General features: G+C 39.4%; 2 protein-coding genes and 1 long non-coding RNA gene across 4 annotated transcripts; 1 reads left to right on the top strand and 2 right to left on the bottom strand.

Moving 5' to 3' along the window:
- The first annotated feature begins 12,162 nt into the window (after window positions 1-12,162).
- rad23b (RAD23 homolog B, nucleotide excision repair protein) lies at window positions 12,163-27,567 on the top strand. The gene is made up of 10 exons (XM_061215700.1): window positions 12,163-12,399; window positions 15,173-15,254; window positions 17,468-17,547; window positions 18,270-18,487; window positions 20,027-20,082; window positions 20,594-20,721; window positions 22,277-22,415; window positions 23,756-23,883; window positions 24,749-24,964; window positions 26,690-27,567. Exons 1-10 carry the CDS (start codon window positions 12,334-12,336, stop codon window positions 26,801-26,803), a joined length of 1,227 nt encoding a protein of 408 aa, XP_061071684.1. The 5' UTR covers window positions 12,163-12,333; the 3' UTR covers window positions 26,804-27,567.
- On the bottom strand, window positions 22,753-31,793 carry LOC133105538 (uncharacterized). The gene is made up of 3 exons (XR_009703863.1): window positions 30,629-31,793; window positions 28,466-28,769; window positions 22,753-23,201 (listed from the first exon to the last, which is right to left on the bottom strand). It is a non-coding gene; the product is annotated as an uncharacterized LOC133105538 (long non-coding RNA).
- A 2,424-nt stretch (window positions 31,794-34,217) lies between these two features.
- Window positions 34,218-38,253, bottom strand: klf4 (Kruppel like factor 4). Of its 2 annotated transcripts, none has more exons than XM_061215698.1 (5): window positions 37,928-38,253; window positions 37,705-37,816; window positions 36,109-36,898; window positions 35,852-36,016; window positions 34,218-35,227 (listed from the first exon to the last, which is right to left on the bottom strand). In XM_061215698.1, exons 2-5 carry the CDS (start codon window positions 37,792-37,794, stop codon window positions 35,052-35,054), a joined length of 1,221 nt encoding a protein of 406 aa, XP_061071682.1. In that variant the 5' UTR covers window positions 37,795-37,816; window positions 37,928-38,253; the 3' UTR covers window positions 34,218-35,051. The 2 variants fall into 2 exon arrangements, with proteins under 2 accessions (XP_061071682.1, XP_061071681.1); XM_061215697.1 differs by having other exon boundaries at window positions 37,957-38,252.
- Between the last annotated feature and the right edge of the window lie 33,836 nt (window positions 38,254-72,089).

The following is a 72,089-nucleotide window of genomic DNA, read 5'->3' on the forward strand; positions in this document are numbered from 1 at the left end:
TTCAATTTAGAAGTAATGAAATTGCTGTAAGGTGATACCATTTTGAATCATTTGACATTTAACAGGGGTGTACTCATTTCTGTTGTATACTGTATGTACATTAAAATCAACACAAGAATTGTCAAAAATTGAAAACAACATCCATGTTCTGCAATGGTCATCTTAGTCTCCAGACTTAAATCCCACCAAAAACATGTAGTCTGAACTGAAGAGGGATAAACGCAAACCCAAGGATATCAATGACCTTGAAAAGTTTTGCATGGAGCAATGGTCAACAATCCCTCCAAATGTGTTCTCTATCCTTATTGCAAATTATAGGAAAATACTTTTCACATATTGGACCTGACTGTACATACTGTGTTTGATCATTTACTTCACAGAGAATTACATTTTAGTGGCAGTCACACCACCCTGCAGATATATGAAGTATTAGAAGATGTAATGGATCATACACAAATGTAAGTTGTTGCATTGCTGCCTACCTGCCTTGTTCTAAAGACAAATTTCCCTTAATAGTCAGGTTGTTGTCTACAGCACTCTTACCTCCCTGTTGACAGTAAACCAGGCATTCCACAGGACATGCAGGTAAAGAACCTTTCAAAAGATAATGTAAGGGAGACGCATAAAACCCACTCCAGATTTTTAGAATTCTCCAAACTTCTGCTCCAATCCTGTTCTTCTCCACAGCACTTATATAAACTGAGGGAGAGCACCTAATAGTCTACTTCAGGAACGGACATGATTTTAAGCACTCTTTCCCTCTACTTTTTGCAAGTCCCTGTGAGATGTTTCCAGTGTTTGATCACTTGCACTCACAACACATTTTGTCTCCCCAGACTAGAGGGAGAAATACTGTTTGGTTCATGAAAGACTTCTTATTCTGTTAATACATAATGAATGCTTTGAGCGGGGTCTCTCTGATGTGTACAGAATGGGAAATGACTGTTGTTTAGCTGGTACCTTTGGGGAAACGGAATCTTCTGGAGAATATTCTTAGGTAATGAAAATGCAACAAGACTTCACATTTTTATCTGTGTAACGTTGGCAGGGTTACCACCACAACTGGTGGTATACTGTTGCTTAGCTATGCTCCTGTGGGGGTTTATCCTTAATGATGTCGCTCTGACATGCTTTTCTGAAATCACATTCAGATTAACTTTGCTTGTAGCCTGCACAAAGTGAAAATTCTAATGCAACAGCATATGGTGTTCTTGGCCTCAAGAAAGGAATTGCGGCTGAATTCTCAAATCTGTCCTATTTTCTAAATAATTTCACACAATGGTCTGTATTAGGTGACCATGATCTTGCTCCTCTTTGACGTTGCTTAAAAAATGCTGAGTTTACTTTTCTATAAACTAGATAGACAAAAATTATTTTCCTTTATTGATAAGCAGATATCCAACCTTGGAAGTTTATCTTGCCTTGGACTTGTTTCTGGGTAAATAATAAAGTCAGATGTACACTCAGTGACCATTTTATTGGTAGACCTGAACACCAGCAAAATGCAAATATTTAATCAGCCAATCATGTAGCAGCAATAAAATGCATAAAAGCAGGCAGACATGATCAAGAGCTTCAGCGGTTGTTCAGACCAAATGTGAGAATGGGGAGGAAATGTGATCTAAATAACTTTGACCGTGGAATTATTGTTTGTGCCAGACAGTGTGGTTTGAGTATCTCAGAAACAACTCATCTTCTGGGATTTTCACACGCAACAGGGTTGCAGAGAATGGTGCAAAAACACAAAAAGCATGCAGTGAGCAGCAGTTCTATTGGCAAAAACGTGAGACAGGTGCGTGAAGGGTTGGACCCAAAATGCACGACTCAGACAAAAGGGGTGAAATAAAGTCCCGTCAGGGCTTTATTCAGGGAATGTCCAGTGAGCGTAGTCAAAAAACAAGCAATGTTCATACACGTAAAATCCAGCTAAAACCAAAGTACAGTACCGAGGGAGAAGGCGGTCTCGTAATCGGTACACCATGCAAAAAGTCCAGTAGCCAGGAAAGCTGTCAGCGGGGCAGAAGTACAAGTCAAGACCGAAGTCTGCTCCGCGGGGCAAAAGCACAAAGACAGCAGGCAAAGTCATGGTACAGGCAGGCAATGGTCAACAAAACAGAAGTCAATAATCTTTGGTCAATAAACAGGCTTGGATCGTAATGGGTAGACAATGGCTTGACAAACCCAATAAAGAGTGCACTGACAAACATGAGGCAACAATTTTGCAAAGACTTGACATGAAACTGAGCTTATATGCAGGTGTAGACAGGTGTAGACAATTAGCTTGAGAGCAGCATGAGAATGGAAATCAGGTGTGGAGGATTGACAAGTTAACAAGATAATTAGTAATCGTTAGTAATAAACCTATCCTACCCTGGCATTAGTAAATTAGTAAATGACATGCACAAGAAACGTAAGGTAACATGAACACATGGTTAGAATGTTAGTATTACCCAATCCTGATCTAGCGTTAGTAGATTAGTAAGTAGACAAGGGAAATTAAAACAATTAGGGAAGCGTGAGTGACAGAAAGGGAGAGAGAGAAAAAGCATGAATGCAAGGTTTGCAGAAAGACACGAAAAAGTGTATGCTAAACAATGAACGGAACAACATAACATGAAACAACATAAATCGTGACATAACAAGTTTGCGAAATTATGACTATAACTATATATACACATAAAAACGTGACGAGACTAGACTAACATAATACGTGACATGACAATAACGTAACTAAGACAAAAACTAAACATAAAACATGACGTGACAAACATGAAACAAAACGTCTTGTTAATGAGAGAGGTCAAAGGAGAAAGGGCAAACTGGTCAAAGCAGACAGGAAGGTGACAGTAATGCAAATAACCACGCATTAGAACAGTGGTATGCAGAAGAGCATCTCTGAACACACAACACGTAAAACTTCTTAAGTGGATGGGCTACAGCAGCAGAAGTCTAAATACTAAGTCTAATAAATACCTAATAAAGTGCTCACTGGTTGTATTTAGAATACTGTTAATGGTTTTGATGGGGTACGTATGGAATTTTTGGAATGTAAAATCAATTGATACAGTAATTGCCTGTCAATACAATTAGTATGAGACAATGTCATCTAGCCATGTAGTAGACACGCAACTGAGCGATAAACAAGGTATCACCTCAGCCTGTTTCATTGAGGCAGGCTATTTCACATGTCTAACATCATCTTTAAAAATAGATGGAAGACTGAGGGGACAAGGGAGTGAGCTCTGAAACACACTGTACTCCATGCTTCAGATAAGCCAAGCCAAGATAAGCCGGACTCACAGCCCAGGAGACGGTGGAGCAGCCACAGAGCTATCCAGGGCATCAGTGGAGGAATGCTGGTTAAGCAGCTGCAGTTCACCACACTCCAGAGAGGCTGGAGCCAGAGACGGTGTCATCTCACTAGGTTTCAGTGTATTATCTTACATTAGGCCACCGGTCGGTATCACACTGACCATGATCAGTAATCTAGTGCACTGACCTCTACAGTATGAGCACGACATTGCAAACTCAGATTCATAGCTTTGTGAGAGCGTGACCCCGCCTAATGAAAGAATGTGGATCAATTATTATTATTAAGAGTGCATTCCTTTCCATCTGTCACTTAAAATGGTGACGTTGGTACCATTCAGTTTTTAGCCAGGTACCATTTAGACATAGGTGTGCATACACTATAACACTATAAAGACACAGGCTTGAACCTGTGTAATAGTTGTCAGCTGTCCACAGGTCCTTTCTGATATGGGTAGGGTGGGTTTACATTGACCATAATCCCATTGGATTACGATTAGTCACATTATTTCCTCCTAAAGCTCCCCATGCAGGCACAACAGTTTAAATGTTGTCGGGGCCAAATTGGCTCGGTCGGAGGGTTGCCGGTTTGATCCCCCGCCCGGGCTGTGTCGAAGTGTCCCTGAGCAAGACACCTAACCCCCAAATGCTCCTGACGAGCTGGTCGGGGCCTTGCATGGCAGCCAATCGCTGTCGGTGTGTGAGTGTGTGTATCAATGGGTGAATGGAGAAGCATCAATTGTACAGCGCTTTGGATAAAGGCGCTATATAAATGCCTGCCATTTACCATTTAAAGTGAGGGACAATGGAATCAAGATTCAGCCACTCCATTCGTGAACTGTTCAGGAGAAATAAGATAAAGTTTATTGTACCCACTCCCTGTTTTGGCAGGCTTTACAACAGGGAATGATGAGAGGCAGAACTGCCGCCAACAAAGTTTCATCGATTGACATTAAACCTCAATAAATATTGCGTAATTCATTGTGAGTTACTGGAATAACTTGACGGGTCATTTCAAGCCAGATTTTTTGTAAATGTGCAGGGTATGCAAGTATGCAAGAAAAATATGCAGGTATGTTCATCTTGTACATTTATTTCTATTTTATACCGATACAGTATGGAGCTTATAAATAAATAAAGAATCCACAATATAATGACACTTTCAAAATTATATCAAGTCATTCAAGTCAGTCTAATATCTAGTACTTGTATGGGGCGGTCCCTATTACAAGGCTTTCCTTTATGAAAGGTTAAACAAGTTCAGGTAAAAAAAATGGCCGTCCTTCACTCTGGGGTGAAATTTGGCTGGGCTGAATGTGGAGGTCAGAAGCTCACATCTCCTCTGACACTCTGAAATCCAGTGTCTCTTCCCTGGGCTTGACCTGAGTCCCTGGCCATCCACCTAATGCAGCTGGCAGAATCTACTGTACATAAAAGTAGAAGAGGACGATTCTCCCCACTAGGACTGAAACTCCTGCATCTTTTATAGAGCAGGCCACAGTGTCTATCTCTCCTAGATAATTCATTTGAGTCTGCCCCTTTTAATGTCCCAAAAGCACCAGAGGTGTTTCCAGGTTAAGTTTAAAATTAAATGATCTTTGACAGATGATGGGTCTACTGCCTCCTTGTCACATGGTCACTTTTCTCAATGCACTCAATGCTCCATAGAGGAAATACAATGGATTTAACCCAACACTTTTCATTGAGTTTGAGTTCTCTACACGTTTGCGGAGGAAATGCATGTTCAAAAGACTACTGACTGTGGTCATGTAACTTAACAATGTTTAGAGGGCACGTTTGAAAAATTTTCATTTTCACAGATAAGCGTTGACAATGTTCCCTTAAATAGACAGGTAAAGGACCTTTCACAACATCTCACCTCAAATAACCTACATTCTACATACCTAAAATTGCATTGGTAGTTCAAGTGAGTTTCATTCCTTTTAATCTATGCAGCACACCTTTGCCTAATGGTGAGTTTCACAGCATTGTAATGCAGGCTGCAATTATTATTTTTTTAAAGAAAATGTGCTGAAATATTGTACTGATACTAAGAAATATGAATATTACATGAGAGAGGTCCCATAGCACAGGGCAAAGGAGGTTAGAAAATGTATGAGGAGAGAAGGCCGAGAAGCAATGGCTCTGTTCCAGCCAGTACCCCCCATTGTTTGTGCATCTGTTGCCTTCTCCTCCGATGCGTGTATTTGCATGAGCGGGCTGAACTGTTGCTTCCACAGTGAAGAGGAAATGCCCAATGGAGCTGTCGGAGTTTAGTTTTGGGGAGGATAAGGGGGGAGCTTTATTATCTTCGTCTTCTGATCCTATGTTTAATATGTGACTTTGTGACTCTTTTCACATTGGGAAAAGCCTTCAGTCTACCAAGTTTCAGGCACCGAGATGATCCCTTTCATTTCTGCATCTTTGTAGGTTTCATTATTGCTAGTTTTCATCTTCAGCTCTGATCTAAGAGGATAAAAGCTGAGCACTAAAAAGAAAAGATAAAAACACCCTTTTGTAGGGAGAGATGGCTGACAATTTGAATGACTAAGATGTTTATTTCAGAAACATATTTTCCTCTGGAAGTCAAAGCGTTTCTCGGCCACCTTCAGTTTCCATGGCATTAGGGATACAATGTGACGTCTAGCTCACATCACATATAGCCTATTCACAGGCATTCATGTAGGTTTGAAAGGAGATGTTGACATCTTGATGAAATGATGTAATAAAAGCCCTTATATAGATTTACTTGGTTGCACTGCCTTGCTATCAATTAAATAGCATCAACTGCCATTTGTGCCTGTCCCCTTCTGATCTCCCTTTACAATAAAATACTTCAATTTCTTTTTACTGCCTGTAATATTTCAGCCACTGCTATATTTATGAAACTCAATTTGTTCTCTGCTTTTCCCTTTTTCACTTCCAGGTATTTGTCCACATTAGAGCATACCTCACAGAGATCTCTATGTGGATGTTGTACCACCAGCTTGAATAAATTTTACCAGAACAGACCTCTTCTATTTACCCTCTCGAAGACTTTGATTGACCTCATCTGCTAAACATTGCTTCAGTAAACTGGTCCTCTTGGTTTTTCTGAGCAACATAATACATACAGTGAGCTCCATATGTCTTAATATGTTTTTTGATTTGGCTATGTACTTCACAATCTTAAATTTGTGATCAAACAGTAGTGTACTGTTAAAGTGCACATTGTTCTCTTTTTATAACCCTATCCACTTTGTCCCCTTGTGGTTGAGTTATTGAAAGTCTCACATTACTGTTGCATTCATATTTATAGAGTACAAAAAACTGTGACTTAATAAAACCACAAAATGGAGATTGTTAAAAAGACTCTCCGCTAGCAAGAACAGCAGTTTAAATGCTTATCAGCTTCTTATTTGCAAAGCAGGGCAATAAAACTCCAGCCTCCCCCTTGCCGCCACAGTTTATGACCTCCACCACACCACATACAATAAAAGGCATATTTTAACAATACTTGATACAATTTCTCTACGGCAAATAATCATGTTGCAATATAACAACAAAATATACAATTCAGACGTTGTATGAATAAACACATTGGTTGTTTTTTTCTTGTTCATTTTTATTGCACATCCGGCTAACATATTTCCAGTTTTGTAGAAATATATGTTATTATTCAATACAAACATATTTATGGAAGCAAAAATATAAATAATAATAATAATGATAATAACGACACCTGGTTATGAAGCTAGGACTGTTTTCTGGCTAACGTTAAAGTTTATTTCACAATCCATTCAGCTATTTTCTTGAAAACTATCTTTTTTCTGGGAAGTGAAGGTTGTCTTGAACTACTTCTTATTGTTGCGAAAATGCATTGCTAGGTCCTTTCAGTACCAAACTAACAAACAAACTAAAACATGGTATACTTCTTGTACAGGGTTTCCTACCCTTTCCAACAAGGTATAATGTGTCATATTGACATGACGAACAGGTTAGGAATATTGCTGTGTACACATTGCAGAATGAATATACAGATGTGTGTAATTACATAATTCGGACTTGCTGTCGATAAACCTGCAATGTACTGGCTAACGAGGCTAACGGGTCTCTGGTTAACCTAATTTTGAAATAAAGTTCCACAAGAAATGTGATGCACGTTGGTTAGAAAGCATTAGGGTGAGTAATCATTTTTGGGAAACGTTTTGGACACTTTGGGTATGCTTTAAGAAAACATAGGCTCATATATGTGATTAAAATACACATGAAGATTAATAGAAAAATAATGTTCAAAACATAAACCTAAAACAGATATTTCGTATTTGGAGAGATTTGGGGACACTTCAGGACATCTCGTGCAGTTTTGGGAAAACCCATTTGGAATTTTAATGCCTTGATATCTGTACCAAACTTTGTACACAAGTTGACATCAAGTTTGTGCACAAATCTAAAGTAGTTCTGCATTGGACTTTGACTTGTAAATTTAGATATTCAGTGCTAAACTATAAAACATAAGGCATTTTGTAATTTCTTTGTATTTTAGTGTATCTATTGTGTGCACTGTATGCAAATGCTCAGATATGAATTTGTTCTGTTTCAAATATCTGAATGATACAAGCCTCTGTAATGTAAGTCTTCAACATGTGTGTGCAGTAAATAGTCTATGTATATGGGTACCAGAGAATGTCAAAGAAGCCATTATGATGCTGAGAAATAAGAAAGAAAAAAACAGTTGGAGACATAAGCCTTAGGTTGACCAAAAATGAACTGTTTGGAACATCATTCAGAAGAAAGAGAGCACTGTTGAGTTCAGTAAAGGACCTGGTAGGCCAAGGAAGACTTCTACAGTTGATGACTGCATAATGAAGAAAAACCCCAAACCACCTGTCCAACAGATCAGAAACACACTTTAGGAGCCAGGTGTGACTACACTGAGGCTACAGAAGCTACACTGCAAGACCACTAGCTATCCACAAAAACAGAATAGCCAGGTTACAGCTTGCTAAGCACCTAAGTTCTGGAAAAAGGTCTCGTGGACAGATGAGACCAAGATTCACGTATCAGAGTAATGGTAAGGGCAACGTTTAAAGGCCAAAAGAAGCTGCCCAAGATCCAAAGCATCTGTGAAACATGGTGGTGGGAGCCTTATGATTTGGGCATGTATGGCTGCTGCAGATACTGGCTCACTTGTTGATGATACAAGTTTTACTTTACAAAGGACCAAATTCCTACACTTGTCATAATTTATGAGGTAACTGCTGATAGCAGCAGAATGAATTCTGAAATGGAAAGAAGCATCTTATCCAGTCACGTTCAAGCAAATGCCTCCAAACTCATTGGATACAGCAAGACAGTATATACTACTGTATTATAACAATATATATATAATAATATCTTAATTTAGGGCAGTTGTCTGAAGTTAGGAGTTGTTTATCATTCACCCAATCTGAATTCAATTCAACACGCATTTCATATGATGAAGAGATGGCGTAAGGCAATTAGCTCCTGAAACAAGAAGGAGTAGAAGATGGCAGCAGTACAGGCCTGGCAGATCATCAGCAGCATCACCACAAGCTACTCAGCACCTGGTGATGTCAATGGATCACTGACTTCAAGCAGTCATTGCATACAAATGATACGCAACAAAGAACTAATGACTAATCTCATTAACATTAATGTGTGAAACCTGTGTAAAAGTGTGTAAAATTACCTTGTAATAAATGTTGAGAACTTTAAGCAAATGTGAATGGCTTGATTACAAATGTAAAATTGTGAAGTACAAAGCCAAATCAAAAAATCAAAAATCAAAAATCAAAAAAAGATGTCTTTGTCCCAAAACTTATGGAGCTCAATGGATATGTATAATTACTACTGTATCTTGTTTGGACAGCCTCCCCGCTTGTGCCATATCAAAACATTGTTTGTAACCTTTTAAAATATATCCATTTCTCACCTCTACATTTCTCCCTTCACTGGCTTACAATGACAATGTTCTGCTTATAATGTAGTATAATGCAAAGCACTTGCCTACTGGACAGTCTTGGGTATGACACCTTCATACCATTCAATCCATCAGCAGGCCTGAAATTCTTCTGCAGATGCACTTTGCTTGGCAACCCCTGGTCATTTGGCCATTCCTCCCCTCTGCGTATATACAAAACTCAGGTTTTTCCTCGTTGGCCCCCCAGTGGTGGAATGAGCTACCTGCAGACATCAGAGAGCAGATGCGTACATTGTGTACTGTCTACTAATAAAAACACACCTTCTCAGACTTTTTCTCTGAACCTGTAATCTTCATTCCTGTCCATTCTAATGTAGTACTGTATGTGTATGGTTACCTGATGCAAGGTTACAGTGTACATATGCATTGTTTACAACCTGACAAATAAAAAACAATAGACTCCCTGATCATCTGTATTACAGCATAATTTACATTTTCTTAAACTGGCTAGAAAGAAGGCTGCTGTGCACACCGAACAAAGTATGCAATTATGAGAACAAAAAATATGTCCACTCTGTATTTTTGCTCCAATGGGTTTATTCTTGCTATGTTTCAACCAGCAAAGTCTTTGCCAGGCAAACACCCAAATCCCTTTTTCCAACTGTTGCCTCACAGTTCAAGCCCTGCTGGGGCCTTTCTGTGTTGAGTTTGCACCTTCTCCCCGTGTCTGTGTGGGTTTCCTCTGGATACTCTGGTTTCAGTCCCAAGACATCCAGGTTAAGGACTACAGATGAAAATTAGCTCATTAGCTAACTCTGGCACATTTACATTGATGTGGAAACTGAATTGCTGATTAATGTGGACTGTAGAAAAATAAATAAAAACCTTCAGACTGTGAAGCATATACAGCTCAAATCATGCAGTGATTTATAGGCCCTCGGGAACATGGACTGAAACATGACTAAATAAATTGACGCAGTGTCATGGATTAAGTCAAATGTTCCAGGAATCATCAATAGCTAGACTAATGTACATATTGAGAGAGGAGAGACAAGAAGAAAGCCACTGATATTGGCTCATAAACTGGCAAATGCTGTTTAGTATGGTGAGAATAATAAACTCATACTTGAATAGTTCCATTATAATTCTGTGCACTCAACTGGATTGATCAGAAAGGAATTAACCAGTGCATTTGTTTTCACAAGCATTTGTAGTTTAACAAAGTGAGCAAAGTGGGCTAGGTTCTCAGGGTGGGTAATTTATTGATAAAATTCTGACAGAATAAAGGTTTTTAAGTGTTAGTCCTGTTCTCTTTTAAATAAAATATTTTGGAGGAATTTTCAGGGAAATCACATGAGAAAAATATGTGTCCATGGTGACCAAAGACACAAGTTGCCAGTGTATCATGGTAATGACAATGTGAAATCCTGCATAGTATACCTTTAATATATCTAACATATAAAATAAAAATATATGAAAACAGAGATCTGAATTTCTCACAAATATACAATTTATAATGAGTTGAAATGAAAACTGTCCTGCCACTAGAGGCACACTGAGGTGCACACAATTTAAATATTGAAATTGAATACTGACTACAATTCTAAATTTGGTTATATGACAAAAGAGACATATTTTATTTTATTGAGTGAATGAAGTGGAATAGTACTGGGTAGGAATTTAAATATATTGTCAACTTTAAGATGTTTTACATATTAAAATAATCATATGAAAAACTACTATTTATTTAATAAATCAATTATTCTATCAAAAATACATATTCACAAAATACTTTAGTAAAAAGGCTTGTCATTGTAGCTTTTTGAATTAATCCTGAAACAAATGCATCCAATGTAAAACAAAAAACCAACAACAACAACAACAACTGCATTTTAAATAGTTATATGGCATATAGACATAATCGTAATGAATATATTATGAATAAAATAATAAATATTACCTTAATATTAAGCACTTGTCTTTCTGTTGAGTTTTGTGTTCTTAGATAGCCCGTTTGATTTCTGATGTCAGTAGCAAGACTAAGCAAATGTAAATGTACATTTTAAAATATGTATAATGTCAATTTAACTAGACAGATATACTAGTGAAAGTAAATTTTTGTTCTGTCATAGTACCAAGCCTGATCCCCAAGCCTTGCAATAATTTTCTATGGACAGATTAATCAAAAGTGGAACTTTTTTAACAATAACTTTTTCTTTGAAACTCTGAAGCTGAAGCATAATTGTGTTCTGTAATAAGACAATAATCAAGAACACAAAAGCATGTCATCATCTACTTGAATAGACATGCCATGACAGAACCTGAAAAGAGCAGTTTATGCTCAAAAACCTACCAATTTGTCTTCATTAAAGCAGAAGAGTTGGTTAAATTGATATCAAATTATAGTTGTTTGTAAGTGTTTGGTTGCAATTATTTCTGCTAAAGGCAGTGAACCCAGTTATTAAATGTAAGGAGGCAATTACTTTTTCACAGGGGTGGCATGGATGTTTAATAAGTTTTTCCATTAAATCACTGAAACAATAATTAAAAGAAAATGTGTTTGTATTTACTCAGGTTCCCTTAGCCTAATATTACATTTTATCTGAAGATCTGAAACCAATTAGTGTGAAAAATGTGCAATAGGCTAATAAAGGAAATCAGGAAAGGTGCAAATATTTTAACACTGTATATATGAATACGTCTTTTATGACATTAGCCTTAAAAAATTTACCTAGTGGCTAAATGTTTTCAGTTTTTCACCTTTATGACACCCCTGTCTGTTCATGTGTCCATTTGTACAGGAGTGTATTTTATAGGCCTATCACACTTTTGTTTCGCAGTGATTCTTGGATTCTTCACCCGGAAGGTCGACGCCAGAGGCACGCTCCGTAGTTTGCGCAGTCGCACAAGCGTTTAACACTCTGCGCATGTGTATTCCCTTTCAGGGCCAGGTTTGTTTATGCCCAAAAAAATTACAGAAAAAATGGCAGCGGACAGGCTGTAATGAGCTAGCAGAAAGAGTCTGGAAATATACGCGTACATTTTAAAAGAATCCAGGGAGTCCATAGACTAGTGAGACAGAGTACTCGCACGTCGCCAAAATGCAGATCACTTTGAAAACCCTGCAGCAGCAAACGTTTAAAATCGACATAGACGGAGAGGAGACGGTGAGCGCGGGTGGTTACACCATGCATGGGTCGAAAGTGGTGTAGCCTACTCCATTGGGAAGGGTGGTAGTTGGTTAGCTATCTAGTTCGGTGGCATATTTCTCTTTGGACTGGGGGTGATATTAGTTGGCTAAGTTAGCTATTACGTCTAATATAATTTAGTTGGCAACCGCAACAGCTAGAACAACCAGCTAAGCTAACCAACTTGACACGTTTCGTGTCCCAAAAGTGTCTGCCTCAAATTGCTCGCTATTAGCAAGGTAACCGTTCAACTAGCTATAACGATAGCTAGCTTGCGAAAGTAAAAGTAGGCTAACAGTTAGCTGCTACTAGCGTTAGCTACTCGGTTAGCTAACATCAGTTAAAAGCATATGGTTTGTATAATATTTAATGTTAGCGTGTAGGTTAGCAGTTAACGAATTAAATTAGCATGAGCGCAACTGAATTTCGCAATATGTTCGCTAATTTAATACAATGAAGAGGTTAGTCTAGTTTGCTAGTTAGCTTAGCAAACAGTGGTTAGCTAATTAGCAAACAGTCGGAGAGCATCGCATATGCTAGGTTATCGAAGTCTCGAGCTACGATTATAACTAGCTAACGTTACACTTATTGAACGTTAAGTTACACATCTAATATAATATTAATGTTGCTTTGTGAGAGTAGTTGGAAAACGTCTGCAGTTAAATTCGGTTAAATCGTTGCTAAGAAATTAAAAGTAAGCCACCTGGCCCTGGTCAGCTCCCAGGTTTCGGAACGTAGCGCTAGGCTAGTTAGCTAGAGCTAACGTTTGTTCTAAGTCTCAACATTATAATTTAGCTACTCAAAGTTAGCTAGCTAGTAGCTAACGTTATGTGTGTTGGGTGGTGCCTTGGAGTCGTTCAGCGGAAGCCAACTATATAACGAGCTAACTTTACGAACGACCGGTATGCAATGTTAGTTACTTCACGTAACTTCCAGAGGGGACAAAATGGGAATTGGCCTGTAGAACCATGACTTGGCACATTATGGCGACTCTTGTAGACCGAATTTAAGTGCTTATTACAGTGTGAGATAGAAAGACTTGTGTTGAACACTTTTGCTGAACTTTGAATATACGCCTGACATGGTTGTAAGTTACTGCTTGGTGTAGCGCGGTCATCTCAACCTTCACTCTTTATATATATATATATATATATATATATATATATATATATATATATATATATATATATATATATATATATATATATACACACACACCATTAGTGATCTTCATCATAACGAGGCTAAAAAAATTAAGTCCCCGTCAGACAACCGTATGAGCAAACGTCCCTCCATTTTGTGTCCTCAGGGTAGTCGGGTACTTCGCAAACAGCCAGTCCAAATCCTAGCCCTGTGTGAGAATGCTAACGCTTGAAAGATTAACCACTCCAAAAAAAAAAAACGTGATCTTCAATTAAGATTACACTTTTGATTTAAGCTCAGTAGTGTTCATCTGAAATACAAAAAGCAGATTGAAACTGTATATGTGAGCCGAATTATTAAAGGGCATGATATTTAGTATGGTAAAGCCTGTATATAGATTTGTTTGTACTGATTTTATCATTTTGAAGTAGTTGCAAGGACTAGTTTGTGGTTGTGCCCAAATCCTTTGCCTTTTATTCCATGTTTCAATGTTGTAGAAATAGCAACACTTAGCATGCGGTATTTGGACTCCTCTGGAATCCAAACAGTTACACCAAGTGTTTCACTGTTAAAAACAAGTATAGTTCTGCAAGTTCTGTGGCTCCAGCTGTCCCATCACAGAGGCCCTTTTATAGAGCTCTGCTCTTAATTGGCTGTGTGAAACAAGCCCTTACAATAATTGGGGCCTTACACTTGTGTCCATTGCAGAATGGGGGCTCAGTTGTTTGACCCTTCACATGCCTTTGCAGGCCTGCCCTGCTACCACACAGCTGGTGATCTATCATTTTTGCATGGCTGAGCCTATGGGAGACCAGGGATGTCCCAGTAAGGATTCTGTGCAGAAATTCCCTGCTGGGCTATTTTTGTTGGTCAGTAATGCATAGTGTGTCCACAGAATCCACTCTGCTTGGGAGATTACAGTTTTGTGGGCGCAGTTGGCATTGGGGCTATCAGGATGTGGAACCAGATGTGGGTATTCGGGGCACACCTGTGCTGAAAGTGTGCAACATAATGAGCCACCCACCAGTCCAAAATTGACCATTATTTATGTAGACTATTTAAAAGAAGGCACATATGGGTAAAACAATTTAACATTTCATTTAAAAAATGAAAAATTTGAAATATCAGTGATCAATGTTCAGTGGTATTGACTGTTCTTCGGTTGGTCAACCCAGGAAAAAAAACTGCCTAAATAAACATACTTCTAGTGAGCCCCCCAAGGACATCTAAGTCTGATAAGAGCTGTTTTTTCCACCAGTGGATCTATGAACTTCTTTGCTGCTGTGGATTTGACTTGCTAAATCTGAGTAGCTACTGAAGTGCTTTATTTGAAGTTATTGTTGATTTAAACTTATTTAAACTTATTTGAACTTGCATGTGTCAGTAATGACATGATTTGATGAAGTCCAATATAACACACTGGCAGAGTAAGTTCAGGGAAAGGATTTTGTATCAGGCGTCAGGACATAGGACTGTATGGAGTGGGAGAATGGAGCGTTTCTTGTTTCTGTTGAAATTGTGTCGACGTGTAGTAAAAGTAATTCCTTAATTTTACCTGTTGTATTCTTCTGTTTAATTGTTTCTATTTGAAAAAAAATTTTTCTTAAAGGTAAAGGCACTGAAGGAAAAAATTGAGAATGAGAAGGGAAGAGATGGCTTTCCAGTCGCCGGACAGAAGTTGATATATGCCGGTATGTTCCTTTATTTCTTTATTTTCAATTGGCCTAAACAGTTCCCCATTCATTATTTAATGAAGCAGTAGCAGCATACTAATGCAAAAAGAGGTGCAAGGATGACCCTGAAATTGCATTTGGTAGCTGTAGAGCAGTTTTGCTAATGAATATTGCCCTGATTCAGTCTGAAAGATTTTAATCGGTTTCATGCAACACTTGCTTGATAATCTCAATGCCAGGTAATAGCAGGGTCGCTACCAAAAGCCCTTTAGTTACCAAGCTGCACAATACAAGAGGCCATTATAAGCAAAATATAGTGAATACATTTCTCTTGAAATGTATATTTTTCTGAAAATAAATGCAGGTGAAAAATTAGGCAGTGAACACACTAACCCAACCATTAATATTTTAAGACTTGTTTCCAAAGCTTTTGCACCATAATATTCTGAAAGTCTAGTCAACATTTTTAACAACAACCTTTTCTTTTTCTTCTCCAATTTGCAATGCCCAGTTGTAATTGTAGCGCATCCATGTCCCTTCGGGTTCTCTCCAGTAGGGAGTAAGTAAATGATTGATCGAATGCGGTCAGCAAAAATGGCACTCACATTTTACAAATTGTTTCTTTGTCTGTGAATCGGTCAATTTGGCTGATGTCATGTCAAATTTATTGTTTTCTGGTAACACGTGACAAGGTAGAATCATTTATTCACTCTAATTGAACGATTCCCCGTTTGCTGGCCATCTTGCTAGTCTTATTTTCCTCTCACATTTGAATATCTATGCTGTAGTTTTTTACTTTAGTCCATTTGTCTGCATTATTTTTCTGAAATACAGTGACAATACAGACCCCTTCACTTTTTGCACTCTTCATTGTGTTGCACATGGATAAAATAGCCATTTTTGCCTTCCAATCTACCCACTCAATATCCCATAATGACAAATGTTTTTAGAAAATGTGGAAATATCATAAAAAGAAATTCACCAGAACCGATTTATGCTTTCTATTTGTCTGAAGGCTGGAGGTTCCAGTACTTCAAAGAAACAACACACTTACATTCCTTGCATTCTGTTTAGAACCGGTTCTGCGGAATTTGACTCCACCATGAAGTTTTGACACAGCAGTACCATGTTACACTCATGAAGTCCAATTTTAATCACCCACTTGCATTTTCTTTGATAATAGTGATGCTATACTGTATCTTCATCCCTGCATCATGGCGACAGTACGAGAAATAGCTGTAGTTTCTGCTGTGCTGAAAATTCAATTTTCAATCCTTTATTTAAGCTTTGTGATTCACAATTTATCCACAACACAGGAGAAGATCGATTAGAATATCTAAATCCATCCCCCCCACACATGAATAAAAGTATGTTTCCACTTCTGTTGAGTTTTTCAGAATGTGAATTTTGGGCGCATTGCTTACCGGAAAACGAGAGGTCCATAGAGGTCCATTATATTACATTACATTACATTACGTGGCATTTAGCAGACGCTCTTATCCAGAGCGACGTACAACAAAGTATATCATGCAGAACTGCATCTAAGAAAGTTGTCAGATCTAGAAATTATATTAGATCTCAGTGAAACTATCAGGATGGATAGATAGTACTGTTGGTAAGTGGAAACATGCCTTAGTTTCATTTTTGGGTGAACTTCCTCTTTAAGATTGACAAAGATTACATGATTAAAAATGTAAATGCATGTTCCCTCACAGTTTTTAGGCCGGTTATATTTGCATGCCGGTCCCAATGCTACAGCATCCTTTCGGTGTTGCGAATCCCATGGCCTACCCACCCCATAGTTAGCCATTTGCAACATCTCCTGGAAGCCCATGTGGAACGAACGAACGAATGAACAAACAAACGTTTTTTTAGCAACAAAGTGCAGCTTGTGGACTTTTTGGCTTGCAATTCATTTATCCAAAGTGCTTTACAATTGATGCCTCTCATGCACACGCACACACACGCACACACACGCGCACACACGCGCACGCACAAACAGCTATAGACTGCCATGCAAGGTACCAATCAGCTTGTTGGGAGCAGTTGGGGGTTAGGTGTCTTGCTCAGGGACACTTCAACACACCTTTTCGACTGGCAGACAACCGCTCTTACCTTCTGAGCTAATGTCGCCCCCGAATACCCTAGTTTGCGGAGTTTCGTATGTGCTGTAAACGCTGTTGGGAGTGGTGTATTATCTGTATCTTAATTGTTTCCCCCCTCCCACTTAGGAAAAATCCTTAATGATGACACCGCACTCAAGGAGTACAAGATTGATGAGAAGAACTTTGTGGTTGTCATGGTGGCTAAGGTGAAAACATGCAAGTTTGAATAACTTATGTTAAAGATATAAGAATTGGAACTTTCGAGTACAGTGCTGTGAAAGATGATTAGCGTTCCTGATCCAATTCCAGTCGAGAACTTGATTTTGCCTGTCACATCTTATATACTACAGGACATAGACTGTCCTCCCAGTCACGTATCCAATAAGAAATGCTTTCACTGATTGCTCTTGCAGCCTCCCGATTTCCTCCAGGACGTTTTAAGAGTTGTTCTTGACAAATCATGCAATTATAATTCTTTCATTTGGGGCCATGTACCTAGTCTGGTGTAGTTATAGCAGTTTGAGACTCAGTAGAAGGTGCTAGATTATGATTATGAAAATTTAATTTAACTTGTGTCTGGGCAAATCAAAGCTAAAGAAGAAACTAAATTTAATGTTAGCACAGCAACAGGATATTAAAGTGTGTCCATTTTTCTAATTGTTAAAACGAGATGTCTATAAATTGTCAATAATTGTCAATAAATTAGCTTGTCAAAATTGGCTATATATGCTGGCCCTGTTAACCCCTTATGGGCGGATGCGACCTGCACGTTACAGCTCCGTTAACAGACAGATGCGACACCAGCATTGTATTCGAATGATCGTATGACCGTTTCTCAAGACCGCCGGAACACATTGCGAGTACAAGGGCGCCTTAGTCCGTAACGGGCTAACGGTTTCATCTGGTATTCAATGGCTCTTCCTTCCAGCCGAAAGCAGCAGCAGCAGCAGCATCATCATCAGCTGCCCAGCCCTCCCCCGCTCCCGCGGCTTCGGCTTCGGCCCCGACCCCGGCCAGCCCCGCCACGGCACCCACTCCCGCCCCTGCCGCCTCCACCACTGACGACGCCCCGCCCAAAAGCAAAGAGGAGCAGCCGGCTGAGGAGAAGCCCGCCGAGAGCCCTGCGCCTGCTTCCTCTCCCGTTAGGTACTGTCGTCGCCTCAGGTCAAACGCCGAGTGCCTTTAACGTACTGAGCAATGAGCTATCCTCAGTCACTACCGTTCTGAAACCTCATCTGCGTTTCTTTTGGAATGGTAAGGTCATTTCAGATTTTTCCCCTTGAGTCGCGACTGGAGTCGAAGGAGACATCCGCGGGGGTGGAAGCAGTATTACCGGGAAGTGTTGTTCTTGTACGCAAGGAGTTTTCAAAGAGTCGTACAGTCTGCCGTGTTAGATTGAGGCAGAGACCCTTGTTCTGCTGATGTCCGAGTTTGATGCAGTGCTTGATAATAGAATGAGCTGTAATGTGCTGAATGGCCCGTTTCAATATCATTCAGTACCATCTGTCCACTTTAGCTTTTTGATTACATTGGTGAAAGTCTAACAAAATATTACAGTGAGTGCAGTAGTTGTTGTGTGTGAAAATCCCAGGAGATCAGCAGTTTCTGAGATATTCAAACCACCCTGTCTGGCACAACACAACAGTCTCTAGAGTTTGCAGAGAATGGTGCGAAAAACAACGGAGCAGCAGTTCTGTGGGCAAAAACAGGTGGCAGGAATGCAAATAACCACACATTACAACAGTGGTATGCAGAAGAGCCTCTCTGAACACACATAGCGTGTCGAACCTCTTAAATGGATAGGCTTCGGCAGCATAAGTCTAATAAATACCTAATAAAGTGCTTACTGAGTGTATATAAATGTAATGTTCATAAGAATAATACATAAAGAATGTCTGAATACTTGCAGAACCATCCCCTGATCCCTCAAAAGGTATTCATACTCTCTTGTTTTTGGTTCATCAGGACAGAAAGGCAGGTTTATGATGATGTCACTAAACTATGTGTAATGCTTAGGTCACCATGTCACTGAGATGCACTCAAAACGGCCCATACCCATGTGGTAACGATATACTTGGCCCTGTTAGGTTTTATACACATATTAAAGCCAGTGAAGAGTGAAAGAAGGATGGCGCAGCGTTTAAAATTGATACGCGGAGGTTTTTCGTAGTTCTGTGACCGTACAGGAGCGTAAATACGTTTTCCGCGACTCGGGCGGTTTTGAGCGCTCCGTGTCTTTCGCCGCGGCTACACCCGCAGCCTCACTGAGCGGCTCTCGCTGAGGTTAATTAAGGGCTGCGAGAACATTTTTGGCAGGTCTGTTTGAGAAAAGGGTGCCAAGACATCGGGGAACAGATGGTATGAAGGTTACATTAACGGGGACTTGAAGGTATTAAGAGGTTCTGTCACTAGGGTGGAATTTGGAGTTTTCTCTTCCCTCTGTGAATAGTATGCTCCAACCCCCCCCCCCCTCCCCGAACTATTTCCAGAAAAAGCTCTCCCAGTTACAAGCTATTCACACCAGTACATGTTGGGTAATTTTTGTCAATGGCAGTGTTGATGGGGGGCTTCCAAATGTCTGAATTGACATTCATATAAATGGGATCCTGACTTCTTAATTATTTTTTTATCACTGTTTGACAGAATCGTAATGCTTTTTCACATCAGTTTCCTTTTTCCTTGCAGCTCATCAAGTCCCTTGACTAATGTGAACATTTTTGAAGAGGCCACCTCTGCTCTTGGTAAGTGTTTTGACATTTATATTCCTCTGAAATTAAGGGGTGGATTTAATTTAGATAAAAAATAATTTTGTCAAATAATGACTGGTTCGGAAATGACAGAAGGTCAGTGTTTTATACCTTAATTTATAATGGCGAGTGTTTAATAAAGTATAGATGGCTCTGTGTAAAATTGGTATTTGTACCTTGTTTGCTTCTAATTATGCAGTGGCTGCTTGTGCAGTATGTCATGTACTGTACTTCTGCTGAGCAGCCTGTAGCCTAGGTTAAGGTACATACCTGGGACCAGCAAGGTTGTTGGTTCAATCCCTGGTGTAGGCGCGATGGAATCAGCTGTTGGGTCCTTAACCCCACATTGCTCCAGGCGGATTGCCCCCCCTGCTTAGTCTAATTAACTCTTAAGAAGATTTGGATAAAAGCGTCAGTAACAGCTGTAACAGTTTCCTGTTAGGCGTGTGAGATGCTGCCATGCGGGTGCAGCCGGGCGGGTGGTTGAATTGCTGCTGCTTTGCAGTGACCGGGCAGTCGTATGAGAACATGGTGACAGAGATCATGCTGATGGGGTATGAGAGAGAGCAGGTGGTGGCGGCTCTGAGGGCCAGCTTCAACAACCCGGACCGAGCGGTGGAGTACCTGCTCACCGTGAGTATGGCCTAGTTCACTCTACACACGTTCTCTCACGGTTTGCTTGGTCTAATCAACTGTAAGTCGCTTTGGACATAAGTGTCAGCTAAATGATAAATTATTACAATTATTGTTAAGAATGAATAAAACTTCCATTCTGTCTGTGGCATAAGCTGACTCATGCCATCTACATGCTCTTATTAACCCTTTCAGTCTCAACCTTATACCTTTTCAACTGTAGGGCATTTTACATAAGTGTGCCTCTCTTTAGACCCCCAAAAGGAAACAGACTGTGTTGACCATGTTGACACAGGGTCAGCAAGGCTTGATGAAAAGACAGTGCTCGTCAATACAGGACTATTGCTCCCATCATTCTGCTTTCTCGGTACAAATCTGCCACCTCAGTGGAATGCTCCCAGAACTGATGAAATAGTACTGTATCGATCATGGGTTTTCCACATACAGTGTTTGGTGTCTTTAGATAGCTCATGTTGTGGGAAATAGTGTGGTGTCATTGGTGGTGTAGTGTATATAGAGGGAAATGTGGAATGCTTCGAGGGGACTCGCTAATATGATCTCCTGCACACTATTCACGTATAGCCATTCATATTACATCTTGTAATTCTTGTAACACATTGTAATTCTATTTCTGCAATGCACATTGTTGAATAAATTTGTATTAATTTGAACCGGCATCCTCTTGACTTGCACCACTGCGCACTTTAGCAGTTTAACGTCCTAACAGACATAGACAACCTAGGATACCTGCACCCCGTAGTCACTGGCCTATACACCAATGCCGTCACAAGATACATAAGTGTTTCATTGTAGGCTATACTGGCCACAGGCATGTCCACGTCTACATAGATAGCGATTGTATAGAGCCACACTATTGGCGGACATTTGCAGTTCCTTTTGCTGAACAGAGGAGCAGTTGAACTTATATTTTGGAGTCAATAAACGAGAACAAAATTAAATGAACCCTGTTCCAGTAGCATTGGTCAGACTAGTCACGTTTCCTTCACCTCTCATACTTCTTATTTTGGGGGTTCTTACACAACCAATCACAATGACTTGTTTTGAGCCCCTATTAAAACCCTACGAAATTTTCTCAACCAAAGCCAAAACCTTTTGCCATTTGACTGGAACCTCTTCATATTGGGCTTGGGACTGAAGGGGTTAATGTAAGATGGCCACTCTGTATTAGTAATGAGTTTGTCATTTATAGAGGTTGACCAATGCAGATCCAGGCAGATGCCAATGTTTAAAGGACATGACAGTATATTTTCCCATAGTAAAAAAAAATGTTGAAAATACCTTGTGTAAATTGTATTTACAAAATGGCACAACAAACAGAAATTACACTACACAGAAAATATTGTCGTTAAATGGCTGTGGATTCTCCAGAATGGCACCCTGTGGTCTAATGTCTTCTGCTGCATAGATTTCTCTTGAACAGAAGTTGTCCTCCAAAACGGAAGGGCACTTTAACTAGGGAAAGGGACTCTCCTGGGCATATCTCCGCTCCATCTTGCATTGAGTGACTCTGGATGTGTGCTGCTCTCTCCCCCAGGGTCTTCCAGCTGAGGAGGAGAGTCACACAGTGGCCAGCCCAGTTGTTCCCCCCTCAGGGGGGGCTCTTGCAGGCACCACAGGGACCCTGTCCTCACCCTCTAGTGGCACCCCCACATCGCCCACTAGTGCCTCTGGGGGTGAGTCTCGTACGCTCTGTGACGCTGCTGTGCTTTGGTCTGTATTACGCCCTTTTCATTGCTTCCAGCCCACCTATTCATATATAAGTGCATATTTCTATTGGTTTTTTAAATTATGTTTTTATTGCACCTGACAACTCGTCAACTCTTCCAACAAGTCTTATTTCCCTGTCGAGGAGTTATTCAGGTCATAATTTAGGCCTACGCAGACTTCAATATTGATCGAGTTTTATTACATGATCATGGTGAGGACAAAAATAAGCATTTGTAGTTCTCTGAAACTGCTACGGTTTTGCCCATCTTTATACCTGGACAGGCACAGAAAAAACCCCACACACATTATCCTGCCATTTTATTATTCTGCTGGGGAAGGGGGCTTAGGGGGTGACACTCTTCCAAACAGTAAATGGGTCCATGAGAGCAATAAACCATTATTGGTTAACCAAACCATTATTGTTTAACTAAGGAGATAGCTCCCCCAATTCACATTATTTTTCAATTTCTTCCATAGTTAGCTAAACCATTATTGTTTAACCACCATAGGAGCCCCCCAGTTCGCATAAACATAGACTCCTCTACATTCCTCATATAAATCAGTGACATTATACTGACCTTCTGCCCCTACATTTTGGAGCGAAGTTGCCCGGATGGGGCAAAATTCCCACATCTCCCTTTAATCATCATCAAAGTTCTGTTGTAAAAGGAGGTTTGCTGCCAGGTTCTCGTTCTTCTCACAGGCGAAGTAAGCCTGTATGACCATCCTTCAGGAAACCCTAGTGCTTTTAGCTGAAACAAGCAGAAGGAGCAGGCATTACATTCAGCACAATATAACTTACACGACTATCATGAGATCTCAATCAGGGGACTTCCACCAATGAATCACAAACTGCTGTCTCGCGTGGCGCCATATCTCAGAGCCCCACAGATGCCCACACGTCTGCATGCGCAAATAGAGACGGTCCTGCCAAAGCCGAGCACGGCCGGGCCGCCGCTCTGAGGGTGGGGGAGGGACTCTGCAGGGAGCATCGCTGCATACAAGCACTCCTGATTGCCCCGGAATCACAGCCTGCGACGGTGCGGGTTGAAGAAGGCGTGTCGATCTCCTTCCGGCCACCGGGGGCAGGGTTGTAGTAGTGTTTCCTCAATATACATGACCGATTTAAATACACGGTACAATTGGCAACCAAAATTGGGAAACAAAATATGAAACGAAATGTCCAGAAAAAAAAGATGACACTGACCGCTATCCCGAGATGGCACTTTAGCTCCCCTGCAAAAGTGAGACGTGTGGGCCAACCTGTTGCACAGTGGGGTGAGGCCTGTTCTCTGTGTGCCCTCAGTTAACCCTCTGGAGTTCCTGAGGAACCAGCCGCAGTTCCAGCAGATGAGGCAGATCATTCAGCAGAACCCGTCCCTGCTGCCCGCCTTGCTGCAGCAGATCGGGAGGGAGAATCCACAGCTGCTGCAGGTAACTCAGACTCATGCCTGTATTCTCCCCCCAACTGAGGAATATTTGCCTCCAAGTGTATCCCACACCTACTTTTTTCTTAAGTAAGAGTAAGGAAGGTCACAACTAGACATTGGCTCAGAGGTAAGAGGAGTCAGAGGGTTGCCGGTTCGATTCCGCCCTGGGGGTTAGTGCTCCTGACGAGCTGGTTGGTGCCTTGCCTTGCATGGCAGTCAATCACCATTGGTGTGTGTGAGAGTGTGTGTATGAATGGTGAATGAGAAGCTTCAGTTGTACAGCGCTTTGGGTAAAGGTGCTATATAAATGCAGACATTTATCATTTACCATATATGGAATGTTTAAGGTGGCGGCTGTTGACCAGTATTTATTGGCCAATTTGTGAGGGAATGCTGGGACCATAGCTGGGTTCCCATGCTCCATGGCAGAGGTATTCTGAAGTCCTAGGTTTTCATGAGAGTCCGTGTTTTATAGTTTTACCGTTAGAACGCGATCCTGGACCAGAATGCAGTCTAATCAGATGGTTTATGAAGGTTGAAAGAGTGCAACTTTCCCTTTCAAGGATATTGTGGCCATTTTAATTTCACTTTATTGATGTTCTGGAGAGTCAGCTTGCTGTTCCTTGTTTATGGGTCCTTGAGTTGGGTAGTGGGACCTTGGAAGGATTCTAGGCCCTCAACATTGTACAAATTTGTATGAGAACACTACTTTAGAAGCATGCATCAAGTGTTCTGTTTGAGGCAATTTCTTTTTTTAAGTGCCGCTGCTTATTTGGCATGCAAATGTTCTTAGTTTTTTTCCCCCACAGACCTATGAGAAAGCGTGCAGGTTTTATAGCAGAATTTCCCTCTGTCTGTCTTCCCTCCAGCAAATCAGCAGTCATCAAGAGCAGTTCATCCAGATGCTGAACGAGCCTGTGCAGGAGGCTGGCCAGGGTGGAGGCGGTGGAGGAGGAGGAGGTGGAGGTGGAGGTGGAGGAGGAGGAGGAGGAGGGGGAGGGGGGGGGGTGGCGGCCGAGGCAGGAGGCGGTGGGCACATGAACTACATCCAGGTCACTCCCCAGGAGAAGGAAGCCATTGAGAGGGTAGGCACTACGGAGAGCGCATTTCATAATTACACTCGTCACAATAAGAACACCAAACTAATAGCAGTTAACACACTAAGAGCAAAGTAGCATTTTGCAGAAGGGAAATGGAATAATTCAAATAAAATGCATGTGTAAAAAAAAATGTGACAAGTCAGTACAAATCCTTACACGGTATGTCGAAGGTATATGATACTAATACAGGTTTAATTGCTATTCTACTGTTTGGGCTGGTGAGTATTTGCTGGTATATTTTAAGATCATGGCACTGTTTTTTGAATCGCCCCCTAATCTCATTTTTTCCTTAACGTCCCTTTCAGTTGTATGTTTAATTCGAAATGAGCCCCCTCCGACTTACTGTTTTAAATTAAAACTCCCTTTGCACAGTTGTGAAACTGAAACTAGGAAGCTGCCAAATAGAGCTGCAACTGTGAGCACAAGAGGAATGGAGGAGAAGGACCCTTGTGTTTGGCAAGCTGTGTATCTTTTCACTGGGTCGCCACAGTTTTTATTCTTCAGATTGTGATCCAAGGGTGTAATGACTAAACTGGAGTAGAATCGCTCTGCTCAGTCCCGTAGGACTGAGAATGTTAAGCTGTGCACTGATTGTGACAGACAGTCGCTTGGACATGTTGCTGCAGCTTTTCTCAGCTAGGATTTTCAGTACCTTTCCCATCTGTGATTACAACATTCCGTTTAATTTCAGAACATGATGTTCAGGTCTGCGCAGAGCGTTCCAGGTTCCTCATAATTTGCCAAAATCTGTATCAATTACTCAATTCCGTGACTTATATTCCACTATCCTGTGCTGTTGGAGGGCCGTGGGAGAAATGGGAGAAAATGGTTTCATTTTATAATCCTTGACATTTAGGGCTCCATTTTCGTAGTGAAATTGCAAAGTCTAAAGCACAGCACGCAAGTCCATTTTAGGTTGTGGTCAGACACACTTTTGCTAGTTTCGAGGCGGATGGTTCAAGGGCAAAGTACGGTGCGAGGTTCAAAAGGGCACATAAGTGTCCTGGGCATAATGTGATGAAAGCGATCAGAACGTCATCTTCCATTCCCTTTAAAGCCAAGACGGAGCCCTTAACGTGAAGTATTATGAAGCTACGGCAGTATTTCACCGCTCTCGGCCTGCGTACGCAACCATTATGAATTCACTACGTTTTCAGAACCCGTCTTGCTCAAGTTTCACTCCCGAAAGTGCACCTGGGGTTTTGTATGTTGTTCCCCACCCAGATACATTTTTAGTAGTCGTTCTTATCTGTTCACATTCCATTTATACGGCCATTTTTTATGAAGCAAGTACCTTGCTTGAGTACAGGGTTAGCAGGTGTGCAGGCGTGGCAGTCTGTAGAGCCACTGACTCCACGAATAGCAGGTACCACTTATCCTCCACAATGGCACTTTCTCAGCTGTTGTCCCTTCCCCATCAGCCCTCTCTGAATAAAGCTAAATATAAGGACGCTTCCTGTCCCGTTCTACAGTGTCAAACCCGCACCTTTCAGTTACAAGCCCAGCTCCAAAACCGTCATTACTGGTTTTCCCCTACGTATCAACTGAAGAAAAAAAACGACAAAAAAAAAACATTGTGAGGAAGATGACTAAAGCTTTATTTATATAGCATTGGTGGAAGTCCCCTGATTGAGGTCTCATGAGGTCTCATGATAGTTGTGTAAGTTATATTGTGCTGAATGTAATGTCTGCTCCTTCTGCTTGTTTCAGCTAAAAGCACTAGGATTTCCTGAAGGACTTGTCATACAGGCTTACTTTGCCTGTGAGAAGAACGAGAACCTGGCAGCAAACTTCCTTTTACAACAGAACTTTGATGATGATTAAAGGGAGATGTGGGAATTTTGTTCAGATTTTTTTTTCTTTTTATGATTTATCATTGGAGGGGGTTGGGGAAGGCCTTTGATTTTTCTAGATCTTACGTCAATTTATCAGCTTGGTAACACTGGATCAACATCTGTGTGAGAGAAAGAACCCGTTTCATAACACTTAAAATTGGTTACTCAGTAAACACCCCTTGCTTCATCAGACAAAAATGGTGCAACTCTTTCTTTTCCGTATAGCTTGGATGAACATGTTTATCTTTTCTTCAGAATTAATACTGATTTAAAACTGGTTCATTGCCAATTAAATGTTTCCCAAATTGTCAGCTACACATAGGTAGTGGAATAGGTTGTTACGGTATTCATACATCAATGTTGTTTTTTTTGTTTTTCTTTTCGATTGAACGGTATAGGCTTGCCATTGCTGTTTAAAGCAGTTTTACACAGTAAAGCAAAATCAGTAAAGATTTTAAAGCAAACTTTGTTTCCTTTTTTTAAATTGCCATTATACTGTTTATTAATCTCAAAGGAATTGGCTCCAAGTGTAGTGCATGCAATACGCTCAGTTTACATGTTCCAGGGGAATTACATGTACAAAAAGGTGAACTATTGCCATATTTTCATTGAGACTGAATGCAATTCATTCTAGTGTTATCAAAAGAATTGAAGGCATGTAAATGGCTTGTAGTAGGTGTTAGTATTTACAGTTCCTATTACTACAATTTACTGTCATTTTTACAGAGAAATAAAACTTTTGAATGTATGAAATGGACATTGTTGTTTTAGCAAGAACTGAGAGGTTAGTTTTAATGTATTAAATTAAGGTGGGAAATGGATGAGTGTTTCTAGCATCTGGCAGGTGTAACATTTTGCTTGGCTACAAGATCTTGTCCCAATTATAATTTGTTGTCTTACCCTTGTGCACTTCAACAGTCAGTCACACAGGATCTGTGTTTTCCTCACCTCTTGAAGGTACTATTTATGCTTTTAAATTAGAGTGTTTTTACATCCATATTGGGTGAACCGTGTAGGAAGTGCAGGCCTTTTTATATATCGTCCCCCCAATTTTTGAGGACCAGTAGTAATTTGACGGCTCAACTGTTTCATCGTTAGTTCATGCAAAATGGCAAGCAAAAGGTATAGTTCATTCTAGGAGTGCCATCTTGCAGAGATCGCCAATAGAACACAAATCGAAAGTTCCAGGTTCATATGAAAAGCTCTAAATCTGTAAAAATGTGTGTGGGCCTTTAAGAAGCAAGAACATGCTGGTGAGCTCAGCAATGGCAAACAACCTGGTAGACCAAGCATGACCAGTGTCGTGGATGAGCGAAGAATACTTGGTGAAGATAATGGTGAAGAAAAATCCCTTTGTAACCGTTGAACAGATCAAGACCACTCCATGATGTAGGAGTAGATGTTTTAAAGATGACCATGAAGAGGAGACAATGCCAATATAAGCTCAGAAGGTTTGCAAACCACTGGCAAGTCTCAAGAATAAAATGGCCAGGGTACAGTTTGCGAAAACGTACATTAAAAAAAACATACATTAAAAAAACCTTTGTAACACTGCAACAAAGTCTTACGGACAGATGAGATGAAGATCACCCTGTAGCAAAGTAATGAAACATGGAGGAAAAAAATGGACAGCTCATGATCCAAAGCATACCTCATCTGACAAACATGGCGGAGGTAGGGTTATGGCTCGGGCATGTATGGCTGCCACTGGAACTGGCTCGCTTGTGTTCATTGATGATGTCACTGCTGATTCCAGTGGCAGGATGAATCGAACAGATTGGACAACGCTTCATCGAGCAGCAGGTCAGTGGTCCAAAACATAGAGCCAATGCAACCAAGGAGTTTCTTTGGACCAAACAGTGGAATTTTCTTGACTGGCCAAGTCAATCACCTGACCTCAATCCAAGTGAGCATGCATTTCATTTGCTGAAGACCAGATTGAAGGCGAAGAGTCCCTGAAACATAGGAGATGGAAGAGGGTTGCAGTACAGGCCTGGCAGAGCATCACCAGCGAAGATACCCAGCATCTGGTGACTTCTATGTGTCCTAGATTTCAGGCAGTCATTGATGGTAAAAGATTTGCAACAAAATACTGAATATGATGACTTTATTTCAGTGTTTTAATTTGGTCCCCTATACAAACATGTATAAAAGGGCTGTAATTACTACATGGTTCAACCAATATGGATGTAGAAACCTCAACTTAACGCTGAAGGTCTGCACTAACCACATAGTAATTTTTGCTGAACATCAAAAAATGTCTCACTGTCCAAATACAGACTGCACTATAACATCAGGTCTTGTGACCATGCAGTGTTTGCCATTATAGAAGGGGTATGCAGCAATACATCATGATGACTCTGCAATCCACTTAATACAGAACAGTTGCCAGAAAGCATGAATACAACACTGAAATGCTACTACAGTATTTTCAGAAAGTATTCAGACCCCTTCACGTTTTTGCACACTTTGTGTTGTATATTTAATTTTAAATTGATAAAATAGCCATTTTTGCCCATCTATACTCAATAACGCAAATGTTTTTATAAATATTTGCATATTCACATTCAAAATTATGAACTGAATTCTATCAGTTACATAATTATTCAGACCCTTTGCTATTGTACTCCAAATTGTGGTCAGGTGCATCCTGTTTGCTTTATCATCCTTGAGATGTGTCTAGAACGTGATTGGAGTCCACAAGTGGCAAATTCAATTGACTGGACATAGTTTAGAAAGGCACACACCTGTGTGAAGTCCTGCAATTCACACTTCATTTCTGAACAAAAAACAAGCCATGAAGTCCAAGGAACTCTGTAGACCGCTGCAATAAAATTGTGGTGAGGCATAGATCTGGGCAAGGGTATGAAACCATTCGGAAGTACTCTCCAGAGATGTGAGAACCTGCTGGAAGGACGACCATCTCAGCAGCACTCCATCAATCAGGCCTTTATGCTAGAGTGGCTAGACGTAAGCCACCCATGGGTAAAAGAGGTTGCCAAACGGCATTTAAAGGACTGAGAGACTATCTGGTCTGACAAGACAAAAATCTCTTTGGGCAGAACTGCAAGCACTATGGCGAACACCGGGCACACTGTTCATCACCTGGCTAATACCAATAGCATGTTGGTGGCAGCATCATGCTATGGGGATTCTTCTCAGTGGCAGGGACAGGGAGACTGGTCAGAATTAAGGGAAGGAAGAATGCTGCCAAATACAGAGAGGTCCTTGAAGAAAACTCCAGAGTGCACGTGACCTCAGACTGGGGTGATAGTTCGCCTTTCAGCACGGCGATGACCCGAAGCATACAGCCATGACAATGCTGGAGTGGCTTTGGGACAAGTGTCTAACTATCCTTGAGTGGCCAAGCCCAGATTTAAATCCCATAGAACATCTGTGGAGAGACCTGAAGATGGCAGTTCATGGATGCTTCCCAACCAATCTGACCATTATAATCTTGAGGATCTGCCAGGAAGAATGGGATAAACTGCCCCAATCTAGGTGTGCAAAGCTTCTAGAGACTTACCCAAGAAGACTCAAAGCTGTTAATTGCTGCCAAAGGGGCTTCTGCAAAGCACTGAATTAAGGGTCTGAATATTTAAATGAGATATTAGTTTGGATTTTTAGTGTATTCGCAAATATTTCTAAAAATGTTTTCACTTCATCATTATGGGTTACTGAGTGTAGATTGATGGGCAAAAATGTGATAAAATTAAATTACAGCACACAGTGTCCAAAAAGTGAAGGGGTCTGAATACTTTCTGAAGCCACTGTATTTCTGAATTAGGCCGTTGGTTTGAAGGCATTTTGTTACCGTTGCATCTGGCAGGCTCAGAGGTAATTGCAATATCAGATTTGTCCACATGGTGGCGAGCGAGCCATGCCACGGAGAAATGCACAGCGAATATGGGCTCAGGGGTCTGGCTTCCTGTAAGTAAAGGATACAGGATTTACAGGTGCATCTAAAAAAAATTTGAATATCGTGGAAAAGTTTTTTTTTTTTTTTTTTTCGTAATTTAATTCAAAAAGTGAAGTGAAATATTTCAAGCCTTTTTTTGTTTTAATCTTGTTTCTTTTGTTTAAGTCAGCAGTCTTCCCCATGATTGTCCGACCAAGTATTGACTACATAAATTAACATACTTTTCAGAAGGTCGACATTTCTTTATTATAAATCCTTTTTTTGATTGTTCTTATGTAATATTATTATATTTTGAGATACTGGAACAAAAGAAAGGATTGAAATATTTAACTTTATGTTTAATGAATCTAGAATATATGAAAGTTTCACTTTTTTAATTAAATTACGGGAAAAATTTACATTTCCACGATATTATACTTTTTTGAGATGCACCTGTAAGGGAGGTGATGGGGAGTAACTAGTATTTACAGTTAAAAATATTAGCAACAAAACACGCAAAAACCTTTTGTGGAAAATGAACTCCCCTGGTTGAAAATTAACGATTTAAGTTGGTTACCAGGACTATTCCACTGGAGATTGTAGATAAGACGATGGGTAAAAAAGACCTGTTAACACTCCTGACAATTACTGCAACAAAACATTTTAAACAGATCTTAAGTGCATTTGTAAACAAGTGCCATGACTCTCATAAATGCCTATCCTGAATAAAGATGAACAATTACTAAATGACCATCTACCCTCATCATTCTTCGAACCAAATTTGGTTCACGATGTTCTCCCATCTCAGTCTTTGGCACACCTGAATGATTAAAAGTGGTAAGTAGTAACTTATGTATAATTTGTTAACACTGTATGTACATTGTCTTCATACACACATGCTATTCAATAAAGCAGAATATGAATGTATAATTGTCAATCTAGGATCATTTCACTCTTAACTGACCATGTCCCTACACCTTTACAAAAATGGAATATGCTGCAATATATTGTGTGGACCCTTTGAAATATATGATGAATCTATTTCACAGAAATGTCTTTCGGATGAGACGTTAAATCACTGCAATGACACTCTCAAAGAGTTGGGCGCTCCACGATGTCCTGGCTAAATTCTCAACCTGGTGAGCATTCTTGTGTGAAATGGCTGCCAATGCATCATCCACGTGGGTGCTATAATTGGTGGTGGTCGAGGTGAGTTTCCCCCTGATCACTGTAAAACTCTGAGTTGCCGGCTGGTGAGAAAAGCGATATATAAATGCAAGGAATTATTATAAGTAGAAATGTTTGAAAAAATATATGTTGCTGAAAGCAGCAGTAATTTGTATATTTATCCACCTGTTGCATTGAAATATATGTGCTTTTAAATATATTGCTATATATTCCATTTGTTTAAGAGTAAAAATAAAGTAAAATATACATCCTGTGTGATGTGTAATTACAGTCCCTTTGAAGAATACTTGTGCCACGATCGCAGCTCCAGTACCTATACAGCTGCTGGTGAAGGACTTTCCTTTTTCTTAGGTTGTTGTAAACATTGCGCCCTATAGGGGGCAGTGTGCACCATTGTTTTCTTCACCCTTTTGACTGCCTGTCCTATATTGGCCAGGGAAATTCCTGATCAACTGGTCTGTCTGTGAAAAAGGGCACATCAGGAGAGATAGAGTAACATCTTAGAAAGTCATCATACTGTAGAAGTCCTGTGACCTGACCCACTTGTTTTGGGTGTTAAGTGGTTCGCAGTATGCAAAATGTCACTCCAGTGTATTTTGGGAAGGGAAGAGTTCAGTCTACATTGTGCTAAACATAACTTGGATCTAGAGACTGTTGTGTATCTTTCGACTTCCCTTTTCCTGATGGATTGGGTGTGCAGTGCTGTTCTCCATTTATTGGTTCATCTCGTGTTATCACACAGCACTCTGAGGGATGGCATAAGCCTGTAACATTACATGCTTACCGTTGATTTATCATTCCAGTTATTTGGATGGAATCCCACATAAATACTTTTTAAAAGCAAGCACCATTTTCTATTCATTTTAGCCGTTTGTCGTCCTTTCAGGGCAATTTTGAGAAGAAGCAAATGAGGTCATTTTAAAAGTGAGGGAAAACATTCCTTATTTCCAAAGTGATGACAAACAAATAAAATAAAAAATACATTGTACGGTCACACTTGCATAATAATTGCTAAAGTTAACATAAAGCAGAGTGTCAGTGGCTGCCAGTCTATGAGGTTATCTGGCTCTGTAGAACCAGGGGATTGTAAATATAATGGAACTGATAAATGAGGGGTTAAGATGGGATATTGTTTCACCACTGAATACTGTCCGGTGGCTTGGCTTACCTGACATTTCTTCTATATGACAAGTGAAAAGAGAACACCATGGAAACGGGACATGTTAGAAGAGTATTTGTTCAGATCTTTTTCAGCAAAACATTGTCTAATTTCTCCTCGGGCAGTTTCCCTTTTATTCATGAAAGCGATTATATGAGTCTGCTCTAAAGTTGTGGATAAACATGTTTAACAATACATCCATAACAGGACAATACGTTTGACTGTACTGTACCAGCAATATACTGAATGGAACAAACTAGAGCACCTGAATATTTGACTTTATACTGAACAGCTATGGCAAATTATGTGTGTGTGTGTGTGTGTGTGTATAATGTTCCTGCTCTATTTACTTTGCTACGCTGCAAGACCACAAACAGGACGCTTGCAAAGCACATCCATAATACATTTTGGCAAATATACAGAGTATAGAACATATGCCATGATCTTGGTTTTATATTAAAATGTGCCACGTCTGGTTAATGAATGTAGTTAGAGAGCCTATATAATAGCATTAAAATGTAAATGGCCAACAGCAGGATTCTCTTCTTAATACACCTCAATAGCTTCGCCAAACAAAGCGCATCAGACATGTCTCTTCCATTGTCTCATTGTAATGCAAAATAAATAACGTATGGCGTATAGGCAACAACATGGACTTTATTGCTGAAATATAATGTACTAGAAATGGCTGAACTCACCGTGCCTTGTAAAATGTGATGTATGCAGGTGCGTAGGCCAGCAGAAGTTCTGTTGCAGAAAGACTTGCACACTGCAGGATAAGGAAAGGCTGAAATGTTTGCACTAATGCACTTTTGGACACATACTTTGCACTGATGTGAATTAATAACATTTTCTTAATCGCACATGCGTAAGTCTGCAGTGCAACAGAATGGCTTCTGCAACAGAACAATTAATTATTATCATTCTCACCAAAGATTATAACCACCCTGTGAAAGCTTTTGAAATCGATCCAGGTAAAAAACTCAGATTCACAGCATAATATTTGTCAAATCGGCTAACATGCAAATCATATAAAAACTCAACCTATAACTATTACCAGCTAATAATTGAAACAACACTGCTTAAAGAATTTATAAAAATCACATTTAACATGAAACCAATGGTGAAGATTTTAAAAATTCCACAGTTCAAACTAGCTGTTTTTTAATTTGTTTTTATTTCAATATTTTGCAAGAATACATAATATATCAAATTTAAGAAAATGTTTTATTTACAAATGTACAAAATGAAATGGATAATATTACAGAATTAGTCTAGAAAAAAATACATTCTTTAAAGAATTAGTGTTTTTATTTATAACTAGACATTATTGCACTTTGCAATCACAGTGCATTGAAAATTGCCATCACCATTAATAAGGGACATCATGTTCACCAGAACCAAGTCAAGCACAAGGAAGACCAGTTTCAAAGAAACAAAGAAAAAACATATGGCACAAGAAAACGTTTGAATTTTTGTTTTTCCTTTTGGTACCTTTAAATACATCTAAGTCTCTGAGCACCATCCTGTTACAAACTATAAATTATTTTGTACCTGAATTCAATGGCTTGCAAAAGCATTATAAAAATATATGTATAATACAATGTTGAACAGTGTGTTCTTATGAAGACAAATGGAATGTTTCTGCTTGAAAGCCATATTTCATGGAGTCATTTTCATGCTCATCGTTCATTTAATTTTTCCCTGATAATCATGCATTTCCAGTCATACTTTGGCACCTGGTCCTCCAAGTTTTGTCATGTATAAGTTAGAATTCCAGTTTAGTCCCCAAAAAAATTTTATGCAATAGATTTCTATAAATATCCAGTCCATTGGAAGACGACGGAAACACCTGAAAAGTTCAACCTTTGTTCGAAGTTCTTTACCATGGACAACATAGCTGGTCATTTGGCACATCTGTTCGAAGGCAGTATGTGGTGTAAGGCCACAGATTTGTTCTTTTTTTGCCACTTTCCTTAATTCTGTCAGGTCTCATAAGTGGCGTTTCATATGCAGGGCGAGATGGTCTGACCTTGAGAAGGCCCGGTCACATTTCTGACACTGGAAGGGGCGATGGCCAGTGTGTTTCCTGTAGTGGCGTGTTAGTTCGTCGGAGCGGGCAAACTTCCAGCCACAACCCTCCCAGTCACAGTGATAAGGCTTTTCTCCTAAACAATGGAAGTAAAAGAAAAATAAAGAAAAAAGAATAGAATTTTGCCCACAAATGGAAATTGAGAACTTTCGTCACCAATAAAAGCTGCCCTATTCTACACTGAATGATAGGGTATATAGCATGATACCTGTCAACTGCGATTTACCACTTGTGATATAACAGCCAATCAACTGAATTTGAATGTACTTAAGATACTTAGGAAATTATTGTAATATTAGTCATCTTAACATGTACCAGCATGCATTATCGCTTTGAGAGTATAGCTATACTGTAATGGTAGCATGAGACTCTACAGGTGGAAGGACGAGAGAGAGCGGAGACTTTCTCTGACTTACTATGCTGACAGTTTGAAACTTTGGACTCTTAAATTGTAACGTTCTGTAGTTGCTTACGCAAAATTTATGTTTTGTACATTTCAGGCTATTCAAGCTATTGCCTCAGGTTAATGTAATCTAGTTTTCCAAGTCAGTCATTTGAGAACATATGTACAGCATTATATATCATACAGTCTTCGTGATAAAGCCTCAGCTCAGAATCCACAACCACAACATCTAGAAACAGCTTTTCATATTAAAAGCCGTGTTCAACAAGCCGTGTGTGTACTTATGGGAAAATGTACCTGTGTGCGTTCTGTGATGTGCTTTGAGGTGGGAGCTCTTGGTGTAGGTCTTTCCACAGCCTTCGTAGTCACATGTGTGGGTGGCTATCCTTTTCCTTGGCCAGGAGCGGCGCCCCCTTTTGGGTTTGGACTCCTCTGTCAAACAGTCTGCCGGGGACATGAGCTCTAGGGGGTGAAGAGGGGTGGGGGTGGGGGGGGGGGGTGAGCATGGCCTCAGGTAGTAAAAGTGGGAATTGAAAAACACAGATAGGACTGACCTTGGTACTGGATGGGTGGAGGTTGGGTGTAGGGGGAGTAGCCTGCGGAGGCGTGGTAGCCCTGGGAGAGAGGCAGTGGAGGGCGACTTAAAACTTGAGGCGAGGGGTGATGGTCTCCGCCCAGCAGGTCTCCTGTGGAGAGGGATGTGGCCGGCCGGCTGGCTGCCACGGGCCGCCCCGGGGGGAAACTTTGAGCGCCGAGCAGGAGGCGCTGGCTGGCCCCCGGGCGGGAGCCCACCCCGTGGTGGTGGTCCTGCGGTCGAGTGACGGTACAAGGGCCGGGGTTCTCCTGCTTTATCCGATGGCGAGCAATGGGGAAGGCCGAAGTCAAGACGGCGCTGCTCTTGCCAATGTTTATGCCCTGGTTGTAGTCTGCCATGTCCATGGTGGTTTTCACCACAAATTTCCCTTGTAGGTTGGTGGGCTGCAGGTACGCAGGGTCCAGGTCGGGCCTCATCAGCTCAGCCACAAAGCCCCCTGTGGGAGACACGTCACTTATATCGGGGATGGTGTATAGGATTTCGCAGGCATTGGCCTGCAGGGAGGGGAGCGGGTAGGAGTAGGGCCCCGGAGAATGGGGTCGGTTTCCAGAGCCGCTGGCCTCGGCATCCTGTTGCTGCTGCTGCTGCTGCTGCTGCAGCATGCTGTTCGAGAGGATAAAATCATAATCCAGTTGGTCCAGGTCCTCCGGCTCTTTCTTAGCCATCCTAGTGGTGAGTTCCTGTTCTGGACAACCACCACCTGTAGGCACACAGGATCTCCTAAGGTGGGAGAGTTCCTCTTTCCATCGCTATATATATAAAAAAAAAAAAGAATAGGAAGTTTGATAAACGTGTAAGTACGATGACCATAATGCGTTCTAATTCAACGCATAATCACCAGAATACGGTCCGTGTCATCTGAGGAAAACCCTGTTTTCATCACGAGACAAGTAGAGAGCTTTTTTTTACTTTAGTATTGTTATTTGCATGTTGCTAATTCCTGTTTAAAGGTTTATTAATGTGGTCCCAGAAACCAGTTAGACCTCATCTGAGTAATATTTCCCACATTAAGTTATTATCCCCAGACCCGATATAATATAGCCTATTAAGAATAAGAATATTCTGGGTGAAACTAGCGACTAGCCTAATGGTTTCGCTTTGATAGCTACCCTGATTCCTTAAGCGCATTGCAGACAGCGTATTAACCACCGAAACATTTTTACAAGTTATAGGACACAATTCCCATTATAACTGTATTGGGAAAATGCAATGACAAATGACAATTTGCTTAAAATCTGTTTAGAGTTCGTGAGGAGACATTAGGCGTTTTAACTCTTCAACGAGTCTCATAAAAGGTTAGACTATAACCCTCATCGTAGCGCAGTATTCGTTCAACTCCAGATGTGTTTGGTGTGCAGCAACGTAGACTAACTTGAAAATGATCGCCTACAATACGATGATCTGCGCCATGGTATTACCGTAGACAGGGCATATTAGGATACGCAGCAAGTGAGAAAGTAAAAATTGAGAAAGTAGCCAAATCATTTTAATTCGAAGCGAAGTCTTGCTACAATAGGATCTCAATATGTGTAGAAGTAAAGATTAGCCTACTTACTGAACTCATTGGTCCCGTTGATTTCATTTTGCTGGTGGTGCCACTTGCAAATGTAGATATGGATGGTAAAAGCGTTCCGCTTAATGCCATATCGAAGTCACTTGGTGGCTGCCTGTAAAAATACGACATGTACATAAATCCTTGGTGTTGATGCTTTCCAGTTTTTCCCCAAATAAATGTTACACCAAAAAGTAGTGAAATATCTAGTAAAAACAAAACGAACCCTTGTTTTGCCTGGTTGAAAAAACGCACCTCATAAATGGAAATTGTTTTATTTTCACTTGACGATCCTCAGATATTCTACTGCATGAAAAATGCACAGGCGATTTGTAAATGTTCCCGGTCTTGTCACGCCGTCTTCCCCACTGCGCTAGGACAGTGCCATGCCTGTGAACGCTGCAACTGTGATGCAAATTGATCAGTTATGAGGCGAGACCTGGGGATTCCCTCCTCTGATTTGTACTGCGGCTGCCATGGGCAGACTGGTAGTTGGTTGTCTGAATGAAACTCAAGTGGCAGACGGCGTTAAATGGGCTATCTTACGTCTTAAATCGTCACGATCTTGTTGCGTGGCAACGGGGAAAACATCTACATATAACGTCGGCCCTACCTTCGGCAGAGTTCGTCATAACACGCAACGCCCTGGCAGCTGGGCTGTAGAGCAAAAAAAAAAAGCAAAGAAAAAAAAGCCATGAAGTCTCCTGTTACTGTTTGTATCCAAACAGACCGATAGCAACAGAGGCCGCACATGCAATGACTGTTTGCGTTTTATTCATTTCTAAAGTGGAAGAACCGGATCCACGCAAAGTTCTTGAGAGATAAATAACACAGGCAGGTCTTGAACAAAAGCACAGCAAAGGGAATGCATAGCTTATGTCGAGGGACAGTGTTGTACAATTAGCATACGTTTATTTTTTACTCTTTAATGATTCCGGTCGTTTATCATTCTCCCTTTAAATAACGTTAACTTAAATTTGAGCATTATCTAGGCAAGAATGTTAACGAACCTTCTAGTTTTTTCATCTATTTATCTATGTAATATTCAATATCTTTTTACTTTTTAATATAATTTTTAATCCCATGGTAGCCTGTATATATATATATACTTTGCAATATGTGTGTGTGTGTGTGTGTGTGTGTGTGTGTGTGTATGTGCGTGCGTGCGTGCGTGTATATAGGCTACACGTTTTGCAATGACGTCTTGGCGTCTTTAACTCTCGACGTTATAGTTGAAGAATTTGAAAATACTTCGGTTTGCCCGAGAACGTAAGTATTACGTACGTATTACGTTATTGCTTCGAGTGCAGTTGCAACCACTCGCATGGGACATACTTATGAGATCTGCGATTTGGCTCCACTTTATTTGGTGTGTCCTCAGTGAATGGTAAAAGTATGCGAATAATAATCTTTCCATTACAGTATTGGGACTAATTTAGAGCAGCCAATTTAAATAGCAGTTTATTTGTTCATTTATTTAATTATTTATATTCATATATATAAATATATAGTTTACTCACCATACATTTATCCAAACCTGAAACATTCACAGCTTGCACAATGTACTCTTATATAATTATCTTATGAAACTGGTTTTACTGTACAAAATGTATTACATATTAAATGTATTACATATTAAATATGTACTGACTTTGAAGTGGGTTAAGACTTGTTTGCATGGATTTGGGCCATAAACTCTCATCCAGTAATTAGATAAAATCTTTATGAGCAAACACGTACACATACAATCCTGCTACAACAGGATCTAGTCGGTGAGTCCAGTTCCTACTTTGCCTGCTGAATACACTACATGTGGTGATTGATATTGACATTGCTACTTGCCTTCCTTCATTTCTACACACTGCCACAGGTTATGATGTGTTGATATTGGCTAACATGGGTTTGCCTATCCAAATTATTCATATTGTTTTTCTTTTTGCTATTTGTGAATGCCGTTCATTTTCTATTCCATCCTGGCATTCTTTTAAAATTTTAAAATGAATGTATTTATTGGGCATGGGTTTCTTCCGCCCCACATTTCAAAGTTCATTGGTATTCAGTTCTCTGCAGGAAGGCAGTATGTGCAGGATTCAGATATTTTCACATGGCATATGAATTATGGACATAAGGAGCCTTATAAGATGATGGCATGATACTGATGATTATTACAGTAAGTTTGGGACTAAAACATATTCTTTCTTGATTTGAATCTGTTGTTCACAATTTAAATGTCCCCATTTAAAGTGCGGATTCGCTGCTTTTATGAAAATGTTTTTTTCTTATATATAGATTTTGGTTTCACTCTATCAAAATTACAACGCTTCTTATGAATACTCCCCCTATTTCATGTCACCATAGTGTTTGAGATTACAGATATTAGTGTAATGAAAAATGAGAATTGTCATGTTTAGTACTTTGTTGCATAGCCTTTGCATGCAATGACTGCTTGATGTCTGTTATGCGTAGACCTCAGCAGAGTGTGTACTCTGGTGATGCTGTGCCAGGCCTGTACTGCAGTCGTCTCCATTTCCTGCTTATTCCTGTTTTTGGCTTTGAAAAGATGTCTTCCTATTGGATAAGATGCTTCTGTATACTTAAGAGTTATTTCTGCTGCTGCTATCAGCAGCTACATCATCACTGAAAGCAAGTGAGCCAGTAGCTGCGGCAGCCATACATGCCCAAACTGTATCACCCCCACCACCATGTTTCACAGATTTGGATCGTGGGCAGCTCCTTTTGGCCTTCACACTTGCTTGTTCCATCACTCTGATACAAATCAATCTTGAGCTCATCTGTCCGCAATAACTTTTCATGTTCTTGTAGGTACTACGTAGCTGAAAATGTAGCCTAGCCATCCTGTAGTTGTGACAAATCTGTGGCTTGCATCTTGTAGTGTAGTCTCTGTATTTCTCTTTGAGAAGTCTCAGACAGCAGTCACCGACACGTCCAAGCATGCCTTCTGAACAGCGCTTCTGACCCATAAGATGGGGTTTTTCCTTCATTATGATGAGATCTTTTCAGTCATCATCTGTAGAGGTCTTCCTTGGCCTGCCAGGCTCTTTGTAATGGCTCACCAGTGCTATCTTTCTTCTTAATGACGTTCCAAACACTTGACTTGGTGAGCCTACAGTGTTTCTGAAGTTTCATTTTACCTGCACCAAGCAATTCAACATACCTGACTAAGCAGAAATACCTGTGAATCATATTACATTGAGTACAGAGCTAAATTAAGAAAAAAAAATCTTTATCATAAACATTATAGAACATTATAGATACCCACATGTTCAAAGAAATGTATGTGGTTTGGAAAATTAGGATACTTTTTTTGCATTTGCTAAATACATTTCCCAATACAGTGTCAATATGTACTGAGCCACCTGCTATGGAATCTTCTTTCAGGTTGTCAGATTATGTATGCAAGTCAGTTAAACACCTAAATGTAAATGTAAGAAACATACCGGTTTTTCATCAATGGTTTTTCATCGTTTGCTTTGCATTTAATTGCAAAGAATGACAAATGATTCACAAATAATTCTTGGCATGGTTGTATTTTTAGTACAGCAAGCCCTGCTGTTGCCCTGGGCTGAAACATATCAATAGTTTCTGTCTCTCATAACAACTCTCTGCAGCCATTAAGTTCTGCTGCTTTGCTGCTACCCTCAGGTTTCTCATGAATTCCCCTGAATTAGAATGACAAATACAAGCCCTTGCTGTTCTATGTGAGAGTTTGCAACCCATGAAAATAAGGAGTATATCAAACAAATCGCACAAAGTCGAGGTGGGAATGGGAAAATTTGACTTGTTTGAGGATGTACACTCTGTGAGCACTTTATTAGGTATTTATTAGACTTATTTTTTAGACTTAAGTGTTCTGCTGCTGTAGCCCATCCACTTAGAGGTTGGATGTGTTGTGTGTTCGGAGATGCGCTTCTGCATACTACTGTTGTAATGCGTTGTTATTGCTTTACTGTCACCTTCCTGTCAGCTTCGACCAGTCTAGGCCTTCTCCTCTCATTAACAATGCTTTTCTGCCCACAGAACTACTGCTCACTGGATGTTTTTTGTTTTTCGCACCATTCTCTGCAAACTCTAGACAATTGTGCATCAAAATTCCAGGAGATCTGCAGTTTCTGAAATATTCAAACTACCCTGTCTGGCACCAACAATCATTCCACTGTCAAAGTCACTCCGATCACATTTCTTCCGTATTATGACATTTGGTTTGAAAAACAGCTGAACCTCCTGATCACATCTGCATGCTTTTATGCATTTTGTTGCTTACACATGATTGGCTGATTAAATAAAATGAGCTGTGTACAGCTACCTAATAAAGAGATCACTGAGTGTATGCTCTGTGTTAAATCAACTCTGGCAGTGATTCAAACTTCAAGAAACTGAGACAAATAACAAAAAGCACACAATCAGAGATGATTTTCTACTGAACATATTTCTGTGATCTCATCATAATCCAGACAGGGTTCAAACTATGTCCCCATTAAGAACCAGTTTCAAACTGTCCCTAAGAGCAAAAGCAAATAACCAGGCCTTTGTAACACATGTTTTTGTGAGAAAGATATAAAGTAGAATGGATCAATAAAGACATGCATAATTATACTTAAATTGGAATCACTATTTGACTGAAATCACAAATTTAGTAAATACTAGTAGTATTCAAACAAAAAAAGCCTTAAAAAGCCTTCTGACCATGCAAAGGCATAATACTGCAGTCTCACACTTATAATATGTACACTGTGCACACGTAGAATATGACCATTGAATTCCGGTTTGATGGCACACACAGAGGGGATTTAGACTGTGTGACCTTCTTGGTCATAATTCAGATTCTTAATAATTAACTGTTGCTTTAATTTTTCAAGATGTGTATTTGAGTGGAAGTTGTACTGGAAAAGTTTTGATTATTATTAATGTAATTTGTTCAGCTAAGCACTTGCCATGTTGTTCAGAACAACGGTTGAAATGATTTTCCTACATAATTGCGTCCCTAAAAAAAATGTCATGACCCTCAGGTTGTAGGGGTTCTCAGGCTTGCAAAGACAGAAAAAAGAAGGGACAGAAAATAGAATGTCACATATTTCGTAGATATCGGATATTGGATATCATATCGTAATCATATCATATGACTGTGTTGCTTAAACTGAAGTATGCCGGTATTATAAGGAATCAGGACATTTGAATGTTCCAGGACTCTTCCTTGGTTGTGACCTAAAATATAGCACCTTCTGAGAATATAACAAATTTTCTGTAGAACTTGAACAAAGATTTTCTTTTGCATGTCTTTGTGGTGAGCACTAATGTCAAATAAAGTGATTTTTAATGTAGACCATACATACTTTTTCACTCTTAAAAGTTTTTACATTGCTCAAAACATTGTTCAATAATTGATTATGTACAGATTACATTCTTAGTACTTGACTTTTCTTTCTGCTATCGAAGCCATATGGTCTGAAAAAGAGTTTCGTAAAAAAAATAAAAATAAAATGACACATCTGCCTATGTCTTATGTTTTAGCTCATTGATGATTCCTTTTCGAGATGATTTCACTGGATTGAACCTATTTAAAGTTTTCGGACTGTCCTGACTGAACATCCAAAGCGTGTTGCGCGCGCACAAAGATGCACGATCCCAACTCGCCAGTACGTATAGATATGGGATCAGGCGTACACAGCAGCCTGAACACTGTGCTCTGAGGCCGCAGTGCTCACAGAAGCGCAGGGGAAGCGCAGGGAGCGCCCTGCCAGTGCAGGCTCCGGTGCTTACATCACACTGGCCGGTGGAGAGGGAGGCTGAGCTGAGGGGAACTGAATCAGGGCTGCGCGCCTGCCTGTCTCTGTCTGCTGTGGGATTCCACCGCCGCTTTAAATATGGCAGTTATTTTTAACCCACGACGTAACGCAGCAGAAGGCCGGCCCACTCCGCTACAATGTTTCCCTTCAGTCAGGACGGGAAGTGTAGAGGAGCCACACTTCCTCGTCACATGGTGCAGTTCAGTCAGAATGATGGAGGAAGGGGGGGTGGGGGTGGGGGTGGGCTGGGGGGGGTTTTAGGGTGGGCCCCGGGATCTCTCCAGCCTTAACCCCTCCTTGCCAGGGCTCTCTGGGCCCCAGACAAGGCACGCTGTTTTAATCAACAGCCTGGACGTCAGGAACAAAACAAACAGAGTGCGCGGCGGAGATTGGTGCTCGCGAGTGGCGGAGGAAATGAGAGAAGGGGACGACACATGGGCTGAGGAGGGGAAGTATGATGTCACGAGCCCGCTAGAATTAGAAACCTCTATAAAGCGCAGAATGCTTACGAGCTCCATAGCAAACCATTGAGCCTGTCTCGCGCAAGGAACCTCTCAGTACCTTGCCTCCTGTGCGTTCTCCCTACTGGCCAAACTCAGAATTTTGTACTTCATCTAGACTAAATATGAATGAACATTTATTATGTTTTATCATCAAATGTGGAACCTTATTCTGTGAGGTATGACCTTTGTAGCTATGGACATTATTCCATAAACGGTTTTACTGTGAATGTGAAAGCCGTTTGATTAACTACTGTTAATACACGCTATGACCTTTATATGCCAGTGCATATAGATAACGACACGCTGGGACTTCAGGGATGTTTATTGAAAATGGGTGATTAGCTGGCTGCCATACATTTAATTCAGAATAATTTAAGATTTTCAGTAGGATGTTCATATGTGAGGTTCACAGTTGTATGGATTTCGCTGGACAATCGAAGCCTGATGTTGTGCACCACCCAGTTTTCAGCACTGTGATTAAGTTGATTACGTCATAATAGCAGATTGATTTTGAACACACCTTGTTAATGTGGTGAATGTCATCAAGATAATTTCACTGTGCTTGGATTTAGTGGGGAAAGGCTCAAAATGGATTAGGGCTGAGCAGTGAGACATGTTGTAGACGACATGGTTTTTCCACAGTCCTTCTTAGAAAGGCTAAAAAAAGCATCCCTCTTTGTCCTCAGCAAATATTACATTCAGTCCTGAGAAAATGTCAGAGAGTGGGGCATAGCTGGATTGGGGACTTGGTAAAGTCAGGAAGTATGAATCATATGGCATGATTTCTCTTTCTCCTCTCCTCTATTCTCTTCTCTCTCTCCTTTCCTCTCCTCCCATCTCCTCTTCTCTCTCTCCTCTCCTCTCATCTCCTCTCTCCTCTCCTCATCTCTCTCTCCTCTCCTCTCCTCATCTCCTCTCTCTCTTCTCTCTTTCTCTCCTCTCATCTCCTCTCTCATTACATTATACTACATTAAAGGCATTTAGCAGACACTCTTATCCAGAGCGACGTACAATGAAGTGCAAATCAAACCCAGGAACAAGTACGTTCAGGACCCTAGAGGAAAGGGTCCTTTGCTCTCCTTTCTTATCCTCTCCTCTCTCTCTCCTCTCCCTCTATCATCTCATCTCTTGTCTCAATGTTGTATGAACTAAATAAAATAATAAATAATATTTGTCTTAATTCCTAGATTACAAAATTAAATCTGTGGCACAAGACTAGTAATGAGTAAAAACAGTTGGATGATATGGCTTATTGCCATGACTTTTAAAAATAATTTCTGAATGTTAAAGCATTTGAATTCAACACCTACTGTATTTTTGTTAGAGATCTTTGATTATCAGCTGCTGGATTTTCAACTTTCAACATTATTGCTGGTGTTGTGAAATACTTTGGCTTTTCATTTGAATTACTATATATATAAAGCAGAAGAATTTGCATTCTGAGCCATTGGCAGTGGAGAAAATGTGAAGAAAGGGCATTGACAAAAAGCAACCACAACATTTTATTACATCTTTTCCCATTAAAAAAAAGAATTTCAAGTAGAAAACAAATCAATACAAATGGCGTATGTTTTATTGAGAAATACTTGGTTCATGATTTCACCTGGTTGTGGGGATTAGGCCATTTTGTCATCTGTGATAGAGGACACAATAGAAAATGGGTGATGGGGTGAGAGAGACGGTAGAAATGGATAATATGAGTGGGTGGAGGTACAGCATTTTGGGAACCTGTAGGGAAAACCTGTTGGGGAAACTGGTTCAGCAGGTTGCCAAAATTATATAAGGGGTAATCTGAAAATGTATGTACAGAAACATTTTACATTTATGTCAAAAGGTTGAACATTGCCTTTCTTCAATAGAACACTAGTTAATGGATTAATTACCAATTTTGAATCATTTTAAACTGCTAATAATTTCATTTCAGAATGAATTTGGTTAGAATTGAAAGACAACTCAGGTAGTCCAAAACACATTTAGTTACAAATATTCCAACAATAATTATTACAGTGGGCTCCCGAATGTTTGGGACAAAGACATATTTTTTCTTGATTTTTTTATCTGTTGTTTCAAGGTCTAGTTCTCTTCAGCATACACATATTCAATTGGACTCCCCTTTGTTGCTTTAGCAGTATTTGGTATCATTGTCTTTGGATTTTATTGAACTTGAGCAGGTAAGATGCTTTTGTACATTACAGAATTCATTCTCTAGTGAGCCAGGACCTGTGGCAGCCATACATGGCCAAGCCATTTGACATTTCCCTCAGCCTCTGGTCTTGACTTGGGATTCACTCTGAATCTGCTGTTGGTCAATTCTGTTTCATGCGCCTCCGAAGTTTGGCCTGGCTTGGTTGGTTTCCCATCATTTGCAATCAAGGGATTATATTTTCAGTTATATTATTATGTTCAGGTAATATAGAAAGATCATTTTATTCATTAACAAGATGATGTTATGTTCAAATACAAAGTACTGGAATCTTCATACTATAACATAGAAACTCTTTGTCTCTGTTTTTCTGAATGTTTTACCCTGTTCCTCTCATCACATGTGGCATTATGTAAATAGGCATGTAAAGTTTATGTGATTATTTGGCAAGAGGAACACCAGGAGTAGTGTGAAATGTAGCTAGACAACGTCATTATGAGCATTACTAAGAATATTTGACAGCTTTGCCTAAAAAATGCCGACATGGAGGGAATTCAGAAATCCATTCATTATCCTAACCCGCTTATCCTGAACAGGGTCGCTGAGGGGCTGGAGCCAATCCCAGCATACATTGGGCAAAAGGCAGGAATACACCCTGGACAGGTCGCCAGTCCATCGCAGGGCACACACACCATTCACTCACACACTCATACCTATGGGCAATTTAGACTCTCCAATCAGCCTAGCCTGCATTTTAAGTTTATAGTTTGCATGGTACTGTTTGTCCAGCAAATATATGCATGCACACACACACACACACACACACAAATATAAATATGAGATGTGTATAATGTCATTTGTGGTTGGTATGGTTTAGATTTTCCACTTAATCAGAGTGTGGCCCTGTTCTACTGGTTTATGTGCAAATCTTTCCTGACACAAAAATCCCTCATTTAAGATTATCTGAATAATCTATTACTGCATGAAACAAGATATGAATTTGCACATCATTCCTTTGTGTATTACTGGATTTGGATAAGGGTGCATGACCTAACATGAAGTGAAGTCTTCATCTGCAAATTACAAATCTGCAAAGTTTCTATTAACTATTAACAGCCCCTGCTCCCCCCACCTTATTATAATGTACTCATAAAAGAGATGGATTTAATGTGTCTGAAAAAAATACAAGCCTTTAAAATAAGCTAAATTAGTAGTTTCACATGGTTCTCTTTATTAGACACAGAAGGTCCTAGGACACCCTAACCATAATTGAGAACTGGCTTGCATTAGCAAAAAGCTGTTTATTTGTGCAAGGATTTGAAAAGACATCCAAGTCACAACTTCACGCTTTTAAGGAGACACTTTGGAGGCAGTTGTTTAGTGCTGATATCATCTTCAGTCCTGATATCAACTCATTAACTCGAAAATATTGCAATGAATTGGATATAAATTCAGACATTAGTTTTTTTCTATTGCCTGCACTCAATTAATGATGCAATTAACAAGCTGATTTACAGCCTGGCATAGATTAGTCACAGCTGTGACAAGTCTCAATCCAAGGAAAGTTTACTCACTTTACTTAGACTGCACATGGACATTTGAACATACATAGTTCAAAAACAGTGAATACAAATTCACAGTGATATGTTGTGTTTGTCCACATGTGTTTGTAGAACTGCTAGAAGTTACCAGATAAATGCACTGGGTAGTACAGTAGTAGAAACCTGTGATGAGAGTTGTTGTCTAATTCCAGGTCTTACATGATGCCAGCAGCTCCTGTTGTCTATGGAATAGAGGCCTTCGCTGTAGACTGAGCAGTGAGCGTTTGTGAACAGTGATGCATTGTTACTAGTGGAATTATAGAAACGAAAGCAAACAAGTTGTGTGCTGAGAAGGGAGACTAAATAGTGAGAATAGCCACTGGCTATTAGCGCTGATCCAGCGAGGAGTATTTGGTGTCGAGAGTGCAATTTGGTGGATTATCTGTCTCCATAAAGATTATGTGGAGGAGTTTAGTTTGTTCATAGATTGCTCATGTCTAAGTACTACAGAAAATGTACATTTGAAAATATATACATGACAATTTTGAGAAATTTTTTTATTATTACATTCAATTGCGTAGTCCAGTAAATTCCCCCTGTGTAATTCAATCTGATTACAATTTGTGGACACCATACTCATTTGACTTGCACTATAATATGTGTGTTTTATTATTTCTGCTACCATCTTTGCCTGAAGCCAATATTCTTCTTCTTATTTTTATACTCATTTTTATGTGGCCTACTGATACTAAATTAAATCAGATAGTTGCTGCACTCATTGTAAGCACCATTATTACCACTCTTGCTTTTGACCAGTTGTACAACAGGCATGCAATGCAGACATTTCAGGGGTTTCTTGGAACACGTCCAAAAGGTTGTCATAGTAATGCGGTTTGTTAATGTTTTGTTTTATCCTTTTTATGGCTTGTGATGCATGAGAATAACTTTAAAAGGCACAGCTTTATGACTGTAGTCCAAAGGTACTTCAGAGTAAAAGAGGAGAGTGAAACGTCGTTCAACTTTACGATCGCTGATATTGGACAAAACAATTCTGGTTTCATCACCGTCTCTGAGGGGAAAAATGTGATGGCAATAATTTCACATATTTTCTAAAAGTAATGGCAAGACCAAGTAAACTTCTGATGCTGTTGGTGTAGTAAAGATATTCGTACATAGTAGCACTCAACAGATTTCTATTCACGTCTTTCAGCAGATCAAATTAATATATTCTAAAGAGAAATACACGCGTGTCATATGTTCTATTAAAAAGTTGTAGATTCATGTAGAATCTCTTAATCTGTTTACACATTACACATAGTTCCAGGTGTCAGTCACATTTTCAGGTGCAGGGTTAATGTTAAACTGAAGGCTTGCCTTCCACCATCCTCCATTATAGTTTATGATGAGGGTTTACCCTGTGGCATGCTATAAATCCCACCTTACAGTGTGCAAAATGATCGAATGACAAAAAGGATCAACGCATGTGCTTACAAGGATAATAACAGTTCAAGTCTCCGATGGACCTGTCGAGATTTTCTGCCACTTGGTTTTGCCTTTTAATTTCTGCTATTGCGTACGTGTGCCATTCATACTCAGGAGACGTGAGGTAAGTGAACTTTGACCTTTGGAAAATGTAATGAGTCGTGTGAGGTGTGCGCAACACCACTGGCATATGACCCACTTACACTGCAATATGGAACTTTACTGAGAGCTTCCAAAACAGCCCTGTGTCAACATGGGGACAGGGTACAGCTGCATGTTAGGACATAAGGCCTTTTTGTTTTGCTTTGAAATTGGATTATAAATGGCAGCGAGCATGAATAACAAATAATTAGTCATTATGCTACTTAGGCTAAAAAAATATTTTAGCATGAATACTTCATTTCAAGTGAAATAAATGAAAGGTACTACGTCTCCTTGTGCAAAATGTTATTTTTTTTCCAGCAGGGTTAAAAGCCCCATGGCCCTGTTCCCTCCTAACAGTGGGTTTACTTTGTCACTAAAAGTGTAGAACTCAGAACCGCTGCAGACAAAACAATGTTTTTTTGTGGAATGATTCTCCGTACAGCTGTGATTCACATTGCAGCATACGATTAATCTGAAGATCTTTATCCCCGCTGGGGTAGCCCATGACACAGGGAGAATAACTTCTTTGACATTAAGATTTATTACTGATGGTCCAGAAATGGCTGAATTAAATCGAAAAGCCTATGCTCTTGAGTACAAACATCTGACTCAGGCAAATGTTGAAGAAATAACTGGACTCTTGTTACATAAAGGTAACAAGTGAATACTACCAATTAGATGGCAGAACTGAAAAAAAGATGTAATTGAGAAGATGTTATACATCTACTCTCATCTATGCCATCTGTAGAATAACATGTCTGTGGATAGCTCCTAAAGATAAGCCTTTTCTCAGTAACCTGTACATAAAAGGCTGCAATGTGCTAACGTAGCCTGTATAAGTACACATTTAGTCATTTAATGTTAGATTCAATCTATAACTTGTGATTTATTTCTATTAGATTTATTGTTAGGGGTAGGGGTGTCAGATAGAAGAGATGGTATCACTGTAATTGCTTGAGTCAATGCTTGCCTGATTACCATTTCACAATCAGTTTATGTTTTCCGCGATCATGTTAGTACAGTTGTTTTATGTCTCTGTCGAGCTTAAGGTTGAAAAACAGACATGATTACACTAATAGTCTGAGATACCATATGATATACCAATGTAAGCGTGTTGAATTATATTCACTGGTCACCAGGTCAGTCCGTGGCCAGGAGTCCTCCGGGGAGCTCTGGGTGTCTGTGACGCCAGGTGGCACCATTCAGTTTGTGGATGGACACTGTACCCTCTGTCTGAGAAGGTTACTGGAGGGGGGCAGGGGCCTTTCCAGTCCAGAGGTTATTAATGGTGTTATCCCCTCAAGCCTCCTCATGACCACCACACTCATACTGCTGTAATAAACAATGTCTCCACCATGTATTTTCCAATCATTACATTTGTAGCATACGTACATAGTCTGATGTAACAAGTAATAGTTTTTGTGAATATTGGAGAAATGGTTGCTCAGCATTGTTATTAAATGCACTATTAAATATGATGCATGTAAGTAATGATTAAAACATGTATACAGCATTGTGATTGAGAAGTTACTCCGGGGAACAGTGGTACACATTTAGAGTACCACGAGAACATATGAAGTAACTAAAGGTATAACTCTCTGAATGCAGTACAGGTGCCGCTGCATTTTTAATCAAATTATAAAATTTGTAACATTCAAATACACACGTCATCGTATGTTGCATTACGCATGTTTGAAAGAACACTCTCATAGCTCTCTGTGACATTCACCACTGGATCCACAAGTCTCTGCTGCTCACTTACCATGAAGGTTGGTTTGTGGATGTGCATTGTGGATATGGTGGTGGATTGTGGGTATGGTTGTTCTCCCCCCATCTCGGCATGTGACAGTGTTTTCCTCCAAAGGAAATGCCGGCCCTCAAACGTGTGAATGGCCCGACACTCATTATCTCACCGTGTGCTCCCCAAGGCTAAGACCCCTCCTGCCTGTCTCATGAAACTGGAGCAGGCACAGTAAGGTTTTGTCACCGGGGCAGTGTGATGCTTATCAAGCCGCGCAGCGCCAGCCCGGCTCCAAGAATACCGCTGTAATGTCGTAATTTTGCTGCAATAGGAAATGATAATGTTGACTGTGTACTGTTACACTCGGTGTGCGATCAGATAAGGGGCAGAAGTAATGAGTTCACTCTAGTGACATAGTGCATATCTATATTGCCACTAAAAGAGGACTTCTGTGCCTGGTCCCATAAGTGTGACCAGGAAAGTTGGAAGCATTTTTACACTGGGTCTGTTTATAGGAGACGCACAAAATTATTTATTTATTGGCAAATAATTAGCATGCAATTAAAGTCCAGGAGCACTGACTACTTCCTTTATTACAAGCCCATTACCTCTGGCCTTATCGTTGTTCATAAGAGCACAAGGACTTTCAGTTTTATGTACTAGCAAAAAAAACCCAGAGCAGCCTCAGATTATAAATGGGGTCCACACCAGTGTGCTGGTGAAGGTCAAGGCTGAATTTAGTATTTCCAGTGTTTTATAGGAAAATTTAATCTGAAAACTACAGAATAATAATTAGCAATTTACCAATACAGAGAACGGTCAACAGAGAAATTGCAGCAACAAACATCCTCAAACCACCACACTGTTTATCCCTCCCCCTTCTCTTTGGACACGCTGATGTTGAACCCCCCCCCCCCCCCCCCCCACGCCATTAGCTGTGGCAATGAGAACCAATTTTCAACAAATGCACTTGGATTATTGTACAGCTACGCAATGTTTTGGTGTTTTGGAGTGTCGGTCTGTCAACTGTATATTTTGAAACCTGAATTTAAGGACAGGCAGAAGGTGACTCAACATGTCAGTGAGCCTTTTTCAGAGATGGGAAGGGATTTACAATGGTAAACACAACGTTTTAACCCAAAAATCTTACCTATTGTAGCTTTAAAATATAACTATGGTATGCACAGTAGATAAAAAAAACACAGCAGGATGTGGTTACAAGAAGAACGGTGTTTCCCAGGTGTGAAATGAGCTTCAGGTGGCATTCATAAAGGCCCTGTCTGTGTTCACGCAGCCCTGGCTGTGGGTCAGGCCGCAGGACTCTGGCTGACCACAGAGCGCCTCACGACACGGATCTGATGCGGCCGGTTTCACAATGTTCCTGCCCCTGCCGGAGAGAGGCCGTAGAGGAAGCAGTGAGGACAGACAGACCCGCTCTCAGGAGGACGGGCGTGGAGACAGCCTGCTCAGATCTGATTTCTGAGGAAGGAAAGGAGAAGGAAGGAGGAGGGTGGAGAAATCTGTGCTGCTTTATTTAACTCTCAGCGCGGTCAATAGTGCTGCTCAGGTGGAGAAAGCCCGTGGTCACAGCCTGGTTTATTATCATGTCCATTCTGCATTAAAACTTGGGAAACAAGTACGCTGTCTCCCAGTTTTCTGTGGGAACAGACAATGAATAAAGATCATGTAGAGTTCAGAGTAGCTTGAGGTCCAATCTTTGTTCCTCCATGTTAATAAAGGCTTTTCCTTTCCGGTTAATTTATTTAGTAATAAATTCAGTATGTCTTCTTCTTTGGCCATTTGGCCTATAGATAAATAAAATAAAACATGAACGCCGAGCACATGTTGTTCTCACATGGACCTGCCCTGTTGAATTAAGGCTACAAGTGCTAGCAGCTTCTCACCTCTCTTTTTGGTTGTGACACGGCAGTTTATCAGCCCCAAACTTAGAATGCGTCCCACACCCAGAAAAGGAAACGTGTGCACCCTGTCAGGGAAACCCAGCGACACTGTTCTGCCAGCTCAGCTGTGACCGCCGCCCTCGCATTATGGCCGAAAAATCAGCGACGGCCTTCCCTACCTGCTGACGCCAACGACCTTTCCTGTCAGCCCTGAATATTTTTCTAAATGTCAAAGCAGCGGGGAGACGTGGTACAAGGTGGGTCTCGTTCCGAGTCTATTCTGAGGACAGTTCTCGGTTGTGTATGCGACGTTCATCTTGAGAACGTGACAGTCTGGGTTCTGAAACAGCAGTTTCCCCACCAGATGTTCAGCATTCATTTAGTAATCGGCACTGAAACAAAATCCATGGTTAGGCACTAATACGAGATGTGTATTCATGCACAAGACATCTTAAAGAAGAAGAAAAGTATCATTACCAGTGTATTTCAGTTCAACCCATAGGTCAAGCATATATTTTTATTATGGGAATGAGGCAATAGCTAAAGGACAGGCTATTACTCAGATTTTTCTGATGGAAGGTAATACTAGGTTGATCAATCAGTATTATTACAATTTACAAAGGAGCTGTTTCTCTTTAGCAGCGGTTGGGAATCATAATCTCACACACACATACACACACACACACACACACACACACACATAACAGGAACTAACAATCTTTGACTTTACGCCATGTCTCGACATAAGGAAAAAACGTGCATAGATCTTGCTTAGAATATCCACAAGTCTCTCTGCTCCATTAATGGTGGAGGCTAAAATGCTCTTGGAAAAAGCAATTAGGGGAATGTAAAAACAAACCTTATAAACAGCAGGATTTATTTTTCAAAAAGCCAAACTTTCCAACTGAGAAGAGTTCTTTTACTATTTATACTGTGGATGGCTGGGGTCTTCTGAAGCACTAAAAGGGCATAAAACTGCAAAGGCTGTCTTTGATCTGAGGGTATTTTTAAATGCTCTCACACTGAACTGATTATGAACAATACTAAGGCATAGCATGGCTGCAGTATTCCACCAGTCTAGTCACAAACCAATTGTATCAGCTTGAATAAGTCTGTAAGCACATGCTCTGACATTTCTTCCCCAGTCTGACATTTGGTCAAAAAAACTGCTGAACCTCTTGACCATGTCTGCATGATTTTATGCATTTAATTGCTGCCACATGATTGGCTGATTAAATATTTGCATTAACAAGTGATGTACAGCAATGGTGTACAGGTCTACCTAATAATGTGCTCAGTGAGTGTATAATGTATATTACATTTTCTGTATTGAAATCTATCCTACTGAATTTTAAATGTTATGTGGTTTGTTTCAGGTTCAGTGGTGAGTATGGTCAGTCTTAACATCTAGCATTTAACATTTGTAAGTGTGTCCAATATGTAGAATTAATGCCAAAGTTGTTTTGGTAACTAGGTTATCAGATGCCTTTCCACTGAGAGTGCTTTCATACTATAATGATTCAAACCTGTAGTGTATGAAAGAGCTCTCAGAGCTTCACAGACATATCATTGTGACCAATGCTTTACTGATAAGAACCTGCTGGCAGCTGAAACCGTTCATACTCTTCATTTGCTATGAAATTGAGTGCATCTTGGCATAGAATAGGCACAATATTTTCTATCAGAGAAAAGGTCCTCTTTTCATGTGGCCAAAAAAACTGTACACTTTTGCCTTCTAATATGCCATGTACATAAAATATTTTCTAAAAAAGTCCCCCGCTGAATGTTTGCACACTTTATTTTAAAAAATGAAGCGGTGTTGATCCAGTCAATAAAACGTTAAATGCTCAATTGGACATTTAAATAATAAAAAGGCCCTGCATTTTCAAAACATCACGCTGTCAAAACTGTTTTGCTTTCCCCCTTTTTCCTGACTCTATTCAAAACCACAAAAAACTGGCTTATAAAGGAAAATTATAAGGCCATAAAACAACCTCAGGGGTTTGTGGGCCTTTATTTGGATTTGTGTGACGCCATCTTAAACCCCTTAATATGAAACTGGCACGGTCCTCACCAGCAGTAGATCTTAATGTATACATGCAGGGGGAACTACAGCGCGACAGTGCTTTTTCCATCATCCCCTAAAGACAGTAAAACTCAGAACTCAAAGCACCAATGTATCTCTCATGAGGCTGCTGAGGATGAACAACAGACCATATTACTGTGAGCAGTCGGAGGGCGATTCCGCCCCGGGTTTGTCGAAGTGTCCCTGAGCAAGACGCCTAACCGCTAAATGCTCCTGATGAGCTGGTTGGTGCCTTGCATGGCAGCCAATCACCGTTGGTGTGTGAGTGTGTATGAATGGGTGAATGAGAAGCAAGTTGTACAGCGCTTTGGATAAAGGCGCTATATAAATGCCAACCATTTACCACACCCACTCTCACACAGGGGGCCCGTACATCAAGGCCAGGCCTCCACTTCTGGACCCAGTGTAACAGTGAGGCTCGAACCCGGGTCTCCAGGGAGAGAGCCAGCTGCACTAACCACTAGACTAATGATGAATTCACTAGCTTTCCTACCGGACGGACCGCTACATGACAATATTCTTCTCAAAAATGAAAAATCCTACAAAAATTGATGATCAGTTTCACCTTCAACTGACTGCGGTCAGCTGTGAGCTGATTGATCCAGTCCTCAGCTAAAAGGACATCACTGTATTTTGTAGTCAGGATTATTGTTATTATATTTCTTCACAAAATCTATTGAAAATCTACAGCAAAATGTGATATTCAGCACCAACAGCAAAGTACTGTTCATAATAGAGTAAGCTGTAAAACAAGTAGTACAATTCTTAATTTCGACAATAAATGGTTCTGAACAAGCGATTTCTTCCATAATTTTCTTCTAATGTTAACAATCTTCTTCAGCACAGTTTCCCAGTGTGTCTGTTCACTTAGTGGCCAGTACCCACTTGTTAGGCAAAATTTAGAATTTCAAATTCAAAGGTTTCTAGCACTGCTAAAACTTATATTGAGTAATCTCTGCCTAACGTATTTATTTCATCTGAATATTGTGCAACACTTGATTTGGTTTAGTAATGCTGTAACACCTGTCTCAATGGGACTCTCAACCACATTTTCAAAAATAGTATTAAATGTATTTCTTCATGACCCAAATCTAGGGACCTGGGTCAGCAAAGTTGATGGTGAATTAAGCTGTTAGCCAGCTATTCCTCAGTAATAAGTAGACTACATATACACATGCACATAAAATAACACAGAATACAAAACCCAGTTAGTTAAAAGAAAAACAGGTGGAGCCCAGTGGCCAGTGCATTCATGCCAGGCTGAGTCCATCCCATGTGTAGGCCTAGATTCTTTCCAGGTTTGAAGCACAGTCTATCCTAACAAACTTGCCTGCAAATGTCAAAATGATTCTTCCTCTTCAGAATTCTGGAAGCTTAATCTGTTCACTCACTCAGTGGCTCTGTATCTGCAGCCTGCACTGCCACCAGTCCCTTCTCCTGGAACCGCACACTCAACCATTAATTAAAAACCCAGACAGGTTTTAAAACAAAGTAATAAACTCAAACGAAAATCACAAAACAAACCAAAAGAAAAAAGGGATGATAAGAGGGGTTAACCAAAGTTCAATAACCATTTGGAAAATTAAAAAAATAAAATAAAATAAATTAACCCCCTTGCAGTCTGCACAATGTATAATCCCTTTTCTTAGCAGGTAACAATGGGAACAAACCAAAACATAAAAGAATACATAATGACCACTTGATTAATTAATCACAAAATCCGGTCTTAATGTGCAGAAAATAGCAACACTCTTCTATGTTTACAGCTACCACTGCACCCCATATTTCCACTTCCACGTCATCAGGTTAACATACATCTTGCTGCATCACCACAAAGCAATGATTAATGACGAGCAGAAGCCAAATTCCCTTCCTCCCTTTGGCATCAACCCATATTTAGGCTGCTGTGTGTCTGTGCGGTATTGTAAGCAGTTTTCACCAGAGAATATGAGATTTTAAATAAGTTATTGTGACTACAGTTTACATGGAAACTCACATCTGCCCTTTCTCTCCTCTGCAAACCACCTTGTGTGTCAATGGCAGGAAGTTATTTACCACCTGTGAACTTTGCTTTATCTATGACGTTTGCCAATGAAAGACTACAGACATTCTACAGTGCTGCCATACTGTTTCATCATGTTAGGTCTTATCATTTCATGCATATTTATGAGTTATGAGTTATATGAATATGACTTGATAGGCCAACAGTTAACCTCCAATGTTTATCACAGCAACAACAAAACAACAATGAACTATTACCCTATAAAATGTAACGTGTATCTTAAGTGGGTTAGTTGAGCCGTGTCTTTGTAAGTCACTTCAGCAAGAATCCATATTGCAGCTGTTATTTCACTGAGTGTCAAGAATCTGGCCGATGCTTCAAATAAGCAAAGATCTCAAAAATATATGAAAATATTTGCACACAAGCCAGAAATGCAGGTGCTGAAATTAAGATAATTGTAATCTAAATTACTTAGACACATTCCGCTACCATACCACGCAAACCTTGCAGCAAAAAGAATCAACCCCCCTTAATCAGCCCACACTTAAATAGGCCCACACTTAGATGCCTGGAAACATTCCAATCAATCAATTACCTGCAAGACAGCGTTCACTCTTATTCAGTCCAGTAAAGGAACTGGTGACTAAAGCTTAGATTTTTACATTAAAATACTTAAAGGAAAGAGACATGCATGTCCTGTCTACAGTGAAAACTACTCCTTCACAGAGAGTACGATTACTTTATTTTGAAAAATAACATATTGATTAACTGTGTGTGAAGACATTATCTTCATGAACTTACAACGGTCTAACAAAATTATTAACTCTACATGTTCTTATTTATTATGTGCTTTGTGTGTGCTGTAGACATTTTTTTCATGGTATTTCAGTTTTTAAAAAAGCTATCTGCATTGCAGGGAGATTTTGCCAAGGAAAAAAATAGTTTGTTGAGTATGTTCATTTTACAATAATGTTTAATCTACATTTCCTCCACTTACCTTATAGTTACTGACTGGTTTGTTCTGCAAACATGTTGATGTTGACATAATACTAAACACTGTCAATGAAGTATTCTCAATGTGTGTGATCCGAATTATTCTAGCACAATTGTGTGAGTTAATAGTACACGTATATCAATGTTTTTTCATTGTATAACTGAAAGCGAAGCTCAAAAGACAGAGTTGTATGAAATATTGTCTCGGAATACCATAGGTATGTTAGTAAAGAGGGCTTTGGGAGACAGGCAGCATATCCAATGATGTAATTTTATGTTTTCTTTTCTACAACGCAATAATGCTTTTTCATTGACGTTGGTGAGAGTTCTGCATAGTTCACCTCAGAGCTGTTTCCTCTAGTCAGACCACGCCTGTCTGGGTGACATCAGTCTGTGATGTCATCACAAAACCACAAGAGGCATTTCAATACAGATGACATCACTCTGGCACTGAACCTGCAAGTTTGGATGCAGCTGTGCTTAAACACCCTGGAAAGAAGCACAGCTCAACATCTTTTGACCAGAGAAAAGGCTGGACAATTTTATTTGGACAATATGATCGAGGCAGAACAAGGTTTTCGGGAATGTGAAAAAAATAACATTGTGTTAGGTTTAATGACCTATTTCCATTTGGATTCCATGATGTAATCATCAGCTCTCCATTGGGTGAATCAACATTCGGTCACAGGATTCACTGAGAGCAATGAGCAAGGGATGTTGTTCAAGGGATGTTGGCACCAGTGATCCATCGAGCAGAGACAAATTACTAGTGCTCTCAAATTGAAGTATTCCAATGATGTCAATTCATCATTTGGCAGGCACTAATCTCTGAATAATGCTAAAATTACAGAACGCATTAGTTTCAGAATATCTTTTTAGTTAAATATATTAAATTTCTAATTCTATTTCATTAATTTTGGATGAAATGCTTTCACATTATCTAACATTATTAGTTATATACTTGTAAATTTCATTGTATTGAAATATAACTTGAATGTAACAATTGCTTTATAATTTCTATGAAACAATACCATTTTGACTGAAGGAGGTGATGTAGAATGTAGAATTTGTGACTTGACCTGAGCACTGATAACTAGGGAATTGACTTGAAACCTGCCCATTATTATTTGGGACTTGACATGGCTAACATCCAGTTAAGTCATCACTGTTGTAATGTATGTATGGGTCCCATAGCAAATATCAAATCTGAACCTGGGCCAGTGCCAAAAATGACTGTCTTAAGTGTTTTTTGTCTTTTAATAAGTCTCAAGATTTATTTTTCTCTGAAGTAGAAAATATTTTGTTTTAAGTGAAGAGTGTACTAAAGAACTGAGTTTACTATTTTCTAATTTAGCTTATTATAGATTTACAGATGAGTTAGAAGATGAGGCTGTGTATGTGCGTGTTTGTGTGTGCATATGTACATTTTATTGTTATTGAGGCATGTTGAAAAATAACCCTTCATCAAGGAAAGCTTTCTTGGCTTTGCAAAAATTAAGTGCTTTCAGAAATAAATTTGTTTTGATAAATACATTTTCCTTTTCCATTTGGTGCAAGTAATTCCCAACTTGTTTGTCTTAAGGGACTTTTTCCATCCTCCTTTCTGTCAAGCCAAGCTATAACATAATGTAGGTTTTCCCCTGAAGATTATCTCCAGATGGTTTCGTGCACTGAGAACCATAGTTTTGCTCTGTCTCTCTCATTTACAATCCCCTATGACTTTAAGGTCTGATTAATCAAAATTGCTCAATTAAGGTTAAGCTGGAACTATACAAACAAGTAAAACATCAGCTGACAACGGTTCATAAACCTACTTTTTCTTAATTAGATCACAGCTTTTTAGAGTACTTTTACATTTATTTTCTTGACAATGAAGTCAAGAAACAATGAAGTACTGTAGCATATGTCATGTTAGAAACTTGTGTGCACACTTTTGTTGCTTTTTTATTGATCAAATGTGAGTTAGGGTTGCCTCTTTTTTCTGCAGTTAATTTTATACTGTTGAAAAGAAGGATGTAAGAATTACAGTTACACAGTAAATACAGAGGAAGAGTCCCCTGAAGCCATTCGACTGTTGGGCCCTTAACCCCACATTGCTCCTGGGGGGATTGGCCCCTGCTTAGTCTAATAAACTGTCAGTCACTTTGGATAAAAGCTAAATAACAAATTAAATTAAAAAAAAGGTTGCTGCCAAGTCATATGTTCTATTTATCGCAATATAGTTGATATTTCATCATTACAGGTGATCTAAATGCATTGTGGCAAGGGGGAGGGTGTACAGTCATGATTGCCCAAGGGAGTGATGGTTGTTATGTTTTTTTCCGCTGCCTCCACCTCTAGCCATATATGGACTTCCTGTATGAAAATGGGCATGGCAGCCTTCTGCTGAGTCAGGTGTAAAAGTCACCGGCTTTAATAATCCTTTTGTAATCTTAAATAAGTAGGGGAAAGGGTATAGTGGTGTGTCAGGAATGTGAGAAAGTATTGTTTGAGACTTGGATAACAACTTCCGTTGGAGGAGCTTGAAATGTGTTCAGATCCTGGACTGCCTGAAAGAGAGAAATTGGTCATTTGATTTGGTTTTCTGGACATTCTGGATTATTGGATTGTAATTTGGAGTCATGGTGTTTGAAGAGGCTTGGGGCCTTGTGCTTAAGCATAGGAATCTAAATTGCTTGTACGGGAAGAGCTGGGATGGACTGCCTTAAATCCGTGATTATTTAGGATAACTGGTTAACATTTAATAATGCGATAACATTTTAAGAATATTGCTGGTTATTCATTGTACTAGAGGGAACTGATTCTCTCGGTTGATTAATGCGCTTGAAATCATAAGCTCTATTTTGACTGTTTTAAACTGTCCTATTGGACAGGATGCCCCCAATCCTCTGTCAAACTTCAATTTTCACCCTGGATTTGAAATGTCGGTCTTGTCTCCTTGGATATAGCAACAATATATCTCATGGAAGAAAAAAAGCTTTGTTTCATTTAATTTGTGTGCATTCATGTTCATGCCTGTGCTTAACATCATTGTAACACTGAAATGGACTGACAAGCATTTTCAAATTAATGTTTACTATAATCGTCACCTATACAGATTAATCTATTTTGAGTAGTGACTAGTACAATGACACCTTGGACGAATAAATGCCAATGATGGCCAGGACGTTTAGGGTCACTAACAATGCTTCTAGTGATTGGCATAAATGTCTGTCATTGTGCAATTCTAAAACACTGGGTTCTGGTTTGCATTAAGGCAGTGTAGGGGAAACCCACATTTGATCTATGTAACAGGACACAATGCCAAACCAAATCATTAACCTCATTAATTTTGGCACAATCCTGAGCCACATTAGGATGAGGGTGGTTTCATGAGAAGTGTTTACAAAATACGAGGCTCTTGTTCAAGTTCAGCGGTTTCAGGCTTTCGCTGTGACGTCTGTCCCCTGGCACGTTAAACTGAGTAGCGTGTGAGGTCAAATTGTAGCTTGACTTCTGGCCATGGCAACATTTTCAATTCATAAGAAATAGTTGTAGGAAATTAATTAGTAGCAGGAGGAATGTTGGAGTTATGCTCTCAAATCAAATTCATTTTGGCAAAAAAGTAAGCTTGCAACCTCCATCCCCTGGTGTAAAATTCAGCTATAACCAGCTGGAAATTATAGATTAAGCTGGTCAAACCATGCTGAGAATGGAGCTGGTCTTAACTGGTCAACCAGCAACCCTCTGTTTCAAAACCTAGCTTGAGCTTGTTTTCAGCAGGGTGTGCTTGCTCTATTGGCATGTTATGTCTTTCACAGCCATCCATATGTATTGAACATCTTCACTATGCTTATACTTTATATCCTGAAACAAGACTTGGCCATCTCTGCAATCAATTTATGCAACTTCTTGCATAAAAAAAAGCAATAAATCTTCCCAGCAAACCTTACAATATGTTATATTATGGAATTATCGTGCAGGCAGTCATAAAACTACTTTGACAACAATGACAGGCTCAACTACACATGTTTTCTATTAGCCTACACTATGTCAATATCAATATCAATGCAACACAGTAATTCATACACCCCCATTCCCTATTTTCCAATAATAGCATTAGGTCAACAAAAGTAATTGGACTACGTAATACTACCAAACCAAACCTATCATATTTGTTTCAAATTTCTTAATAATCTGACTTTGCTTCCACAAAAACTTTTTTTCAAACTATAAAATGGATTGCACAGCTTTTCCTAATAAGAAGCAATAACTAACAAGCGATTCAATAGAGACTTTATGCCATAATTGGTACTAAACAGCCAAAATAGAAAAAGCTCTGCATGCTTTTACTTACAGACTCAAATAGTCGCTTTAGTGGCCCTGTTATCGAAGCGCTTTGACGTTAGCAGTTAGCAAACTGTAATAAAGAAAGCTGGCGACTCCAAAGATCTGGCCACAATTAAATGCTCTAACACTCTTGGAGCTTTCCAAGACGAGAGACTAACTTTCACAGCTCCAGTGTAAACAGCCCTGTGTCTCCATGTAGACTAGTTCTCTCTTATACAGCCATCAGATGATTCATAGTCATAACGCCTTTTTTGAATATAATTTAGGAGAAGCACCTTTCTTCCCTCAATTGTAAATCTAAATTAGAGTAAAACGGTAGGATTTGCTGGTTGTTTTGTACCGTAAAGGGTTACCATCATAAGGCAGTCCTAGGGGGAGGGGGAGTATATCTCTGTAAAATGTATTCTTTCTGCACATTAGATAAACTTTATGAAGGAAACAATACAGAGTTACTCACCCTCATGTACATATCAGAAATGTACTGTATAGTCTCCCTCACCATTGAAAAATGTCACCTTTGATTGCAAACCACCCCTGTGAGTATTACTAGTAGTTTGAGGAATTAAATGTGTCTTTTCCAAATGTTACAGCAAAGTTGCATCACCCTCCCTAATTCCAAGGTTGCATCCATCCAGACTGGAACGACGCCGCTGGCCATATCAGTGTATTGCGGAGTCTAATCAGTCCTCCAGGGATCTGTCTTTTGTAATATAGAAAGGCCTTAATGGCTGTAATTCATAGCAGCATATTTCATTATGCCCCTGGGTTCTACTTGGATGTTCCATTGACAGCTTATTGGCTGGGAAGTCTTGTGTGCGGCCTGTTCCAAATTCCACAATGCCTTAATGACCAGTGTACTGTGGCAAATGAGTGAGACCCAAATGAAAATGAAATGTAACTGACATCCCTCTGTCCCCCAGTAATGCTTTCAATGGTATGGCCTGGTACAAATAAATCACAATGGGTCTTATTAAAATTAAAGGTGAAAGAGTAAATATTATTTTTATTTTTAACACAGAGCTCTGAAGCATGAAAAGACTGATGGATGCCTTCAGAACATTGTCACCCTGATGGATTTCTCATTTTGTTGGTGCAAGTTCAAACAAAACTGTAGATAAATGAGATTTTTTCTACTCCTATACAAGTATACAAGTCCTAAAAATAATTAGCTTTAATGCTGAAAGTACATTATTCACATTTCTTCAGAATTCTATTGAGATGAAAAATGACATGACTGAAAAAAGTCCAAAAAAAGGTCTATCAATGTTGATTTCAATTCTACCTGTGAAAAAGTATGATTGCAGAATTAATGTTAGTGACTTTGTGGTCTCAACTGAATCAGCAAATAAAAGCAGTCATGCTGCCAAGAACTGCCCGTTAAACAGTGAGGTGAATTTGTTCCGAAGCAAAAAGGTTTGGCTCAGACCTAGGAGAAAATTAAACTAGGTGAATCCTTTGTGAAGCCTACGTAAAAAAAATAAAATAATCAAATGTTTATTTTTTTTAAAAGATATTTTTTAGGCCTTTTTTCAGCTTTATTGGACAGTATACAGTATAGAGAGACAGGAAGAATGGGAGCGAGAGAGAGGGGAAGACATGCGACAAATGTCAGACGGTCGGATTTGAACCGCTGACGTCGCGGCTCGCAATGAGCATGCGGTCAGTGCTCTACAGGCTGCACCACCGAGACACCCAATCGAATGTTTATTTAACAGCTATCCTGGGTAAATAAAGGTTAAATAAAATAAATATTCATGATTGTCATTGCCTTCTAAGGCAACAAAATGTGTTCAAATTAACCCATCCTAATTACTTAGGAGCAGTGGGCAGCTATAATGTGGTGCCCAGGGACCAACTCCACTTCTGAGGCCAGTGTCTTGGTCAAGGGCAACGGCAGGAGCACGGCGAGGGGCAAGGTCAACTCGCCAAGTAACCTAACCTGCATGTCTTTGGACTGTGGGAGGGAACCAGAGTACCTGGAGGAAACCCACAGGGAGAACATGCAAACTCCTAATGTTGGGGTGATTATTGGTCACAGCTTCTTTTAAAAATGAGGCTACAGTAATGATAAATCAAATTACATGATTTCAATAAATAACGGATTAAAATTCTTAAATGTTCACATATTGTTAAGTTGCAAATATGTCTGAATAACATTCAGTCCCAAGACATTAGTACAGTAACTCAGATGTTTTACTGTAGTTTGTACAGTAACTCAGATGTTTTACTGTAGTTTGTACAGTAGCTCAGATATTGTACTGTAGTTTTAGGCATACAGGTATCTTCCCCTGGGTGACTTAGTGAGATACCTGTTAGTGTTTCACCATAACTGTTATAGACTCACTCGTATTTTCATAAACATGAACAAATATCCAATCTCTGATGTAAACAAATATTTGAGAGCTGATTAAATGAAGAATAAAAAGCCAAGCTACCTACCAAGGATGCCTGGCCTGATGAACAATGGTGAAAATGCATGTCTGAAAGGAGCTTATCTTCTCAGATGGTATCCTAGTATTCATTGATCCTCAAAATATATTTTTGGCAGGATCATTCTCTTACAATGCACTGGGCAGCAAATGTATTATCAACAAACTGGTGTAGAAGAGCATGAAACCATCATGTGCTCAGAATAAGATTCAAATGGACAGGCTCACCTGTGGGCTTGCCCATCTGACTGCAGATACTGCAAGCTAAGCATAATGTGAAGCAAAAAAGGTCAATTTAATTGCAGGATTAGAATGATTTTGATCACTGGAGAGCCGGAATTTCTTTTTTTGTGTGAGCGATATTCATTTTGCTCATATTAGAATGCATACAAATCAGAAACTGCACTGCATGATAAGTACTGATAAGTAACATTTTGTAGTGTGCTAGTGATGAATGCATCGTATTGACCCTGGCCACTCTTATACAGTACATGATATGGACAAACTGTTTGTTCAATCATACACAAAATGAAGATAACTCATAATGACATCAGTAATCTGTTCTAATTAGGAGGACATTTGTGATTTATTAACATTTGAGGAGACCATTTCAATTTCTAATAAGCTCCAATTATTTGAAATGAATCCACTCTATCAAACTAATAACACTGCCTCATGATATTTGGCCATCAACAATGCAATGACAGCAACATTGCGGCATGCAATCATGCGTAACTCAAACAGTTGGGATTACTCAATATAATCGCAGAAACGAGGACGCACGATGTGAGAAATAGAAAAAGATTGCAGATTCACAATTCTTTCCACAATTCTCTTGCCACAGTATGTCAGAATACATCATGAATCTGTTAAGTCTTGTTTTGCAGTTTCCTATTTTACACTGAAGCCAAAAGATAATTAATTACCACTTTCTCCATTTTGTCCAAAGCTGGGAGTGGCTCTGTGTGATGTATGACTGCACTTCACTATGTGAAATCAAATCAAATAAAACCACACATGAGGAAAGAATGAACAGCACCAAAGCTCAAGATCCCTCATAGCTGAAATGTGTTTCCTAATTCCTGCAGGTAATCAGCTAGGTTCTACTCATTGCAATGTTATTTGGTTTAACACGTTCAAGGATTCACACAATCAAATGACACAAAAGCACCCTCTCATTAAAGGGTATACTTTTTACTTTATGTTTTTTCTTGTCAAATGGGAGACAGGAAACCAAGTTTTTTCTTTTCTTTTTTTCTTTTCTTATGAGAACACCAACAGCTGCCATAGTACTCCTAATCAAACTGGTATATAACATAAAGTATGACTTATGAACATTAAGGAAATTGTTCATACAGTATGTCTGAAACTTACAGAAGTTAAAATAGTATGGTTGGGCACTGCTATCATCACAACATTATCTCACAACCAAATGGCAATGCAGGATGTTTCAAAATGTTCTCTCCATGGCAACTCATACAGTAGATGTTTTTTAGATCTGAATGATCTGAAATAAAATGGAGAGAATTTAAGATGTTGTTTTGAAAGTAAACAATGTCTGAATATGCCATCAGAGAACATTTTTATTATATGTAAATATGCACACAGAATGAGATAGAATGTTGTCTGAATGGACAATTCTTCCACAGAAAAGTATGAAAAGTATTATTAGATCATACATCATGACACATGTGCCTTCAAATAAGAGAAATGAATCATGATATGCAATGAATTACATGATTCATAATTATTTTTGGTGCATAAAAGTCATATGGTTATATATTGACTTATTTTCATATCATAAATCTTGACTATACATTATATAACAATAAATTAAATGATGATGACAGCAAAATGTCTTCAGAGCGTCCAGCCGTAGCATAGTATTTAATGCTTTGTGAACCATTTCTCCCACTCTCAGGCAAAAAACAGCCTGCGATGATTGATTGTGCTTCAAAAATCTAAAAGTAATTTCTTGTTGCACTTAGAACACGCCATTATAAGCTCTTAATTAGCAAAGACATTCTCCTAAAAATTACTCACAGAGCCACATCTTAGCACTTACACATTTTACAACTTAAAAAGTTAAAATATGGTTGCAATAACTGAAAATAACTGAAATTATTCTGACTATCAAGACCACATCTAAAGGATGCATATTATTGAACAGAACATGTCAATTAGCAACAACACAAAAAATTGTTTTCTGAATACTAGTCTCTTCAGACAATTATCGTTCCTCTTGCTGGAGTGAGAAGTTGGGGCGTGTCCCAAAGTAAACAAAAGGTTAGGTCATATGGCTTTCTTCAGCTGCAGATGCTTGTGAATGAAAGTGACAATATCCATTGTACTGTGATAGAAACATAACTTGTAGGCTGGCCAAGGCATGATCTCATCAATCTGACCCTTGGCAATATACATATGTTAAACATATATTTCATAGTTCAGGTTGTCATGCACCTCATATTTGAATATACTTTACAAAACCTGTTGAAGAAAATAACACAACTTGGTGCAATGGGAAGTAAATATTATGAACAAATCAGAAAGCAAATATGTACCGCCTCAGTGATGACAGATATGTGGTCTAAAATGTATATCTGTATATCCAAATAAGTAGCTTTTCAGCATCTATTCCCTATTACAGCTGGGATAAAGCTGACCAGAGGAGCATCAGACATGATCACTGGGAACACTGTTTTCCTTCCCTGGAATGTTGGAGTGAGCAGGCCACAGGTATAGTGTTGTGGTCCACAAAAGGGTGGTTTTCAATTACTGTGGGGAAAACCGGGAATCTAGGACACTGGAAGATGGAAAAAATCTGAGCATTTATTATTATTTTTCCCCATTTTGCTAGCCAGTTGTACCATATCTATTCCAATTATCGCTGTTAGCTGAGGATACACCATCCCTCAGTCTACTTTGTATGTACGAACAAGTTAGAAACAGGCCTTCCATTGGCTGTCTGTATAGTACTGGTGAATGTCAGAACATATTTTCAGAAAAACAATAATGCCTTGAAATTTAAAGAGACATGAACAAATATTATATCACTCAGTAACTTGGTATGGGTAAAAGTGGAAAAGGTCAATGTAAACTCTGTGTGAAGTATTTTTCAGGGCATAATCATAATTATGAAATATATACATATAAATACCATGTATCACTGTGAACATTGTCATATGCACGAACAAACACTATTCCTAAATGAACACTAACACAAAACATGAACAGGACACATACTTTCTGTTGGTAGCTATCCAGCACTGAAGACCCTGAGAAATCTTCATTCCAGCTGGGTCTGTTTTTCTGCACCAGTCCCAAAACCTCAGTGGACTCCAGCCAACTTTTAGCATAACAGCTTTAGCGCTGCAATACTGTAATGACGTTGATTATTTCTCTCTGTAAACAAAAGCAGCCATTTTGTATACATTTGCCCTTATATGCACAAAGCCCTCTTGTAAATAGTCTCATTCCATACAGCATTTTAAAACTTGATCGCAGCAATAACACCATTCAGTATAGCATTTTTGCATTGTTGATAACGTTTATTTTCATAAAGTTTGACAGAAAACCAAATTTAATTCAGCATAATAGTGATCTCTCATCAGGGTAAAATTCAAGACTGGTTTCAAAAAGGTTTTTTTTCTTGGATACATTGAATCTCTTACAACTATCATTTTCATGTGGTTCATCTGTTTGTCTTTATTTTTGTTATTCCAAAAGTCATTTCTTGAAAGACAATTCAAGTGTCAACAGTCAAAGCTGGTATTGAGAATTAATGACACTAAAACATTTGTTAAACTTTACAAAATATGGCCCCACAATAAATCCAGCCAAGTGTTGTTCGGATGTATTAACCCCAGAAATGTTTAGTTTGGGGCTTTCATGAGCTCCTCATGGTTCCAAGACTGGATTTACATGTTTAAAGGCATTATATTCACATTCAATCATATACTCTAAGGCGTTTTTGTAATATAACTATACTGAAATAGGGCGCTTGCAGCAATCAGATTGCTATTTTGAAGAGACAGATTTCAAATTATTTGTAAATAAAGTCGTTTAAAATAAATGTTGGCTGGATTTTTGGAACTGTTAATATAGTAGTAAACACTGTACATTGTAAGGGTCTCTTTTAAAGAAATGGACATTTGTAATTGGTCAGCACATTAATTACATTTTCAACTTAATTTCGACGGACAGCAAGATGGTTTCATCATTCGGTGAAGTATGCCCTTTAAAAACAGTTGTACTGTCCAGGGATCTCTGTCGTGCCAGACATTTGAGAAGCAGGGCCAGGGAAACCCTCACCACACCCTGCCTTCTTGGGCTCAGTGCCTGCTGTCTAGCACACAGTGTAATGTGTGTTATTTTTTATTTAACCTCTGCTCTACCATCTGAAGCTCAGCGCAGATTACCAGCATTCTCCCTTGGGTTTATATTTAATTTGATAAACACTACAATATATGCCCCAGTGTTTCAGATTATGGCTACCTGGGGTCATGTTGGTCATCGTTTGATCGTTTTGTTATCAAACCAGTTACTTCCCTCGGTCATTGTCCCCAGTAAAGAAATCGATCTGTCATTCGGCAATTTGTAAAAATATACCAGTGTATTACTATGCATGACAGTCAGGAAAGCACTATAACTTTTGTTTGTTGGACTGCAGCTTAGTCTGTAACATCATTGTGCTCATCTCTATTGTGAAGGTCTGACTTTAATCTACCTTGTTGTTTAATTATTCTTCTCTCTAAAGGTCCACATTGGTGACCTAACTCTTAGGACATTACTGTGATACTTTTCTTGTTAATTAATGAGTTTTTTGTGAATTGGATGCAGCAAGAATATTCCTGTTAGAAACTAAGATTGCTTTTTTGGGATCTGGTTACTATGTCCATGCCTTTACTGCTCTCTTCTATCTTTTTGGATCAGTTATCTTTTCCCATGGGTTCCACTCTCTCATTCCTGTGAATTACAACATATTGAATCATGCCATAAATAATTACTAATGAAAACTGTTGTTTGCATTTATCATCTGGTATTAGTTTTTAGCCAAAATATACCAGTGAGATATCGCTGAGTAGATAAGCAGAAATATGATAATATAGCCCAGAATGAATGCTGGAAAGCCTAGACCTTTAAACAAAGCTTCTTGAATTTTTTCTTAGGATTCTTTCAGTGCCAATGGATTGTTTCAGTGCAAAGAAAAACAGACAAGCTAAACATATTGTGGTTTTGGTGGGCTTACAGTTTGAGAATTCAACGTTTCTCTTGTCTAGAACAGCAATTTCCTGTTTTCACAAGTTTGAAGGTCTGTGTTTTCTGGCTCTCTCTGGATACATTTCCACTTTAAATGCAGCACAATTCAAGCTGCAATATCCACAACTGTTCCTCCAAGCCCCTTTAGGTTTCCAAAATTCCTTTTGTCCTGAGACCACTCCTCCAGTCCTGTCCTAAAGCTGTGAACACAGGGCCAATGAAGTTCTCCCTCATAAGGTCAGTGAGACATTATTCATTTCCCGACATATTTACGAACAGATTTGCCATAAAATAAAAAATCACATTTCCCAAATGTCTGAACGATCAGATACCTCTGTTTTGGCTGAACTTAGAGATGCCTCATTAAATTGGAATAGTATTGTAAATCTAAATAATTTATTCAAACAGTAATTATTATTGAAATTTCAGGTTGGTTGATGAATGCACTTTGGTCACATTTTTAAATGCTCACTAAATTATGTAACCTCAAATCATTTGTGATAGTATCAGACAACTCAGATATTATATCTTCATTAATATTTCATGGCTCCCTTTAAAAGTGGTTCTTGTTATCATGGTTGGACATTCAAAGTGAAAGATCCAGATGAAGGTTACTACTCTGTGATGAAACTATGTCATGTCCAGAGGTTTCATGGTAAAGAAACTGAGTTAAGCCCTTGTCTGCAGCCATGGAACTTGTACTGTACTGTAGTACATTTTAAACCAATGACTTTGCAAACCTTGAAAAACTGTGTCCTTCCCATCGCTTGAACTGCACATAAAAAGTGACATTATGAAGCTGATGCTGTTAGTGGTAAAATAATAATTCACATTTAAACTGCTTAACGGCAGTAAATATAATATTGTTTTCCCAGAAACATACATTGTAAATAAAGATGCCATTTGTCAGATTAGAGATTCTAAATGTTTACATAAACACCCTTTTAGTGCATGAAGTCTGTTGGAAACACTGACTCATTCCAACCATGCTGATTGTCCTGTTCCCGCATCAGACGCACTCAAAGATTTGTGTCTGTATTTTTTTACAGATCAGTTTTAAGACTAACTACAAATTCCTTCTTGTTTTACATGGAAAGCATACTATTTTGTTTAGAGTTTAATTCTGTGCTTTCTGTGTTTCCCACAGAACTTGTTTATGATATGGACCAGATGTTTCACTTGTGAATGGGGTATTCTCCACTAAAGATCAAGTGTCACTGTGACTGGTGTCATACCTTTGCCCTTGAGTGTTCTTAAAAAGCTTCAGGTCATTGATGGATCAGTGGGAGACTTCATTGCTTCGATTACATTTTTTTACCTACTGCTGTGGAACATAAAAATAGATACAGTGCCCTCCAAAAGCGTGGAGTTATATTTATTTACTTTTGCTTCATACTTAGGCATTTTGATTTGATTTCAAAAGATATAAATGAGACAAGTACAGACAATCAGCTTTTATTTAATGGTATTTGCACATGTTTATGTTTTACCATTTTACATAAACCACTGAGGAATTTATGCTAGAGTGAAATAATGACACAAAAGATATTCACTGGTGTGCAGTATCAGCAAGCATTTTTAACGGATTAGACAGAATGTCCATTGTTTATTTAGCATTTCTCCAGAAGAAGTATCATTGTTGTCCATTTTACCATTGCATACATGCCAAATGATATTATACGTGCAGTAGTAATGTTATTAAGGTTTGTACAGACTCTGGAACAAGATGAGCCCACCTACAACGTTATCTGACCAGTATTGGCCAAGCAGTCCTCAGTATAGCTAATGGGACCCACCATATGCTAACAACTACATTATCATTTCTGCTCAGTACACAGCCAGTCAGTGGTAGTCGATTATAAGGCCAACTGAGAAGCATTTTAGCCAATGAGATTATATTTCTATAGGTTGTTAGGCTTTCATAAAAGGAAACAATTTTTTTTTCCTCCAGCATTCCATATCCATAGCTTTTTCAGTATGCAAGCTGAGAATATTACACATGGGCAAAAAGATTATCAAGACTATCCCAAA

This window comes from Conger conger, chromosome 12 (genome assembly GCF_963514075.1).
Source record: "Conger conger chromosome 12, fConCon1.1, whole genome shotgun sequence".
Classification (NCBI taxonomy): Eukaryota; Metazoa; Chordata; class Actinopteri; order Anguilliformes; family Congridae; genus Conger; species Conger conger.

What these genes read in the sequence shown, in the direction of transcription:
- rad23b (XM_061215700.1), top strand. Translation starts at nt 12,334, where the DNA reads ATGCAGATCACTTTGAAAACCCTGCAGCAGCAAACGTTTAAAATCGAC. An exon ending in CCTGCTTCCTCTCCCGTTAG is followed by an intron (nt 18,488 to 20,026) that starts GTACTGTCGTCG and finishes TTTTCCTTGCAG; the next exon opens with CTCATCAAGTCCCTTGACTA. An exon ending in CGGTGGAGTACCTGCTCACC is followed by an intron (nt 20,722 to 22,276) that starts GTGAGTATGGCC and finishes TCTCTCCCCCAG; the next exon opens with GGTCTTCCAGCTGAGGAGGA.
- klf4 (XM_061215697.1), bottom strand. An exon ending in CAACGGGACCAATGAGTTCA is followed by an intron (nt 36,899 to 37,704) that starts GTAAGTAGGCTA and finishes TTATATATATAG; the next exon opens with CGATGGAAAGAGGAACTCTC. An exon ending in TCCACCCATCCAGTACCAAG is followed by an intron (nt 36,017 to 36,108) that starts GTCAGTCCTATC and finishes TTCACCCCCTAG; the next exon opens with AGCTCATGTCCCCGGCAGAC.